This window comes from Marmota marmota, unplaced genomic scaffold, assembly GCF_001458135.2.
Source record: "Marmota marmota marmota unplaced genomic scaffold, marMar, whole genome shotgun sequence".
NCBI lineage: Eukaryota > Metazoa > Chordata > Mammalia > Rodentia > Sciuridae > Marmota > Marmota marmota.
Window position 1 is genome coordinate 8,060,483 of NW_026000169.1, and position 72,089 is coordinate 8,132,571.

Genomic DNA, 72,089 nt, shown 5'->3' on the forward strand with positions numbered 1-72,089 from the left:
TTGAGGCTGGCCTAAGCAACTTAGTGAGACCCTGTATCAAAATAAAGAATAAAGAGAGTTGGGGATGTAGCTCAGTGCTAGAACACCCCTAGATTCAATATCCAGGATGGATGGATAGATGGATGGATGGATAGATAGATAGATAGATAGATAGGACAATGGAGGCTTGACAAACCCAAAATCTTTAGTGTAGATTATAGGTTAGAGGCCCAGGGAAGAGTTATAGTTCAAGTATAAAACTGTTTGCTGGCAGAATTCCTCCTTGTTTGGGAGGTCAATTTTTTTATATTAGCCTTCCAACTGGGTAGATGAAGCTCGCATTCTGGAAGTCAATCTGCTTTATTTAGGCTACAGATTAAAATGTTAATCTCATCAAAAAATATCTTTACAAATATCTGTGTAGCATAACCTAGCTAAGCTGACATAAAATTAACCATCATACATATAATTCATCCATTTGAAGTATACAATTTCATGGTTTTTAGTATATTCACTGGTATGTGCAACTATTATCAAAGTCAAGTTTATAACATCACCCTCAAAAAACCCCTCACACCTTCTGGATATAATCCTGCTATCTTCCCATTTCTCCCCTCCCCAAGTAACTACTAATCTACTTTCTATCTCCAAAGATTTGCCCATTCTGGACATTTCATATGGAAAGAGTTATGTAGCATATGGTCTTTTGTGACTGATTTCTTTCACTTGACATATTTTTCAAGCTTCATCTATGTATTAGCAATATCAGTTCTTCATTCCTTTTTATTGTCTCATAATATTCCTCTGTGTAGCTGTATGCCACATTTTTTTGTGTGTATTCATTGTTGATGAGCATTTGGGTTGTTTTTATTTGAGGGCTCTTATAAATAATACTGCTATAAACAGTCATGTGCAAGGTTTTCGTGTGGACATATGTTTTTATTTATTTTGTGCATACACCTAGGAGTGCAATTGCTGAGTCATATTATAATTCTATGCTTAATTGTTCAAGGGTGTGTCAGGCTGTTTTTTCAAAGTAGCTGCACCATTTGACATTCCCAGCAGCAGTTATATAATGGTTCCAATGTCTCCAGGTCTTTGCTAACATTTGTTATTATCCAAATTTTTATTCTAGCCATTGTAGTGAGTGTGAACTGATGTATCTCATTGTGATTTTGATTTGCATTTCCCCAGTGACTAATGATTTGAGCATCTTTTCAAGTCCTTATTGGTCATTTGCATATTGACCTTGGAGAAATATCTCATTTTTCAGTTGGGTTTTTTTGTCTGTTTATTATTAAGTTATAAGTGTTCTTTTTATATTCTATGCAATTCCCTTATCAAATATATGGTTTAAAATATTGTCCACCATTCTATTGGTTACCTTTTCACTTTCCTCATAGTATTTCTTGGAAACACAAAATTTTAAATTGTTTTTTAATTGACAAGAATTGTACATATTTATGGGGCACCATGTTCTTCCGGTAACTACTGTTCTAATATCTACTTCTATGAGACCAGAAAGTTTTGAATTTTGATGAACTCCAAATCATTTATTTTTCCCTTTATTGCTCATATCATATCAAAGAATCCTTTGCCAAATATGAGGTGATAAAGTTTTACCCTTATGTCTTCTCTAAGAGTTTCATATTTTTAGGTTTTAGATCTTACATCTAAGTCTATGTTACATTTTAAGTTTTAGATGGAATAAGGTAAAGGTACAATTTCAACCTTGGGCATGTGGCTTTCAGTTGTTTCAAGCACAATTTGTTGGGAAAAAAAAATGTTATTTTCACATGGAATGGCCTTGGCATCCTTGTCAAGGATCAACATATGGTTTCTTTTGACCACGTCGATGATGCATGGTTTTATTTCTGGACTCTCAAGATTCCATTGATCTATATGTCTGTCCTATGTGAACATCCCATTATCTTAATTACTGTTGCTTTGTAATAAGTTTTCTAATAGGAAAGTCTTCTTACTTTGTTCTTTTTGTAGGATTGTTTTGGCTATTCTGCACCCCCTGAAATTTCATATGAATTTTCAAAACAACTTATCTATTTCTACAAAGAAGTCATGTGGGATTCTTAGAGGAATTTAATTGGATCTATCTATAGATTAATTTGGGGGACTATTACAATCTTGACAAAATTAAATTTTCTGATTCATGAACATGGCATATTTTTCCCACTTACTTAGATCTTCTTTAGGTTTTCAATCATGCTTTTTAGTTTTCAGAGTATAAGATTTCTATTTCTGCATATTGTTTTGAGGGGGGTACTAGGGACCGAACCCAGGCAAGGATACTTAACCACTGAGCCACATCTCAAGCCCTTTTTTATATTTTATTTAGAAACAGTGTCTCACTGAGTTGCTTAGTGCCTCCATAAGAAGCTGGCTTTGAACTCATGATCCTCCTTCCTCAGCCTTCTGGCCATTTCTGCATTTAATCTAGTGTAACTATTTTATTTTGTATGATATTACTGTAAATTGAACTGTTTTCTGAATTTCATTTTTAGGTTGTTGCAAAAGTGTCTCTTCACCCAAAATAGAGCTGTCCTTTATGGACAGAGGGAGCCTCCACCTCCTGACAGTACTCACCAGGAGCTTGGCTTCAGAAGCAGGGAGTTGGAAACGGATGAGAAAAGCTGATCTCCTGTTCCTCCTGGGAGCAGAGGCTTGCACTTGAGGGTGTAGAGAGCAGAGCCCTGTGCTCTGGGATGTCTCAGACTGAAGTGGAGTCCTTGGCTTGCTGAGCTGGAAGGCAAGAGAAACGGAGAGACGGAGTGGTCTCAGTTCAAACACCACCAACTCTCACTTTTCATATGGAATTTTGAGGATTTTCTAGGATTGGTGATTATTCACTTTCTCTGTATTCTTTCAGGACCATTTCCAGAAGCTGTAAATTGTTATGATTGTATAATTTTCACCAGTTTCACTGGAAAGTTTTTGCCAAGCTCTTCCCACTGTCATATCAGAATTTCCTGGTTTTAAAAATGGAGATAGTATTTTCTATTTAAGGGGATTACTGTGAGAATTAAGTTTGTTAATACATGTACTGTGTTTGGAAACAATCGAGGTGATAAACCAAGGTGTTGATTAATATTTTCTGTTAGTGACTATAACTATCATCATTTCCTCGACTATCATTTCATTGGCTACCATTGACAATAGTGTAAAACAGGCCCTGAAGACAGAATTCTAACCTTAATTTTAAAATTTATTTAAGTTTTTTTGTTAATGGAAATAACACTGACAAACACACCCAACAGGGCATAGTGGTGCATAACTGTACACCAGTGACTTGGGAGAGTGAGGCAGAAAGATTGCAAGTTTGAGGGCAATCTCATCAATTTAATGAGATTCTGTCTCAAAATTTTAAAAAATCATAAAACAACAAGCAACAACAACACATATCCTTCTCGCCTCCTCCCTCCAAAAAAGCCAGCACTATGACCTATATTTCTTTCCTTCTCATCAACCCATTCCCCTTCTCCTTTGACTCAAGTAATCCAACTCATGTTGGTTAACAAATCATTTTGAATTATAAAATTTTAAGAAAGTTTCTTTCAAAGATTTAGTCCAGGTGGCCTGGGGTTGTGGCTCAGTGGTAGAGCACTCGCCTAGCATGTATGAGGTATTGGGTTCAATCCTCAGCACCACATAAAAAAAATAAATGGAATTTATAAAAGCAAATATTTTGGAATATTTACTATGCTATGATTCTTTATCATTTCCTTTATTTCTTATTATACCATGAAGCAGATAATACTAAAGAGCGCATACTGTTAAACCAATGCCATTCCATTTATATAAAGTTACATGCCTATTTCTGTATTTACATATATGCATAGAGAGATTTCCCACAATTTGTGAATAGTGATTACCTCTGAATAGTGATGTTTTCATAATTTTTACTTTCTCCTTCCTATATTTTTAAATGTATGTTTCTCTCTTGTTGGAGATTGAACCCAGGACCTTGTGCATGTTAGGCAAAATCTCCACCACTGATCCACATTTATTCCCAACTCTAATTCTTATTTTTTTATGATGAATATATATCATCAGTAGAAAGGGTAAAATAAAAATTGTAGTATAATTCTGCAGCAAGAACAAAGCTTAGTTAAGCTCTTTATGACAAGCAATGCCTAGTAACAAGGGTAATTAACTTGAACCTTTGTATTCTACTATTTTGAACCTTGCTCTGACGTCTATAATGTATTTTGCTATCTAGAAATTGGAAATCAACTAAATATGTTCTATTAGTGTAATTAATTATATTTTGTGTGAAACGTCCTGGGGAGAATCCTGTGCTATGTATGTGTTTCCCTTATTCTTTTCAAGCCTGACCAAAGCCCAGCTTCTGAATTCATAAGCACCTGGCACAGTTCATCTGCCATTGAAATTTAACTTTCAAATTCAGTATCTGGAGGAGAGAATTCAGCCAGCTGTGGCATTTTCTTGCTCTCCACATGACTTCAAACACCACCCTCTCCATAAATAGCTAAAGAAAGTGATCTCTGTGATACTTGTTTTTAATCTCTTTCAAGTAAATCCAAAAGGCTGAGTTTTATTAAATAAGAAGATATATAGAAATAAATCATTCATATCCTTTGAGTAGACATCACAAAATTTGCTGCTGATTTTATTCACTTATCTAGTTACAAAAGAAAAGACAACTAAAGCACAATTTCATAATAGGAGAATGAGACAACATGCCTTCTGATGCAAGTAATTTCCAAAAGTGAAATAGGATAAAATAAGAACTCTTCAATTTTGTAATGCCTGAACTAAAGCTACTTTAGGAATGTGATGGCAGTTTTTAATACAAGCACATCAATGAGTATTTTAAATACTTGTACTTTTTGCTCATTTATCACTCTCTCTCTTTTATTGGCCCATCTTCTTTTTGCTAATTTGAAAAAGAACTTGAACATGTTTAATTTATATTAGAGTAAATGGTTGTGATTCTAGTTCAGACTAAAAGTTGTATGAGTGCTCATATATTATCAGAATGCTGGATCCAAGAAAAACTCTAATATTAAGCCTATAGTGAAAAAATGAATTAATAACTTATCTATCAAATGCCTGTTTTCACATTGCTTTGTTTTGTGGTACTGGAGCTCAAACTCAGGGTTTCATGTGTACCAGGCAATCACTCTACCTATGAGCTGCATCTTCAACCCTGTTTTAAATTTTTGAGAACAAGCAATCTAAAATGCAAAATAGAGTATAAATCCTGAAATAATGTGCAAGTGTTCAAACTTTGGCAAAGATAATTATCAACATGATCTAGAGGCATGATATGGCTCTAAAGATTTTAATCAGCCAGATAAGAAAATACTTCTAAAAAAAACCTAATCTCTGTTCAAAGATTTTGTTCATATCATTCAGAAACGATAGACTAACTTTTTAATAACTTGGTTTTGCCCCCAACTTATCACTAATTGAATTATCTAAATCCACACAATAATAAATTCATAGAACTGGAATTTCAATTGAAGTGTGTTCAGAATAAAAACGTTGAAAACAACCTAAATGTCCAATACTAAGTACTTAACTAAATAATAAAAAATTAAATCATGCAATGAAATATTATCTAGCTATTAAAGGCATTCTAAAAATGTAGAAATAGTGGGGGACAAGAAATAAATATCTAATAAATTGACATTTATATTTTAAAAACTGATACATAGGCATAAGAAAATAGAAATACATAGGCATAAGAAAAATGTTATCATAGTGGTTGTTTTGTTGTTGAGTTTTATGTATTTTTTGTTTCTATTTTTTTAAGCTTTTGATCCCTCCGCCCCCCACCCCCATATTGCCATACTGCAGACTGGGTGGTTGAAACAACAGAAGTTTTATTTTCTCATAATTCTGGCAGCTGGAAGTCCAAGATGAAAATATCAGCAGGGATGGTTTCATCTGAGGCCTCTCTGCTTGGCTTGTAGATGGCCATTTTCTCCCTGTTGTGTTCATATCATCTCCCTTCTTTGTGTTTGTGCTCAAATTTCTTCTTCTTGTGAAAACACTAGTCTCATTGGATTAGTACTCACCTCAATGACCTAATATTAACAAGATAACATGAAGAAAAAGCTTTCTGTCAACATTCCTACTCTAAGTTAATTAATTGGTCTTTTTATTTATAAATCTATCTTTTTCAGGTCTAGTTATTAGGAGTCTGTCCTTCCAAATCCTGATCAATTCTGTCTAACCTTTGAAACTTTGGCCTAAACTTTATGGATGATAATCCCCCGCAAGACACTGCCCAACCACATGCATTTCTTGAGGCAGCTGAGGAGTCCACACTGTCGGTTAGATTTTGAGCTGCAACAGCTTCCTTAGCTAACAGGCCCCTAGTTTCACTTTTCTTGACAGATAGGAAAAAACTTCCAATTTAGTGTTAGAGGAAGCAATAATTCAAATCTCATACTTAGAAACTATAGTTATGTTTTCCAGGCCGTAGTAAGTAAAACGAAAACTGAATTCAAGAAAAGATTTTCAGAAGCCAATCAATCAAAACTTGGGCCTTCTGTTCCCTGGCTTCTCTTTAACACTGTGCTGTGTGGCACCCTGACAGGGAACTTGAGAAAAAGATGAGGAAGTTCTAGTAATCACAGAACTTCGGAAACTCTTTGACCATCTCTCTTCTGGAAAGTATTACCTAGTTTTTGTTTAGTTAAAAAGAAAAAAAGTGGGGGGAGGGGTTGTTAAGGGGAGGGAGATTTTCAAAGGAAGAGTCTGAAGGAACAGCTGTGAATACAGAAAACAACTGAAATGGGAACCTGAAAAGGAGGCAGGTTCAGATTTACAGACTGTAACTGAAGAGCCTTGGGCCACATTTTCTTGCATATTCTCTAAAATATGCTTGAAATCAAAATCTTGTGTAAATCACCAAAGAATATGTGTTGACATAAATTTATGAAATTTATTTTGATTACTCATCTTTGCTAAAGAGTGGAATCAGTATGAGCAAAGTAAATGGGAAAATATTTTTATAACACTCCACCAAAATCTTTGTTGCTTCTTTGAATGACCCCTACTAAAGTCATAAAGCATTCCCAGGTCAAATTTTCAGTGGAATTCTCTTGTCTCAATTATAAGTAAAGAGATGTTTGCGGTTAGGAAAAGTGAATATGCCAAACTAGACCGTGGTTTCTCATTGACTTCATCAGGGCTTATAACATGGTTTTCTTATTCTCAGGAAGAAAACAGTTTCTAAAAATATATGCACATTAGCAACTGGCTTTATGTCCATTTTGATGTAAGTTTGTAAGTTATGTGATTTCAAATGAACTTGAAATATCTGAAATGTATCAAGAATTTAAAAACACCATTAAAGTGTGAACAAAACATGCCAGTGAAGGTAGAAAGTCAAATGTGTAGGCTTTAAAATCATCTTAAATTCAGACCTGCCTTGACAGGGGGACATCCACATGTGGTGAAGCCATCAAATGTGAACTTGGAAAGAGAGCCGATAAGTTCACAAATAATCCTAGCAGCAAATTCTCATTTAATGGTTTCAAGTACTGCAGATCTCTCTCTCTCTCTCTCTCTCTCTCTCTCTCTCTCTCTCTCTCTCTCTCTCTTCCCGCCCTCCCACCTAGGTAAAAGAAACTTTGAAAGCAAATCTCTTTGATTTGTTTTTTCTTCTATACACACACAGTGTAAGCCTTCTGTTCTGTTCATTGCTATATGTGGCTCTCATTTCTGTTCCTCTATCCTTGTTAATTTATTCATGTGTTTGTCTTGGGGAAAATGAACAGTGACTGTGCTCTGGGTCCTCCACTAAGGGGGCATTTTTCATCCAAATAGGGATGCCATCTTTGGTAGTGTATTTTATTTCAAAAAGTTGGGCCTTCATCTAAGCCACTCTCACAAAGAAGTTTGTGGGTGGCAGCATAGTTTACTTTCTCATTGAAAAAGGACCTGCAATGCTTTGGTGCTTCTGCTGTCCCAGAAACTTTACTTGGCACAGATTATGATAAGAAATAAATCACCAAAGTATAATAGCAGCCTCATGGTGTCCCCACTAGTCCTTGTGGCACTTAGAAACCACCTTTCAGAAAAAGATCTGGGAATCTGCAAATGAATAAGATAGTAGGCCCCCTGGCAGGATCAAAATGCTTTTCTTCATCTGGTGTGAAATTTCTTCTATGGTTGCAGCTAGCTATGAAACCACAATAGAATTCTAATTTATGGCATATTTCTGGACTATTACAATACAACAGTTCCAGAATGTTCTGTGGTGGTTGAAACTGAGAACAGCTGAATTAGACACCAGGGTGGCCTTTAAGAATAGTGAAATTAAAAAAAAAAAAAAATTTTTTTTTTTTTGTGAACTGGGGAAAACATGAATTGTCCAGAAGCTAAGCATTACATATTAAAATAATGTTGGAGGAAGTCCTGAAACATGAGAAAGTGGAGAAATGAATAAGAAGACAGACTATGAATTCTTCTGGAAAGAAAATTATTACATTAAGCTGTATCTCTTATTCTTTGGAAGGGCAGGCAATACAAGGACTTCTAGCCAAGCATGAGAATTAGAACTCTGTTTATTTTTCATGTCTTTTACATCAACGTCTAGAACATTTTTAAGCATTTAGTAGAAGCACAGAACCTTATGATGTGGGGGGAATTTCATCATTTAAATGTAGATGGAACACATTTCTTTTCTGATTCATTCGGCAACCATTATCTGTTCATGTATTGATGTCTTCCCATTGTGTCTTTGTACTGTTTTGGTAAGCTATTCAAAGTCCATTTCATGCATCATACCCATTTCTGTTAAACCCGTATGAATAGAAAAGCAAGTTCCATGAAGGCTGGGAGTTTTGTCGGGTTTATTCTCTGATGTTTAGCTTGACTTAGGACAGCACCTGACACAGCTGCTGAGTACCCATTACCTATGTGAATACATACAGTGGGAGTATAATTCTAGGTTCAGTATAAATGAGTTGTTACAAACAAAAAAATGAGATGTTTCTAAAATTAGTCAATCAATTATAATATACTCTGCCAAATGCACAAATAACTTGATATGTTGTATGTCCATAAGTGATTTAAAGCCTGATAGAGGAATCATATTGCATGCATACCATAATCCACTATCAACGGATACTTGCCACGATTTTTCAATATACAGCAGTGGGAGGAACTGTCCAATTTATAGAATAAAAATCTTGATAATGTAGTATTCTGAAAGCCGAGGGAAATGAGAATCCAAAGAAACTGAGGGCTATCGCTAGAACAAGTACTATATTAATAGTAAAAGAAAGTGAGGTGGAGAAGACACATTGGGGTTAACTTTTAGGAGAATCACTTACAGACTCCATAGGAGGCTTCAGGTTATACATACTAAGAGCCTGTGCTCTGGATTCAAACCTCATAAAGTTCGAATCCTAGCTCCACTACTCAGTAACTAGATGTCTTCTCTATGCATCTGTTTCTTCATTTGAAAGATGAAGATGATAATACCTAATTCATGGGATCCTTGAGAGGAATAAATGTCTTAAAATATTTGTGATGTGTTTAGAATAATGCCTAATGTACTAGATAATCTTACATGTTAGAAATGTCAGTTTTATTGTTATCAAAATTGTGGGGAAAGGACCCAGGTTTTATGAGTTTAAGAATATGTAAGGAAGTTTCATTCTGCCAACATTTTAGTAGGGAAAGAGCCACTGGTATAGGGCTCCTTAGGGTGCAGTCTAAGCAAAGCAATGTGTGTAAGACTTAGTAACTAACACCTGCTCCTGTTGGGTAGCTTCTGGCATGACTTTCAGTGATTATGGCCTCTTGTTAGTCACCCAAGAATCCTCTCTCCAGAGTGTGGGCCGGACTTTCTTCCTTTGCATCTTTCTCTTCTCACTCTTCTTCCCCCACCTCCTTCATTTTATTTCTTTATAGAGCACTTTTAGCTTCACCAGAAAATTGAGAGATATGTATGGAGAGTTCCCACATACCACCCCCCACACACATGCACAGTCTCTTCCATTATCAACATCCCCTTCAGAGTGATAATAGTTACCATTGATGAAGATACATGGACACATCAGTGTTCATTCTTGATGTTATACCTTCTATGGGTTTGGACAAAGGCATAATGACACATATCTACCATTATATTTGTAGGCAGAGCTGTTTCACTACCCTAAAACTCCTCTGTGTTATGCCTATTTATCCCTTTCTCCCCCTAACCCTTTGTAACCACTAATCTTTTTTCTTTTCCAGAATGCCATATAGTTGGAATCATACAGTATATAGCCTTTTCAGATTATCTTCTTTCATGTAGTAATGCATATTTAAAGTTCCTCCATGTCTTTTCATGGCTTGATAGGTCTTCCTTTCTTCCTTTTGAACATTGAATAATCAGTTTTTCCATTAACTTCCTGAGGGATATCTTGGTTGCTCCAAGTTTGAGTAATCATGAATAAAGTTACTCTAACCATGCATGTACAGGTTTTGTATGGACATAACTTTTCAACTCCTTAAGTGTTCCTGCTGCATTGTATGGGAAGATTATGTTTAGTTTTGCACGAACTGCCCAACTGTCTTCCAAAGTGAGCGCATCATTCATTATTCATTCACACCAAAAGCAAATGAGTTTCTGTTTCTGTTATCTTCTAGAAGTTTTGTTGTTTCATTTATTTCTCTCTCCTTTTCTTTTCACTCACTCAACAAAGGTTATTTAGCTCCCACTGCCTTTTAAGTTTCTGATTTAGACATTGGACTACAAAAGTGGACAAAAGGATGCTTATAGTCTAGCCTGTGAGAAAACTGTTAGTCAAATTGTCACATAAATAGGAAGTTACAAACTGTCAGGAGCACCACACAGGAAAGGTAAATTTAAAACAAAACAAGAAAAGGGATCTGACTTAAGGCAAAGAGTCAGGATGACCTGAAAGCTGAAGGATACAGAGTGGTTAACTATGCAGAAAAGGAGGGGAGGGGACAGAATCCCAAGCAGAGAGAAGCAGAGTCAGTAAATCTCTGATGGCGTGCCAGGGAGCTAAGGGCAGTAAATGCTGGCTGAAGTTCCAAAATAGATGAGCGGAAGGAACAGAGGCCAGATGGATCAGGGTTTTGGAGCAACTGAAAACCACAGAAGAGCTTTGAGCAGATAAAATAATATGAACAGATGCTTATTTTGAAAACAAAATTCTAGTGGCAGATAAATCTTCTCCTTCTTCCATAGTCACAAAATTTCCCCAACAGGGGACCATCTAGGAAAAAGACTACATTTCCCAGCCTCCTATGCAAGCAGGTATGTCTCTTGACTAACTTATGGCCAATGACATACACGTAAGCAGAATTGGAATGTGGGTAGGGTTTTTAAGAATCTCTCTGTTGTTGTTGTTGTTTTTGTTTTTGAGTTTTAAAAATATTTTAAGATTTACTTGTAGTTCTTTCTGATTTTAGGGTATATTCCACTAGGAATATACTGTCAAATTGCTGGGGTTTAATTTCCTTTAACTGATTACTGCGAGTATACTTTAGTTAACAACTTGAAACCCAGTTAATTTCATTCATTCCATTGTGCTTTTCATTCTTATTTGTTGTTTCAAAGTTAAGTTTACAAAGTAAGATACTTTCAGAGAGGTTTAGCTTTTATCCACATCCCTACCACCTTGACATCTTTCTCCCCTCCTTCTATAAATAACTTAAAAACAAAACAAAACAAAATTAGCTTCAGGCCATCCTTCTCACTTCTCCACTCTCTTATTTTGTTTTGGTTTTTGGTTTTTTGGTTCTTTTTAGTCATACATGAGGTTTTGTATATTTTATTTAGGTCTGCGATCCATTTTGAGTTAGTATTTCTGAAGGGGGTAAAGGCTGTGTCCAAATGGATTGATGAATTGATTCACATCTTTTGTTGTTCCAGCATCATTTGTTGAAAAGACTGTCTTTCCTCCATTGTACTGCCTTTATTTCTACGTCAAAGGTGTGGGCCTATTCCTGGTTTTCTGTTTCATTGATCTGTATGTCTGTTCTTTAAACAATTCTACACCATCCTGATTACTGTGGCTTTATAGTAAGCCCTGTAGTCAAGTAGTATCACTACTCCTACTATGTTCTCCTCCTTTAGTATTGTTTTGGCTATTAAAGGTTTTCTGTCTCTCTATGTAAACTTTAGAGTCAGTTTCTTTTTCAAAGCTATAAAACAAACTTGCTGGGATTTTTGGTAATGCATTGCATGTACAGATCAAGTTGGGGAAAACTCATGTTTTGAAAGTATTGATTCTTGCTATTCATGAACATAGAATATCTCTCCATTTATTTAGTTCTTTTTATTTCTTTCAACAGAATTTTATAATTTTTCTCATATAAATCTTATATTTTGTTAGATTTATACCTAAGCATTTCATTTTGGGAGGGTAAATTGAATGGTGCTTATAATTTCAGATTCCTCAGCTGTCCTTCCCCCTTGAGATTGTCCCCATTCTCCCTTGAATAAGTATCTACTTTTCTAAATAGGCCTCTGTTTATGCCTTTGAAAAAAAAATCTCAGATTCCTCATGTTTATTGCTGATATATAGGAAAATGAATGACTTTTCTGTATTAACCTGTATTCCACAAACTTGCTAAAATTATTTACTAGTTCCATGAGGTTTTTATTTTCTCAGGTCTTTCAAATTTTCTACATAAATGAGCACCTTCAAAAAATGACTGGTTTCTTCTTTCTCAATCTTTATACCTTTTTTCATTGTCTTGTCTTACTTCATTACCTGGAACTTACTATGTTGAAAAACAGTTTTGTCAGGGGAGGAAGGCAGGAAAAGATAAGACACTTTGGAAGGGGACATTCTTGCCTTATTCCTGACGTTATGGGAAAGATTCTAACTTGAATAACTGAAATAAATCCAACTTTGTCATGGTAGATTATATTTTATACATAGTTAGATTTGATTTGCTTATCTTCCTTTCAGTGCTGAAAAACAAATCCCAATTCTCATGTATACTAAGCAAGCAGTCTACCACTGAGCTATATAGGATTTTTACATCTATGTTCATGAGAGTTATTGAACTGCAATTTTCTTGTATTATCTTTTTATTATTTTGGTATTGGGTGATTCTGGCCACATAGAAGGGGTTAGGAAGAACTAACCAGTCAACCATCTGGGTCTGGTGCTTTCTGTTTCAATAAGTTAATCATTATTGATTCAATTTCTTCTATAAATAGAGGACTATTCAGATTTCTTCTTCTGTGAGTTGGGAAAATTGCATATTTGAAAGAATTGATTCCTTTTACCTAGTTTATGGAATTTTCATGTGTAGCTTTATTCATAATATTCCTTTATTATCTATTTGATGTCCATGGGATTATAGCATGTAGTAATGTTCCCTCTTTCATTTCTTGAAGGGCCATGTTCTCTCAGAGTTCCATAGCTTTGTACATGTTCTTCAAACTTAATTTATTATGGTTTGAATCCAGAATGTCCATGTGCTCACATGTGAAGGCTTGGTCCCCAATGCAGCAATGTTCAGAGGTAGGGTTTGGGGGAAGTAATTGGATCATGTGGGCTCTGACCTCATCAATGGATTAATCCATTAATAGCTAAATGGTCTTTTGGGAGGTGGTAGAAATGGTACAAAATAGGACTCAGTTGAAGGGAGTGTATCCTTGAGGGTATTCTTCCCCGGCCTCTTTTTCTTTCTTTCAGTCTCTGTCTTTGCTGCCATGAGCAGAGCAATTTTCCTCTGCCATGATGTTCAGACTCACCGCAGGATCAAAAGCAATGGAGCCAGCTAACCAAGGACTGAGACCTCTAGAACCATGAGCCAAAATAAATTCTTCCTTCTATAATTTGTTTTTCTCTGATGTTTTGTCACAGTGTTTATTTCCCCTTTATTCATTAGACTAACCCTCACTTATCCTCTAAGATACAATTTAAAATATATTCCAAATGAAAAGCTTTCCTGGCCCTTCTTTATCCCATCTAATTTGGAAAGCTGTCCACTTGTGTTCTGATAAAATTCTAAGCTTTTTTTCTACCAAAAAAATATTTCAAACTATATTATATGTTTAATTTTATATCTGCACCATTGGTCTGTGCATGTCTTTAGGGTTAAACCATGTTTCTTTCTTTGGAGGGGGAGAGGTACCGAGGATTTAACTCAGGGGCACTTAAACAGTGAGGCACATCCCCAACCCTATTTTTGTATTTTATTTAGGGACAGGGTCTCACTGAGTTGCTTAGCAACATGCTTTTGCTAAGGCTGGCTTGAACTTGCGATCTTCCTGCTTCAGCCTCCCAAACCACTGAGATTATAGGCATGCACCACAATGCCGGGCTAAACCACATTTTAGTTGCCATTGAAGCTCTGACATTCAAGGAGGGAGGAAAACAAAGAAAGGAAGCAGGGAGGAAAGAAGGGAATGCCAGTAAGTCCGTTGGATTTAAAATCTGTTTCAAACCTCTAAAAGGGTGGACTAAATTATTAACCATCCTGAGTCTCAGTTTCCTCTTCTCATGAGGCTAGTAACTGTTCTTTTTTTCTTACTTATCATGAGGATCAGAGGAAATGATGCAGGTAAAAGTCCAGGTTAATAGTGAGGTTTCATAGAAACCTACTGACAATGTACTATGTTCCAGGCACTGAGCTCAGCATGGAGAATAAAAAGAAGAATAAAATATGTCCCTGCCATTGAGGAACTTCAATCTGTTGTGAATGTCAAGGAGACGGGAGAAGGAATTGTTGTCTGTTAAGATGGAGGAGAAAATCAAAGAAAGATACAGACTGTGGCATTTGAGCAGGGCCATAAAGGTAAATGAAGCATTTGCTTGGTTTGGAATTATGAAATGATGAGATTAACATGAAATATAAGAAACAAAAAGTGCTATGGGAGTACAGAGAGGAAATGGATTAATTTCGCCCAGAGGAGTCTAATAAAGAAAGCTTCATGGAAGAGGTGACATTTAGGGTCGATACAAAAGAACAGAAAGTGTCTTCCCATCCTTCAATACCCAAGCAGGGGAGGGAAATTCTAGGCAGCCCCTTACACTGGATGACTAGGTTAGTTTGCCCACAATATATGATGTTATGTGAGGACTGCCTGCTAAGCCCTGAAGGTCTGAGCTGGAGTCAGTAGCAGTTGAAACCAAGAAGGGAGGAGAGGATGACTGAATGACAGATGAAGCAAAGTCACATGAAGACTAATGTAGGAAAGGCCAAGGCCAGAGGAATAACCCAACTGCCAGAAGGAAACCTGAGCCCAAAGACCAGTAGCCATAAATGGATGGATGCCATGATGTCAACACAGAGGCAGGGCAAGTTTTCAAAGGCAAAAGTCGAGCAGCCCCACTGGGTTTGAGAACTCTGGGTGAACACCATCAGGAACAAAATTTCAAACAAGGACTGATGAGGCCAAAAAGAAAATCCATGAGGTTTAAATTTTGCCAGTATACATCAGCTGGTATCATTATTTCTAAGACTACAAAAAGTGCTTTCTGTGATGAAAACCTTTAGTTTCAGCTCCTAACATATGAAATTTCTACCTAATTTTGGGCAGCAAACATGCTACTCATCTATGGAGCAATTATGTGTGTTAATGCCAGTATCAAGAATTAGAGCTAACAATATTAGAGAGGGTCTCATGGTGAAGGGTCTAAAATGCCAGTGTGACAAGTTTCTCTTGATTTGGAAGGTAATTGGGAGCCATAGAAATATTTTGGGCAGGGAAGTTTCATGATTGAAAGTTGAAGCTTCAGCAAACCAGCAGAAAAGACCATGGTAGAGTTGGGGATGTTTCCAATAAGCAGAACTGAAGTTATAAAAAAAGTCTAAATTGGACTGTTTGAAACACACATTAAGAAGAATAGGTCATCATTGTGCAAGTGTTCATTTATTAAAGTGGTGTTCTCCGACCTGCCACAAGGCCAGATGCTGCCATGTTCATGGACCACCCTTCACCATCATCTTGCTCAGCATCTGGAGGCAGTGTATGTGTGGAGAGTGGTGGTGAATACTGTCTGAAGAGGAATCAGAATTCAAATTTTTATAAAATTCTGCATTACATTTTGACTGTAATGCCAGTGAATTTATAGGTAAAATTGGTCATGTATGCTGCTTATCCCTGTGATGATGGCTTACTTGTCAGAGAGAAATTTATTTGACCTTATTTCATTCCTTGGATTTGCTAGTTTCTGAAAACCCAGTAGGACCAGGGATGGGAACATCCTTGATCATGTCCAGGTCTGGTTCCAGAAACTGTTCAGTCTATTGTTTTCTGGTGACCTTTATTCCTTCACTCTGTATCTTTTCATCCTACTAGGTCCCATCTGAACTAGGCATTGAAGATACATCTTTGTCAGGGGATAGGGGCATTCTCTGTCTACTTCCTACTTTTCTATATAGAAAAAAAAAAAGATGTTTTCTTAGAACAGATTCATGTTGTGGACAACTATAAACTCTCTTAAAATGATTGGCCTGTTATCTATTAAATTCCATTTAGCAGGCTGTGTCTGTGGCTCAGCAGTAGCACACTTGCCTGGCATGTGTGAGGTACTGGGTTCGATTCTCAGCACCGCATATAAATAAATAACATAAAGGTCTAGCAACAACTAAAAATATATATTTTTAAAAATCCCATTTAGTTCTATATTCTAGTAGCCACAATTTCTTTTCAGGATGTACTATATGTGTATATTTTAAATACATAATCAGTAATAGATATTTAAATATTTATAAAACAAGTATAATATCTATATATGTATATATCTCTCCTATTTTCTCTCTTGGTCCTCATGTTCCTCTCTCTTGGTCTGTTGGAAATACCAGATGTGGTGGGGGAGTTACAACTTAATTTCTATTCACTGAGTCCAATATTAAGAATTTCTTGGGTGCCACCTTAATCTATTGAGAAGTTTTAACAATGGATGAACCACAAACATCTTGTTTTATTTCTTACCACAAAGCCAAGTTTTTACTAGTCTTTAGCCTAGAGCATTTCTTTTCTTTCCTTATTTTAACTGCTTAGGCTTGAAAAATGATTGTCTCTTACATTCATACCAGATTCCAAAACTGTATCCTTTCTCTCTTTCCTTTCATTCCTTGTTGCAGATCAGTCTTCTGTGTTCTAAGATCATGTCTTTCTGACATCTTGTCATATGCAGATAACAGCAGTCAACAAGGGCTCTAAATTCTGCCTCTGACTTTTAGAGCTACAGGTTCATTAGATGTCCCATCTACCTCTAGGCTTCTGTACACTGATGGTTTGTCCCCTTCCCCCAAGATTCATAGGTGGAAACACATCCTGGGTGTGATGGGGATTAGGAGGCAGGGCCTTTGGAAGGAAATTAGTTCAGATGAGGTTGAGAAGAAAGAACCCCCAGGATGAGATGAGAAGGCTTTGCAAAGGGGCAGAGAGCCCAGAGCTCTCTCTTGTCAGTATCTGAGGATATAGTGAGAAGAAGGTCATCTGCAAAGTAGGAAGTAGGCCCTCATCAAGAACCTAAGTATGTTATACCCTGTTCTTGGAATTCCAGCAGCTGACATAGCTATTTCAGTTGTTCATAAAATGATTGCTATCCTTTCACCCTGAAATATAAATTTCCTCTCTGCTGGCCCCCTTATCTAATGCTACATATTATGGGTTATTTGATACCAAGGATCACTTCTCAGTGACAATTCCTGTATTAGTGAGAATAAAGTAGATAATGCTTTAGAATTCTAACCCCATGGGCTTAGTGGCCTTTAGTAACAAAGGTTTATTTAAAAATAAGAGAGAGCGAGAACTCATAACTGTTGAGTACGTATGTCTAAGGCACTGCCATGATCTTTATGTATATTATTGCATCTATTCTTGACAAGGTGTTCATGATCGTCTCTATTTTCCATATGAAGAAAATGAGGTTGAGAGTGTTTCAGTTATTGTTCTAGAATACATAGATAGGATTCAGTGATATTGAGATTCCAATCCAGGTCTTTTTAGATTCCAAACTTGCTCTTTTTGACCACCTAAAGAAGCTAAAATAAGAGTACCTTCTGCATAAATAAAAGTCAGCTAGTCACATTCATTATTGGCCAGAGCTTCGGCAAGGAAGAAATACGCAAATCTGAGATATGCTAAACTGGGTGCAGTGGCACAGGCTATAATCTAGCTACTGAGAAGATTAAAGCAGAAGGCTCATAAGTTCAAAGCCAGCCTGAGTAATTTAGCAAGACCTAACTCAGAATAAAAAGGGATGGGGATATAGCTCAGCGGTAGAGTGCTTGCCTGGCATATATGAAGCTCTGAGTTTACTGCCCATCAATGCAAAAATGTGAAAAGAAAAATATCTGAGATATGCTGGTTAAATTTCTGCCTTTTTATTCTTTTGCCACTTAGTAACTAAGGGTGTGACTCATATCCATTTTGAGTATCTCAAGTTGAACATTCAAATATTTTGTAAATTTCTTCTTTAAAAAAAATTAAGATATTTGTAAAAACTACTTTCTTTTTGTTATTTTTTTTCCTTGAAAGAGTATACCTACAAAAATTGAAACAAAATTATGGTCTGACTATTTATAACATGGAAATAGTCTATCTTAAAAGCAATACTGGAATAACAAAATAACTTTACTATTAGGGAAGGAATAACAGTTGCATAGGAAAATTTGCCTACTGGAAAATAAAAATAGATAAGTAATAAATAAATAAGTGTAAAGAGATTGGCAATTTAATTGCACAGAAAAATGAAATATCCTTTTTATATCTGTCCCTTTAACCTTTTTAGTTCTGACTTAGATGTTTCAATCAAGAAGTTTTACAAAACAGAGAGACCATAAATAGAACTTCACCTGTCAGAAAACCAAGCTGACTGGATGGCACAGGAAACTAAGTGACCTATTCAGATGATTCCATGTAATCACCTGTCCATCAGATAATACCTGGTGGCTATCCTCAGGCTCAGATTCAATCCGTTGCTGATCATGTTGTATTCCTCTCTTTACTGGTCATTACCTGCCTGCATCATTCTTCCTTCTGAATTAGCCAAGATATCTCTGGTGACAAAAAACTATTTTAAATGATGCTGATTTTTCAGACTATATTATTAAGTCTAGAAATAGTTTCAGTTAGTGTCAAAGTAATAAAAAAAATAAAAGCAACACCATTAACTTGGTGAGAAGTGGACTCATAAGCATCATTAAAGCTTTCCATAATTTTTCTAACTTAGTTTTAGGTTTAAATGAACCTTAAATATATTTCAATGAGACATATCTTACATTGGGCACCATGGTAGATACATGCCTATAACCCAGTGATTTTGGATGCTAAGAAAGGACCATTGCAAGTTCTAGGCCCGCCACTGCAAGTTAGTGAGGTCCTGAGCAACTCAGTAAGACTCTGTCTCAAAATAAAAAAATAAAAAGGGTTGGGAGTGTGGTTCAGTGGTAAAGCACCCATGAGTTCAATGCCCAATACCAAAATAGTCCTGCTAGTATGAGTGCTAGTATGAGTTTTCTTCCTTCTCTGAACTGTGATGTCATTCATTGTGTAAACTGTGCCTGTGGTAACAGTATATGTTATCATTAAATAAAACTCAACATTTATGCACATCTTAAAATTTACAAAACACTTTGCATCCAAAAGCATACTTCTTTTCTCTTTTTTTTTTTGTACTAGGGAGTGAATCCAGGGGCACTTAGCCACATCCCCAGCCTTTTTTTTGTATTTAATTTAGAGACTGGGTCTCATTGAGTTACTTAGAGCCTCACTAAGTGTTTGAGGCTGGCTTTGAACTCACGATCCTCCTGCCTCAGCCTCCCAAGCTGCTGAGATTGCAGGCTTGCACCATTATGCCTGGCTCAAAAGCACACTTTTAAATGCTTAAAAATCTCACACAAAAAAAATCAACATCCCTGTTTTATAGTCAAAGAAGTAGGGATCAAAATAGATCAATCTACCCAATTTCTTAAAACTAGCAGAACTGGGACCCTTGTAATGGAAAGTTACTTTCACTGAAATTACTATCTCATTTGTATGGTTGGGTAATTATAACCACATATATATTGACTATCAATAGGATTAAAGGCTTCTTGAGCAAATTATGTCTTGGGTGACATTTTTTATAAGCAACCATTCACAGAAGGTCCTATGCAGGGTTGTCTCCTAAAAAGTCTCTTATGGATAATGATACGGACCAGTTCCAAGAGTCTTTTTTCAAAGTAGGCTTACAAAACATTAGTCAGCTTTGAGATGTATTTCCATTATACTAAAAATACATGGAGCTGTGGTGCATGCCTCTAATCCCAGTGATTTGGGAGGCTGAGGCAGGAAGATCACAATTCAAAGCCAGTCTCAGCAAATGAGCGAGACACTCTCAAAATTAAAAATTAAAATTAAAAAAGAGGCTGGGAATGTAGCTCAGTAGTAGAGTGTCCTTGGGTTCAATCCCCAGTACCATAAATAAATAAATAAACAAACAAACTGAACTCAGTTCCCAACAGAATTTTCTGATAGTAACACACCAAAATGTTTGCTTAGTCGATCTTTAAGCTTCTCATGGTAGGTTAAAATAACTCAACAAAATACCTACTTACTTCAATAAATTTCAAGTAAAATTAAAGTTCAATTTTTGATACTTTTTTAAAAAACTTTCTGAGAAAACTAATTACCGAAAAAATAAAAGCTACCAAAGCATATATTTAAATACTCCATTGGAGAATTTAATATAAAAACGTATTTTTTTGTTTCCTAATACAAAAAAAAATATGATGAGCTCAATAGTTAACGTCTTTGACAATGTACTTTTATCAGAGGTAACTGATTTATAGTTGAAGGGAAACATCTCTGCAATAAAAGAAATATAATTTCAAATCTTAGCATAATACAAAAACTAATTCCTGTGCCTCTAAAGGTCTCAAAACTACTCAGCTCCTGAAAAACCTTCATGGCCTTTGTAAAATAAGACAAAATGCATTTTTCTCTGGGAGATAATTTATGTTCAAAGAATTACCACAGAATGGAGCTCAGAGATTCAGGCTCTGTTGTCATCATCCACAAATCCAGCCTCTCTGGAAATAAAACCCACTGAAAGGCAGTCATGCAACAACAGACTATGGAAAGATTCCTTTAGGAAACTCCTAAAAGCAAATCAAAAAACTATGTTATTCTGCAGAAGATGTCTTTCTAAAGGAACGTACTTACTATCCTCGTTTGTCCTGGAGAATTGTTCCAGTGTTGCTGTTACCATCACAACAGTTCTTACTGAGAGACTCTGAGCAAGGGAGAAATGCACAGAAGGTAGGAAAAGAGCACCTCTCTAGAGGGGCTCCCGTGATAATAGTGGTGATGCCACTGGGAGTCGTGGCCTTGTAGCTAAATAGCTGGATATGATTTCTACATGGCATTAATTTAATCCTCACAAGAATGCAGAGGGAGAAACTCAGGCAAGTATTATCCCCATTATGTAGGTGAGAACACAAGGCACAGAGTTCATTATGGTACCTAGGTCGTCGTCTGCAGCCTGCCTCCTAATACAGGGAGAATTCTACTTATTCCAGGGTTAAACTGAGTAAATAGATTGATGAGGACTCCATGTTTATGGAAACAGGGGAGAGCTCTAATAATCTATGACTTCTATCCCATTACTACATAGATTCCCTCTATTTCACACAAATTTAATGAGTGTTCACCATGCTTGGGACACTGCTTAGTACTGGGTGATAGTGATAAAACAAATACGGTCTTTATGGAGTTTACAAGTCAGTAGGAAAAAGAGAGCAAATACATGCTGCATAAAATACTTCAATTACATGTGTTATTTTGTTGCCATATGGAATAAGAAAATGCTCAGTATTTTCATCACAAAGTGACTCTATTAATATGAAGCACTAGCCATATGTATAATATAATGGCTGTAAATACACAAATTGTCCTAATTTCTATGGGTCCATTTAGTTGCTGAAACTTCTTTCCTAATTTGTGATATCTCTGGCATCTTCTCCCAGACCACCAGCCTGTGGGGTCTTTTCTTTCCAAGACTGATCTATTGAAAGCTTATGTTTAAGTGTTCCAGGTCTGGTAGAGACAGTTTTCCTAGACAACTAACAACTGGGGGCTTAAATGACCTCTATAATTGTCACTAATGCTCATGGCCAGAGCCTTATCCTCTCATGTACACAGTAATTATGATGAAACCATATCAGAAAGATCACAGAACCGGGAGGCTGTGAACCTGGGATGAAGTTCTGGCTCTCATTACTTTAGATGCTATGGGACCAACAGAGTTATTACTCTTCACGCATTTCAATTTCCCTCCTGTGTGAAATGTTATCTTTAAACACTCTAACATCTCCTATACTCTAAGAAACAAACATACTGCTAATGAACTTCAGAATTTATTTAGACATAAGAATCTTGCAATGTATTTTATGGACAGATTATGGATTTAAATTGTTATTTTTACATAAACACTGTAGTCCTTAGAGAGGAGAGATTCATTTTGAATTCATATTCCTCCATATACAAAAGAAAACTAAGCATTTTTAGATTACTTAATAATTGTAATCGTATCTAACAGTTAAAACTCTAGTCTACAAATAGCCATACTTTAGTTGATGTTAAATATACAAAAGCCCATAATGGTAGTTTTGTTTTTTGTTTTTTTGTTTTTACAGCCTATAACAGTCTGAACGTATCCCCCAAATTTGTGTGTTGGAAATTTAATCCCCAATGCAACAGTAGCAGAGGTAGGGCTTTTGGTGAGGTTTTTTACATCCTAAGGGTTCCACTCTCATGAAAGGATTAAAGGTGATATGGAATGTCTTGACAGAAGGAGTTTCAGTCTGCTGTGTAAAAAAACGTGCTTATTCCTGCAGGAGAATGTAGTGTGAAGGTACCATCTTGAAAACAGAGAGCAGCTGTCACCAGAGAGTCAAATCTGCCAATGCCTTGACCTTGAACTTTGCAGTCATTGTAACTAAGAGAAATAAACTTCTGATTGTTATAAATTACACAGTTTTAGATATTATGTTCCAGCACACAAAATGTAGTAAGACACAGCCAAAGAGTTCTGAAAGTAATCTAGTGAGTTAGCCTGAGAGAGAGAGACTATTTCCTGGCCCTTTCTCAAGCTTTTCACAGAAATCCATAAAAATCAGCTTGCACAGACATTCTGTGACATTTCTGTGGAGAAATATGAGCAATTTTAGTTAAAGTATGTGGGAAAGCTAGAGGAGACATATTAGCATGCAGTACTTAATGTGAGCACCCCTTTCCCTTTGGTGACATAAATGAACAATTTGCAAGCAGATTATTACCTAGCCAAGTTAAGAATTTTCCATCCTTCTTTTTTTAAAACTCCCTTTAAAGAAATTGATGTCTAGCTGGGGACAATTAAAAGAGATTAGCACATATGGCATAATGGCATAAGTCAAGAAGTTTTAACATTTTTACTTAATTTAATAACCATATTTAATGCCTTGTAGTTTTTGAAAGTTTATCCAGGGTTTAAATTAAGCCAGATTTTATTCTTTTCTTTTATATGTCCCCAACCCCATTGTAATACTGAAAGAAAGAAAGAAAGAAAGAAAGAAAGAAAGAAAGAAAGAAAGAAAGAAAGAAAGAAAGAAAGAAAGAAAGAAAGAAAGAAAGAAAGAAAGAAAGAAAGAAAGAAAGAAAGAAAGAAAGAAAGAAAGAAAGAAAGAAAGAAAGAAAGAAAGAAAAAGAATGGTCCATTTCCTTTACCTAAAACCTCATAGAAGCTTTTGGAAAAATTCTCCTCACTGAAGACAACAACAAAAACAGGATCCAAAAAATAATATCAGTAAGTAAATTAATAAGATAAGCACTCATAGATGAGAAGCAAAAACTGATAGGAACTCTTGAGTTCCTCTTTGGTTCCTCCTCATTGCCTTCAGTACCGGTTGTGGCACTAAACTGCTAATCAAATGAGACTTGGCAGTGACTTTCCAGGGTAAAACCAACCAAAAACAACTCAGATTATGGGAAACTTCCCATAAGTAAATAAATTTCATTTCACTCCAGCCTTAAAGCAATATGACACTTACTTTCCCAATCAAGTTTTGTATATTTAAGCGAAACTGAATGTTTATAAAACTTGACAGCAATTCATTAACCTAAATAAATTTAAAGAGTTTTGCGTTTATTATAATGTTAACTTTTTAAAGTTCTAATGAGAAAACAAGGCCCATCTCTTTAATGTGGCTAAGTTTTTCATTATTATATATGCATGTATATAGTTACACTATTTTTAGAGCCAAAAGGATTTTCCTCTCATATGCTTGAAACTCCTTCGTGTCTCCATCATATTTTTTTTTAATGAACACAGTATGATCCTGTTTATCTCTTAAGGAGACCTTACCTTTTATCCCACAGGCAGCCTGTCCAAACTGAGCTCATGGTCTTTCCAATCAAGTTGGCTTCAAGAGCTCTTCTTTGCTCTCAGTTATTATAACCAAGTCAGAAGCTTCCAATTATCCTGGATTACACTTTACCCCTCATCCTCAGATCCAAAGATTGCTGAATCCCATCCACTGCAAAAGAGAACTGTCTTTGAAGTTTAAGTCTCTTGCTCTTCGTTTCCACAACTGCAGCTGTAGTCCAGGCAAACTTTGAGAAGCAGTGCCACCCATTGTGAGCCCAGTGTTGAGCTAACCCTGCTAAGCTTTGGTTTCCTCCAATATCAAGTTCTGGAAGGTGAACTTACCCCAGACTGTGGCTGTGCAATTAAAATGAGATAATGTATATAAATTTAGCATATTTGTGGAATGTAGGAAGTTGAAGGTGAAGGATGAAAGAAAAGGGAAGGTTGTACTGCCCAGAGAGGATAGGGAATAAAAAGACTGAAATGTTTGAAGCATCATAGCCTGTTCAAGAGTAAGAATTGCTTCCCAGCAGCTCAGAGGCTGAGACATGAGGATTACAAGTTCAAAGCCAGCCTCAGCAAAAGTGAGGCACTAAGTAACTCAGTGTGACCCTGTCTCTAAATAAAAATATAAAATAGGGCTGGGGATATGGCTCAGTGGTCACATGCCAAGAGCACCTTGAAGAAAAGGACCCCCAGTAAGTAAAAAACTAATCAGGCATCGCCAGCTCCTAATAGAGAATCATGGGACATGATTACCAAGCTACTTTTGCCACACTTTATTTTCAGAGTTGTTTATTTACAGTATTAAAATTAAAATTTGGATATAACCCCAAAAGTAGGGGAGCCGGATCAAATGTTGGTTCCATTCCCAGTTTTCCAAGGAACCTCTATATTGCTTTCCATATCAGCTGCCCCAATTTGCAGTCCCACCAGTAATGTATGAGTGTGCCTTTTCTCCCACATCTTCGCCAACACTTATTGTTGTTTGTATTCTTAACAGCTGCCATTCTGACTGGAGTGAGATGAAATCTTAGTGTAGTTTTGATTTGTATTTCTCTAATTGCAAGAGATGATGGACATTTTTCATATATTTGATTAATGGGACACAGCCACATCAATGTTTATAGCAGCACAATTCATAATAGCTAAATTGTGGGACCAAACTGGATGCCCTTCAGTAGATGAATGGATAAAGAAAATGTGGTATATATACAAAATGGAATATTACTCACATTAAAAGAAAATAAAATCATGGCATTTGCAGGTAAATAGATGGAGCTGGAGAATATAATGATAAGTAAGCCAATCCCCCCAAAAAACAAATGCTGAATGTTTTCTCTGATATAAAGATGCTGCTTCATAATGGGGATGTGGAGTGGGAGTATGGGAGGAATAGATGAACTTTAGATAGGGCAAAGGGGAGGGGGGGTAGAGAGGGAGCATGGGGGTAGGAAAAATGGTGTAATGAGATGGACATCATTACCCTAAGTACATGTATGAAGACACGAATGGTATGACTCTACTTTGTGTACAACCGGAAACATGAAAAAATGTGCTCTATATGTGTACTATGAATTGAATCGCATTCTGCTGTCATATATAATAAATTAAAATAAATAAAATTTAAAAAATTAAAATTTGATGATAACTATACTCTCAACTTAAAATAAAAAGTAATATAGTAACTTTAGACTGGTAATATATTTTTCAGTCTTTCAAGCAGGCTTCCCTCATTTGCAGTGATTATTTTTTTTTCTGATTCATTTCAAAAATTCATTCCTCCTTCTCTTCCTCCTCCCTCCTCCTCCTCCTCCTCCTCCTCCTTATTATTATTATTATTATTATTATTATTATTATTATTATTATTTTGCAGTACTGGAAATTGAACCCAGGAGTACTTTACCACTGAGCTATATCCCCAGCCCTTATATTTTATTTCACTAAATTGCCCAGGCTGACCTTGAGATTGCAATCCTCTTGTCTCAGCCTCCCCAGTAGCTTACAGGCAGATGTCCCAGACCCTGCTCATTCCTTTTACCTTAAATTGATTGGAGTTTATTATGTCTGCATCTGCCCAAAGAGAAGGAACAATCTTGGAACCAGTGCTGTAGGGCATGAAATCAGAGTCCAGTAGATACTAGAATACAGAGGATATTAGAATTAGAAAGATCCCTGAGAGAGTCATCATGTGTCAGAGTTTCTCTCTCTTCATCAGGTCCATTTTCCAGCAATCGATAGAGGATTTTCTATTCATTTTAACTGAAATCTGTATATGATTGTTTTTGTTTTGTTTTGTTTTTGGTACTTAGGATTGAACCCAGGGGAGCTTTACCATGAAGCTGTATCCCTAGGCCTTTTTATTTATTTTTTATTTTTATTTTTTTGTGGAGGAGGGTACTGGGGATTGAACTCAGGGGCAGTTGACTATTGAGCCACATCCCCAGCCCTATTTTGTATTTTATTTAGAGACAGGGTCTCACTGAGTGTTTAGTATCTCGCTTTCACTGAGTCTGGCTTTGAACTCACCATTTTCCTGCCTCAGGCTCCAAACCCACTGGGATTACAAGCATGCACCACCATGCCCAGCCCTTTTTATTTTTTGATACTGGGTCTTGATAATTTTTTGAGGCTGCCCCTGAATTTGTGATCCTCCTGTGTCAGCCTCCTGAGTCCCTGGGATTATGGTATGCCACCATGACCAGCTATATCTGTTTTTAAGTAACAGTGAAATGATCCTTTTCTTGTTTAACTTAAATGAATTGTTGTTACTCTCTCCTTTTACTGTTTTAAATAACTATGTTTCTAGCCATGGTGGATAAGTCTCTTTGTAAAATATAACTGCAATGAGCCATGACTGCTCAGTAAGAATGGATTGGTCTATCCAAAGTGTCACAGAAAGTCCATTAGGTAGAAAACTATAAGGTCAATTAAATTTGTCTGCCATGTTTAATAGTCCCCGAGTTTGGTAGAATTTTCTTTGTAGTTTTTTATTATTTTCTGTTTTCCATTTCTACCAGGATCTTTTTGAATTTAATACCATTTCTAAAATTTCTTCTGAGCCTTTGGTAGATAGTTTGTGTATCATATTTTCTAAATGTTTAATTATTTTCATGTAGTATCTTACAACGACTAGTAAAAATCAACATATGTAATAAAAAATAAAGTCAGCTTAGTTGTAACCCTTAATTATACAGAAGATGAGATTTAAGAGCAGGTTTCAAACAACAAAGCTTCAGGAGAAGTGAGGAATTTAGACTGGTTATGTCTAAGATGGGGTGAAAGCAGTGACAGGCCCCTAAGTGTTTTTGGAATTTCAGACTTTGGCTTTTGGTGGTGAAAGACTAGCACATTATTCCCAGCAACTCCCTCAACTCAGGTGCCAGGAGCAGGAAGATGGGAACACAGAGTGGCCACACCTCCTGGGTAGTGACTAAGCACGAGTCCCGGAGAGAGGCTGGCACTGTTAACATCATACAGAAAAAAAGCAACTTCCAATTCTAAAATTCTTGACTCAAGACAAAATTAGAGTACTTAAGTGTATTTTATTATGAAATATGAGTAAAAGAGATAATATCATAGGGAAATTCAACTGAAGAACAAGAGAAATAGACATATGCTTACCATTTAGCTTAAAAATTAGAAAATTCACTATACTTATAGTACCACACTCCCATTACTGTGCACCTTTTTTGAAGTCAATATTCTAGAATTTGTATTTTCATGGTTAATACAACATATGTAGGTTCTAAAAAATATACTGCTTATCCATAATGGGGGAAGGGGCAGGGGACGAATGGAGGCACTTTGATTGGGCAAAGAGGAAGGAAGGAAGGGAAGGAAGCATGGAGGCAGGAGAGATGGTGGAATGAGATGGACATCATTACCCTAGATACATGTATGACTGCACATATGGTGTGACACTACATCGTGTACAACCAGAGAAATGAAAAGTTGTGCTCCATTTGTGTACAATGAATTGAAATGCATTCTGCTGTCATATATACCTAATTAGAACAAATTATTAATAAATAAGCCAACTCCTTAGTTTTATCTGTTTTTTAATTTTATATGCTAGTGATAAGTTACACTTTTAAGTATACCCTAGTGGCGTTTTCTCCCAGATATTATTTTTTGAGTATCATCCATGTCAATGCCATTGTCTAGTCATTTTTCAAAACTGTAGGATGTACAATTATATATATTTAAGGGTATCTAGTTTTTTATCTATTATTCCCATCTTTGTCTATTTCAAATCATGTCTCTATTGACATTTTTGTATGTTTCTCCAGATGTGCCTGCAGCGAAAGTTCTCTGGTATGTTCCTTGGAACAGAACTGCTGTTTTGGTGCCACCTTACATCAATTTTACCAAGTGATGCCTAACAATTTTCCAGACAGGCTGTAGCAATTTACACCCTTACTGGTACTTAATGAGTTTCTTTTGTACCCTATGCTTTCCAATATTTGTAATTATTAATCTTTCATCTTTTCATAGCTTAATAAAATTAAGCATTTTTCCCTGTGTTTAATGTCTATTCATTTTTCTTCTTTTGTAAAATGCCTTTTGTATTTTCCCATTTTTGTAATCTATTATCTGCTCTTATTGTTTTGTTTGAATTCTTTATATATTCTGAATATGTGGTTTTTTTAGTCATATATTTTGAGAATATCTTTTCCTCTCTTAGTTTATTTTTTTTTCTGATTCTTTTTATGGCCTCTTTCCATGAGCAGAAGTTCTTCATTATTTTAATGTATTAGAATATATTAACACTTTCCTTTATGGCTTGGGCTTTGTCTTACTTATTTAAGGTCTTCCCACTCTGATATGTTCTATGCTGTCAAAGTTTTTTTAAGTCTGTTTCATACAAGTAAGTTTTAATCTATGTAGAAGTGTGTATGGAGTATTGATAAAAATCAGAGTTCAAATTTTATCTACTTTTATGTATAGAAAATTATTCTAGTACTTTTTGTGAATAGTTCATTGCCTCCTGAGTGACCAGAATTTCTTTCAGTTTTATATCAGATACTCATATATTCATAAGTCAGCCTGTTCTCTACCTGGTTCCTTGGTTTATTTTCTACACTGATACTACATTGTCTTAAATTTCCTTCAAAATATCTTATTTTTAATAAGATACTTTCTTTTTCTTATACATCTTGTTCTCCATGAATTGTTGGGCTACTCTAGATTCTTTCTTCTTGCATATGAATTTTAGAAACAGCGTGTCAAATTCCAAGAAAAACCTTGTGATTTTGACTTGAATTTTATTTAATATATTAATCAATTTAAAGAGAATGACATATTTATTGATTCTTTTATCCATGGTATATATGTGTGTGTGTGTGTGTGTGTGTGTGTGTTTTGTGGAGGAAGGTATACTGGGTATTGAACAGGGGTGCTTTATCACTGAGCAACATCTCCAGTCTTTTTTATATTTTATTTTGAGACAGGCTCTTGCTAAGTTGCTGGAGTCTCACTAAATTGCTAGGTCTGGCTTCAAATTTTTGATCCTCCTATCCCAGCTTCCCAAATCATTGGGATTACAGGCATGCTCCACAACACTTGGCCATGGCATATATTTTGAGTATTAAGAGCATTTAAAGTCTTCCATTATAATGTTATTTTTTACTTTCTATGTGTATGTATTCCTATTATAAATGGTACACTTGTTTAAATTAAATTTCCTAACCATTATTTAAAGACATAAAGAAATTTAATTGACTCTAATTGAACTCAGAAATTTACCATCTTCTAAGCCTCTACCAAAGGAAACAACTATTCCTCCACCTCTTCTGCTCTTCTCTCTTTTTTGCCTGACTAGTCAATACCTCCTCTACTGGTCCCTTATCTGAAATAATTGTTTTCTGAAAGGAAGGCAGTTCTCACTTAATCAAAATTTAATTAATTTATATCCCAACCCACCCTTGGGAATCAAATCCAAATTCACACTCTAAAAAACAGCACTCACACAGAAACTTGCAGACATCCTTTACTATGGATTAGAAAATATTTCAGAAATATGTATAGAAATGAACTAAGCAATATCACTTTTAGATAAATTTGAATTTGCCAGTGCCCATCTACAAAACCCAGATTCCAGTCATTTGCTGGGTGGATTAAAACAGATTTCATTCAAAGTTGATGCATAAATTAAAATGAGATTTGAAAAATGAATGGAAAATACAAACTAAGGTGGTAGGAATAATTGGAATATGCAAGTGTATATAAATACATAAATTTGCCTTTTAAGAGACAAATTTTTAGAACATATTTGTAAAATCTCATCTACATGTCTTTAAAGGAACATAGCTGAAACACAAGGACACAGAAAAACTGGGCAAAGGATACTTTATTGGTGAGGCCCTTTAGAGTCTGGAAGCAATTTCTACCACATTTGGTGTCCTGCTCTGACCCTTTTACCAGGTGGCCTGAAAAGATGCCAGCTTTTAGTGGCACTCAGAGCAAGAGAAGGCTCCTAACTATCCAGTCTGTCATACCAATGGCTTCACAACTAGGTCTTTATAACCCAGCAGGTACAATGATGTTGACTAACCAGGATGCTGAATGGACTAGCAGCCCTCATAGAAGAGTCCATATCCAGTGGAGTTATCAAGTAAAGCCAACATCTTGATGGCAAATAGCTGTATCTCTGACAGAGCTTCTAGTTTGCTACTGGGCTCAAGTGCTAACTGAATGCTTAAATGCAGTATATTAGCAAAGAGTGTAACATGGGTTTGGTCCATAGTCCCCCCCAAAACAGCCCAAACGTCATAAACCCAAATGTTGAAATTCTGAAACATCAAAAATCCCTAAAGTTCTAAATTTTATAATTCCTAAATTCCTAAGTTGAAGATGCTGAAAATTAAAATCTCAAAAATATAATTCTGGAAAAAATAATTTTAAAAATTATTTAAAAGGGATTTATTTACATTTTTAAAAAGGGATTTATTTGAGAAACATGAAAAGCACAACAGAATGCTTCATAAGTCACTCCACATGATAAAATAGACAATAGTAATATACATATTTTTGTAAGCAAAAACACTCAAGTATATTAATGACAGTAATATAGGTATAATACCGATGTACTGACAAACCACAAAAAGTGAAATGTATAAGTGCAAATAACTATGGTTAGTAATTGTATGCACTCAGCTTTATAACTGTGGTCATATGAAATACTGTAACAGACAACCTAAGTCTTCTGATGAGACTGATCCAAAACTGTCATGGATTAGCCTGTACATGCAATTCCCAAAGAGCAAAGGTCTCAAGAAATTTTATCTTTTACAAATGCAGAATTACAAAAAGGACATCTCTTCATTTATTGAGAAGTTTCAATGATTTTATATGCATGTGCAATGGTTACATACAAAGTCAATGTGATGATGCCCTTTCCCAGAGGCAGAAACACACACACAAAAATGCATAAAATGAATTAGAACTCTCTAAAAGCCATTATACAATTTAAACCTCCAGTATTAAAATGATGTGGAGATGAAATATGTAGCATAGAAATTATAAAAAAATAATGCTAACAATTTAAGACAGTGGGGGCAAAGACTTTAAAAAGAAAAAAAATTAAATAACAGAAAAAGGAAAACTACAAAGAAAATTTGACACTCAAAAGAATGTGTATTAGACTTGGATTATGGGCAACTGCTTGGAGGTAGTCCATAATAGCTGACTGACTTTCATGATCATCAACTATATTTTGAGGGCTTGCATCATGCTAAATAGCTGCTTTTGCTCTTTTAGAGCATGAGTGCATAGAGAATATATACGCATTTATTTTCCACATGGTGCTGCTCTTTGAAATACATCATTCTCTATATACCAAAGTGAGCGTTCCCTATTAAATTTTCCCATCTTCTGTGTCAAGTTCTATGTTGTTTTGAGTGCAGAGAAATCCATTCTGCATGCACTCACATAGAGATATAGATTTGGCAAAAACACTACTGCCATCAAATAGCAACACTGTGTGGTATGAGTATCATCCTCTCCTACCTGACACATGATGATTTTCTAAACAATCAGTAATTTCGATGTTTTCTTCGAGCAAATGTGGCTTTAATTCATTAAGAGCTTCTGGAACTTTATCAGCTGGTAGGAATGCCAATGCAGACAAAGAATGCATTTTAAACTGATGTTTTTATCATCAATATATTCTAGAGACAATCCCTTCCCTAAAATGTGGCTTCTATGCCACTTATAGAGCTTTTCTCCAACCCCAACCCCAGGAATTGCTGGTATGGCAACTTAGGCTTTCAGATTTTAACCTTTCAGACTGTGATTTTTGATACCTTAACTTCAGTGTTTTTGATCTGAGGGGATTTTAACTTTAGGGTTTTTGATCATGGGGGTTTCAATATTCAGGATTATGGCATTTGGGATTGTATCTTTTGGGACCATGACTGGCACCAACAAGATCTTCATGGATTAGATACTAGCAGATCATGTATTTATCACTAATTGAGATATGCTCACCATCATTCTACCATTAATAAGCATTTTTTCAAGCTGTTTTAACTAACAGCCACTTTAAGAAATATTAATACCACCCCCCAACACACACACACTTGAAAAAAAAATGTTTTGCAAATAAACATAACTTTACTGGGTATAGTGTACTGTGAAACTTTCTATTTTATTTTATTCTATTTAATTTCCAAATTTTGGTTTAAATCCACTGTTTTAAAACCCACCAAAGAGCCGGGTGCAGTGGCACATGCCTCTAATCAAGCAACTTAGCAGGCTAAGGCAAGAGGATCACAAGTTCAAAGCCAGCCTTAGCAATGTTGAGGCATTAAGCAACTCAGTAAGACCCTGTTTCTAAATAAAATACTAAATAGGGTTGGGGATGTAACTCAGTTATCAAGTGCCCCTGAATTCAATCCCTGGTACCAAAATAATAATAATAATAATAATAATAATAATAATAATAATAATAATAATAAAAATAAAAAGATAAAACCCACCAAAGAATGGTAACATCTGAGCTATCCTGCTTATATCTCACTGTCAGAGTCACGTTCAGTATGTGGCTGGGCCCCCAAGGGGGTCCCCTATGACCAGTTGACAAAGAAGAAAATATTGAGATGGGAGTAGTAATTCTGCATGCTATGTCAATAAGCAAGCTTATTAACGAATTTCTCAAGTGGGTAAGAATTCCATAACAGCCCTATTTTCTGTTTTAAAGGTGAAAGATTGCCCCTTGATAAATCCTATTATCATTTGCTATCATCTTAAAGTCACTGCTTTTTTGGAACTACAAACAGGAATATCTCTCTTTCAAGTAAATTACCTAGTTCTAGGAATGTCATCTTAGGTTGTTTTATAATTAGTATTACATATCTGCAATCCTCTTAGTATCAAAATTATTTACTACTGAAGCGGGTCTATAGAAATCAACTCATTTCATTGATAGGAAAATAAAGGTTCGTAGAGGAAGAGTGACTTATTAAAGTCACATAGTATTGAGTAATAGCGTGAAGTATACATTTCAGGTCTGCTGATTTCTCAGCTAGTGTTCTTACATACTACTTGTGGGTTTTGCTTTTTCTTTATTTTATATATATTTTTTAGTTGTAGATGGATACAATACCATTATTTTATTTATTTATCTTTATGTGGGCTGAGGATAGAACCCAGGGTCTCATATGTGATAGGGAAGCACTCTACCACTGAACTACTACCAAAGAAGCTTCTCATTTTCAATCAATGTTTAGCAATTCATGTAAAAAAGCACTTAGCTTCATCAAAATTTCCACAAAGGGTGAGTAAATTAGTTACAAGCAGGTTCTAATGAGATCTATTGTTCAAGTACTTTTCAGGTCCAGAAAGAGGAAAATATTTCTGGTATTGGTATATTCTTCCACATGACCCAGATAATTTAATAGCTAAAATAAAAAACACAGACACTTCTCTGAAAAAAAAGAAACTTGATATATATATATATATATATATATCTCCACACACACACACACACACACACATACACACACACAAAGTAATAAGGGAAAATGAGCAAAATACTAGGTTGACTTTTGGTTGTGGGGGGGGGTAACTAGAAATTTAATCCAGGGGTGCTCACCACTGAACTACATCTCCAGTCCTTTTTAGTTTTTATTTTGAGGCAGGTTTTCACTAAGTTGCCAAGGCCAGCCCAAGCTTGCTATCCTGCCTCAGCCTCCCAAGGAGTTAGGATAAGAGGCATGCACCACCATGCCCAGCCTATGCTGACTTTTACTGTTATTGCTTGTTTTTTTGCAAAGTGTCCTTTGGAAACCAAATGTGGCATCCTTACCCAAACTTACATGCATAATGAAATTTAAAATACTGTAAAAGAATGAGTGCTCAAACAATACCAATATTGGACCATCCCATTAATCTCATGAATGGATAGTCTCAATAAAAGTAATGATAAGGTAAAACTGAAAAATCATGCCAGAGTGAAAGTCATATATTGTGGACTTCAGATACTTCTTCATCTTTTACTGGATAGAGCCCTGCTCATCTATGAGTTTACTAGCAGGTTTACTCTCTCAATTACCTTTCTGTCAGAAATAGTAAAATGGGAAGAAATATGGCTGTTTGTGAAGGTGTGATCCAAAATGGCAGTCACCAGCTTCATTTTTATGGCTTTATCCTTTATTTGCTCTTTCTGCTATTTCTTTTATTTTTCTGATTCTTTACAAATTTGTGGTCTATTGTACAATACTAGAGTTTCACACCATTATTGGATTTACTTTAAATATTAAATTTATCTCTGGCAAACTAAGAAACCCAGACATTGTTCTATATAAAACAAATTCAATAATACTTGGTATTGCTGTTATGGTCATTAAAAAATGCAGTTTTGCTAACATGTCTAAAGCCAAAAGAATCAAGATTTGGACAACATGACCTTTAACAGAATCATCAATTTGATAGTTACCATGTTAGAAGAATTCAATTAATATCACTGTCATGGTTTAGATATTAGATGTCCCCCAAAAGCTCATGTGCGAGACAATGCAAGAAAGTTTAGAGGTAAAATTATTGTTTTATGAGAGCCTTAACCTAATCAGTGTGTTAATCCCCTGGTATCAATTAACTGAGCGGTATAGGTAAATAGGGTGTGATAGAGGAAGTTGGCCATTGGGGGTGTGCCTCTGGGGTATATATTTTATTTTTGTTGAGCAGAAAGTGCTCTCGCTCTCTCTCTTTTTCTCTCTCTCTCCCTACTGGTGGCATATTTCCAGCTGTTTTCCTCTGCCATACACTTCTGCTATGATGTTCTTCTCCTCATCTCAGGCCCTGAGGAATGGAGTCAGCCATCTATAGACTGAGACCTCTGAAAGCTCTTCCTTAAAAATTTTGTTTGATCAGGTCTTTCAGTCACAGCAGTGAAAAAGCTGACTAAAACAATAATTATCAGCTTTGAGGGCATTAGCTCAATTACTCCTCACCATCATCTTGTGAGGAGGTACCATTAGTATTCCATCTTCAGTTCTGTGGAAAAGGAAGCTGAGGCATATACAAATGTAGTTTTTCACTCAACACACAGTTGCTACTAAGAGAGGAAATAAGACTGTGAATGCAGGTGTATCTGCAACTACAGAATGATATATGCAGTTTTACACAAATGAAAATTAGTATGTCTTGGTTTTTTCAAGATGCTATAACAAAAATACCATAAATAGGATGACTTATAAACAACAAATATTTATTTCTCTTAGTGCTGAAAACTAAAAGACTAAGAGGAACTACCAAATATTTGTTCATATTTGACTTTGGTCCTACTTGAATTTTTTTTCTTTTCTTTTTTCAGTACTTGTATTGAAGCTGAGCCCAGCTCATGCTAGACTACTATTCTACTACTGAGTTACATCCACAGCCCTTTTATTATTTTTTTTTCTTTTGGTGATCTTGATAAGTTGCCCAGGCTGCCCTTGAACTTATTGTCCTCCTGCCTCACCTTTCCAAGTAGCTGGGATTACAGGTGTGCACCACTGTGCCTAGCTCTTAAAGTCCATAATCAATGTGAAGTCAAATTCAGCATCTAGTGAGGGCCCATTTCTCATAGATGGTGCCTGCTAAGCTGTGTCTTCACAGATAGAAGCAGTCAACAAGCTTCTTAGGTTTCTTTTGTAAGAGTATTAATTCCATTCATGAGGACTCTACCATCAGGGTCCCACCACTTTACAAAGGTCCCACCTCTTAATATCCTCTCCTTGGGACTCTCAGCTGACTCTTAAGAATAGAGAGGGACAAGGTCAATTTTGACCAACTTAGTCTTAAACACCTGGCAGTAGGGTAAAGCCTTAAATCACAGTCCTACATGGACATTTAAATGGAAAAATGATGGTTTTAAAAAATGTAACTTAAGATGGACACTTGTGTCAGCCCTACCAAAAGTAAACAAAGTTGGAATCTATAAAGGAAGGATTCTTGTTTAAGAGTGCCTGATAATACTGATCACAAGAGTTGCAAATTTGTCCTGAATTAATTTGAGTCTGACTTCATAGACCTACAAATCTTCCTAACCTCTTACATTGATGAATTTGATCTGTTTTTCACTGATAAGATTATGAGTTACTATCCTTATGGTTTTCAGAGACTGGCTGAAATACCAATTGTTTTTGTGCTAATTGTTTACAAAAAATGAATGGTTTTCTGTCTTTATTATTGTCTTAGTATGATCCGTGCCCTACATATGCCTTGTCCAGTCACCTGCCATCTGCCACTGTGGACTCTGGACTGCTCTCACGCTGAATGCACTTAACTGTCCATGCCCCACCTGATAGAAAATCAATGTGAAGTCAGTTCACATTGATTTTGGGTTACATCCCCCCCCAACTCACCCCCTTTCAGCAGTAAGTAGCACAGAGATGTCATCGCCCACTTTCCATAGAAATGGAATATAGAAATTAACGCTAGGGAATTGTAACAGGGGTTCATTTGATATTTTGCCTATATACCTTGTGGATTTGAAACTTATGTATTTTTTTCTTTTTCCCAATCTTCTTTTTCCTAAACTTCTCCTCCCTGATTTTCTTTTCCCTCATCTCCTCCCTAATCTTATTTTCTCTGAATCACCACTTTAAAAGTCCCCTGTTCCTGTGGATGGGCAGAATCTCAGTTTTTGGAACAGGAGTCCCCTGTGTTTCTCCTTTGCTAGCAAAGCAATAAACCTTCTTTACCTTTTTCTCAAAAAAAAAAAAAAAAAAAAAACTCCTGTCCTTGGTGGTTAGCATTTTAATATATAAAATTGGGTGGACACAAACATTCAGGCCATAGCACAGAATATATAAAAGAATTATAAAACAATTTCAGTATAATAAAAATGCTTCCAAAAACAAAAGCTATTTTTATACCTATGTTCATCTGTGGTCAATGTTTGATGGTTCCCCTTAGTTGTGAAGGATAAGTCTTTTCAAAGGAGAAATGCTGCCTATTAATTGGGAAAATGAATGTAAGATTTAAAGTAGGAATCACAAACTGAAGTAGTAGCCAACTAGATAACATTAGTGAGTGATGCAGAAAGGTTAAGGATAGACTGATCCAGTGGTTCACATGAACCCATGACCAGCAACATCAACGTTACATGGGTATTTCTTTGGCTCCACCCAGACCTACTGATCAGAACTCAGAGAGTGGGGCTCAGCAATCCCCCTTTAATTGGCCCTCCATGAGATTCTGATGGATGCCAAAGTTAAATATTATCACTGGTCCCAAACCAACAGATTTGGCTATATGCTTTTTTATGAGTTGGAGAAAAAAAATGCAGACCCTTTGCAAAGCTTTCTGAATTTTCAAGACATGCCAGAAATATAGAATTTTATGTCAATTTTGAAGATATTTATTTCATTGTCTTCTAGCAAAAAGGAGTTGCTAATAAGAAGTCTGATATTAATCTTATTCTCATTCCTTGTTGTTACCACATGCTTTTTCTCCTTTGGAATACTTTCAGAATTTTTTCCATAATCCATCCCTTGTTCATTCCCTCAGATTTATGGATGAGATCTGACTGAGAACTTTGGTTAAATGGATGATGAATGGCAAAAATAAGGATATCCTTATGTATTTGTAGGAAGACTGGCTAATGATCTTTATAATGGTCCATATAAGGAGATCCTTATACCAAGAGTAGAAGGCTTAAATCATTTTATGCCTAGGTTCTTTGAAAGTGTTTTCTTGCCTCCTTTCCTTATGTCTCTTGGGGGAATCTGAGGGGCCTTACGTTTTCCTTAGCATCTCTTATACATCCCAACTCTAGAAGATGTAATCCCTTTGTTGAGAGAGAAAATTTTGAAGTATTGGCCTAAGCCAAAACAATCAGTGGCAGCTACGCTGAATACACAGTCCATTGAAGAGGGTGAGGCATGCAATTCCCTTAGGTAATATGCAAGCAGTTAAATTAATTTCCATGGTCTAGTTCTCTTTGCATTTATTGATTCTGAGACCTGAGCTCCTTCAGGGCTCCCATGTGACTATTAGTGATTGCTCCAAATGTTTGAACCATTTTCTTTTCTCTTTCTCTCTCTCTCTCTCTCACACACACACACTCTCTTTTCTAATTTCTCTGTCCGGAAGATCTCATCTGCTTTACCTTTTATCAATGTGGTGCCATTTCTTTTCTGCCTTTAGAAATTCCTCAACATTTATGGTCTACTGATGGGATCTTTTCATATATATTATACTCACTTGCAAAATATGGATTCAGGTATATTAGTCATGATTCTCCAGAGAAACAGAACCAATGGAACATTTCTAGATAACTAAACAAGTAATTATGAGAAACTGGCTTCACAATTATGGAGACTGAGAAGTCCTACAACCTGCCATTTGCAAGCTGGAGGCCATGAAAGCTGATGTAGTTTCACTCCAGAGTCAAAGGACTGAAAACAAGAGAAGGCATTGGTATAATTCCCAATCTGCATCTGAAGACCCAAGAACATTAGGTCCAATGGTATAAATCCTAATCTAAAGGCTCGAGAAACAGGAGCATCCTTGTTGGAGGGTAGGGGAAGGTGGATGCCCCAGCTTAAACAGAGAGTAAATCTGTAATTCCTCTGCCACTTCATTTTAATCAGGTCCTCAATAGATGGGATAATGCCCACCCACATTAATGAGGATGATCTTCTTTGGCCAGTTCACCTATTCACATGCTAATCTTTTACAGAAACCTGCTCACCCATACATCCAGAAATATGTTTTACAAGTTATCTGTGCATCCCTTAGTCCAATCCAGTTGATACATAAAATTTACCAGCACACCAAGCTAACTCTACCTTGCTGCTATTAGAACAAAATAGATCATTTGAACTCGTATTCAAAATGGGTTCCCATTTTATTATCATCTCAAAAGTTCTTGTAATGCCCTGTAAATCTTGAGTCTGGCTCCTTCATGTTTAAATGACTGTCTCCTTTCACCTTCTGCTCTCACTCCCTCTGTCACACTGGCCGTCTAGCAGTTTCTCAAACATAGTGTGGGCCCTTTCAGTTGCCCTTCCCTATCTCAGGACTACGTTTTCACCAGATTCTCTTACAGATTAGTTCCTTACCCTCCAAGTCTCTGTGGCATGTCATCTCCTCAAAGGGCCTGCTGAGACCACCTTATCAAAGGTAGTTTCTCTCTATCCACTACGTCTTGTTTTATTCTTCCTTACAGCTCCTTACTTCCCAATAGCATGCTATGTATTTATCTGTCTAGCCTGTCTACCACTTTGTGTCTGGCACATGGAACAGTACCTGGCACTAGGTGGAAGGTAATAAATGCTTTGGGGACTGAACAAATTAAACAGTAATGTCCACTACAAAACCTGACATCTGGATATTAAATATCTGTAAGTCCAATTTTATTATCTATTTCAGGCTAAGCAACAGAAAAAGTAAAAGATAATATTACTGAAGATACTGTTTGTTTCTTTATTCAAATAAAAAGTAGAGTAGGAGTCACTACAATAAATTTGATAACTTTAAAATCTAAAAACATTGCTAAATGATGATGAAACAGATTCTGTAACTATTTCTGAAAACCCTTGTTGAGAGTATACAGCTTCATCATTAAACACCAGGAGGTGAAGAGACCATTATGCTCCTGCCTTCTGTATAGTTTATTTTCTGTTCCATTTATTATTTATAGGGTGCTTATCACCATAGTATCCATGCCTCATTACCAAAAGGCAAGCAAGAAAGGCAAGGGTTGAAAAATTATGCCCGCTGAACTACTTACTTCAAGGCATTCTACCCCAGAGAAAGAACCTCAAAATAGAATAACTGATGTTCTCAGTGACCACAAACTTATCACTGTACCTGTCTCAGCCTCAACTTCTTCTTTGTGAAATGACAAGTTTAAAAGCAGATGACATTTAAGATCTCCTTCAGCCCTAACCATTTGGATACACAACCATTCAATAACCCTAAATCTAGATAGTCTTAAATGCATTTCTCAATTTTGCTATATTTGTTTTCTATTATAGTAATTACTAATTATGAAAAGACATTTGTAAATCAGTGGTAAACATAAACACAGTATGAATATAAAGCACACGTAAAGAAACAATGTCATTTCCATCCCAGGATCTCAAACACAGCTCCCTGGTTTGTAAGACAAACATGTGGAAAGGCCTAAAATGTAACAGCTAACGTCATGGAAACTAGAGCCTTTCAAATCTAACTGGCTAGATTAAAATCTATTTTTCAACCTCTAGATAAATAACTTTAGACATGCTATTTAACTTCTCTGTACCTCTGTTTCCTTATCTCTGAGAATACTTCATAATTTTACTATGAGAAATAAATTATTTCAATGAAGTCTTGAGAAATTAGTATCTAGAAAACACTAAATCTTTTTCTACTATTATTTTCTAATTCAAAGGGCTGACATGAGAATTAAGTGAGAAAGCCCAGTTTGAAATAACACAATATCTAGCAGAAAAAAATCCACTAGTCTCACCATATTTACTGAAGGGTTCTTCTATATAGACAGGAAGCTATATACCAGGGACCCAATAGTGAGTTAAGCTCTCTGTGGTCCTGGAGCCTGCACCCTACTGGAGAGAGACAGAAAATGTACAAATAGAAAAAAAATCATGTTTCTAGTAGAGAAAATTGCTAAATAGAGATAATTTTGGAAGCCAGAGTGTCAGATGTCCTATTTTATTTAAGATAGTCAATGAAGTCTTAACAAGAATCATTTTCCCCCAAAGTTAAATAATAAAGTAATGTCAACACCAGTCTCATCATCTCTAATTAAAATGCATTGTTATAAAGAAAGGTTTACAATTAGCATATCGCTACGATTATTCTCATAAAAATCATAGTGATGAAAAGTATCTACTTTGGATATTTCACTGATGCACTAAGAAAACATACTATCATTTTAGTCACTTCTATTCAGAAAAGAGCACACAAATACTAATCCTCACAATTATGCTGCATGCCATGTTTTCCCCAAAAGGAAACTCAATATCTCATTTTAGGTTCACAATTGCATATAAAACATTGAAACCTGGTACAAAACTCACAGTTAATAATACTACTAGTTGTTATTTTCTGCAGCTCCTCAAGCTCAGCATATCTAACTAAAATCTTTATTCCCACTCTCCCATATATTGGATCTCTTTCTTACCTTTCTTGGCATCATCTGAGAACCCGAAACCTTGAAGACATCAGTGAATCCACCTGTTTCCTTATCCTCTTACCTTTCTACTTCACCACCATCATCTCTCTATTCTTGGTGGAAATACATTAGCTCAGGTGCTCATGGTTTTTTTCCAAAGCTATCGCAATGACTTCTTTCTTAATGTAGAGGAATCTCCAACCTGACCCCCTTATAATTCAATACAGCTAGGGAAGTGAGCCGGTCATGCTGATTGCCTAATTAACCATAAATACCCCTCTGATCTTAGGATAAGATCCAAACTCTCTCCACTTCAGCCTCACCAACTCAATCACATTCTCTTACTATTTACTACCTTTATGCCAAATTTACACATAGTTCTCAGAACACACTAGTTTTTCTTAGGCTACTGCGCAACCCAGTACCTCTGAAAAAGAATGTTCCTTCCTCTTAGGCTGGGAGCTTGTATTCTTTCATGACCTGGGCCAGGCATCAATCCTTTTGTGTTCATGACTCCAACATCCTTGACTTGGTAGCTGAACCTCCCAGGTTCTGGAACCATATTGCCCTGGCTTATTTCCATCCTGGCCTTTGTCCATTTGTGCCATGATTAAACATTTATTAAATGCTGAATTTCAAAGATAAATGACACAATCTACACCTTCAGTTTGCTTACCATTCTATGGTTCACTGAGGGAGAAAACTACACAAATTTTTACCATAAGTGTTCCATTAATAGCAAGCTTTTAATGCTGATGCAAAGACCTCATGTTTTCTTGCCCACTCCCAACTTCCTCATTTCAGAAATTTACTTTTCCCTCTTTCAGGACAGCAAAATGCTTTACAAAGTTATCTACTCTGGACAGAGTGGGTCAAGCTCCCTATAAAGAAGGTTAATGGATTTTTTTGTGTGTGGTGTGTGTGGGGGGGTATTACCAGGTATTGAATTCAGGGGCACTGAACCACATCCCCATCCCTATTTTGTATTTTATTTAGAGACAGGGTCTCACTGAGTTGCTTAGGGCTTCATTGTTGCTGAGGCTGGCTTTGAACTTGTGAGCCTCCTGCCTCAGCTTTCCAAACTCCTGGGAATACATACGTGTGCCACTGTGCCAGGGGGTTAGTGGATTTTTGACTTCTCTGTTTTGACTGCTATGTGTCTAGCTTATGGCTTTTGCCTCATTTTTAGTTTTCACAGGCTCTAGTGTATTACTATTTCTTACCCAGGCCCAAACAAATGACTAGGCCTTCTTTTATTCCTTCCTTTATTATCTTCCTTCTTTCTTTCCTTCCAATTGCTAATGAACATTAATTGTACACCATGTACTGTATATTCTTAGTGTGGAGTGATTCTAGTTTTAATAGAGCCTTAAGAATTTGCCACAGGAGCATGGCATGGTGGCGCATACCTGTGATTCCAGCAGCTCAGAGAGGCTGAGGCAGGAGGATCACAGATTCAAAGCCAACCTCGGCAATTTAGGGAGGCCCTAAGCAACTCAGCAAGAACCTGTCTCTAAATAAAATATTTAAAAAGGGCTGGGGATATGGCTCAATGGTTAAGCACCCCTGGGTTTAATCCCCAGTAGCAAAAAAAGAAAAACAAATTTTGCAAAATCTCAGGAAGTAATACCAAGTGATAGCACCAAATTAAATCTTCACATCAAAGGAAATAAGAGTATAAAGAGAGAACGAATGTAGAGAATGGGAGAAAATCTTTGCTAATTACTCTTCTGATAGAGAATCACTATCTAAAATACATGAAGAACTCAAAAACTTATCACCAAAAAAAACCCAATTAATAAATGGACAAATTAATTAAAAAGATACTTCACAAAATAAGAAATCCAAATGGCCAGCAAATATATGAAAAAATGTTCAACATCATTTGTAATTAGGAAAATGCAAGTCAAAACTACAGGGAGATTTCATCTCATACCAGTCAGAATGGCAGTCATCAAGAATACAAAAAAATAGCAGTGGCACATGCCTGTAATCCCAGCGATTTGGAAGGCTAAAACAGGAGGATTGCAAATTCAAGACCAGTCTTAGAAATTTAGACAGACCCTAAAGAAATTAGTGAGATCCTTTCTCAAAAGACTAGGCATGGAACAACCATATGACCCAGCTATACCAGTCCTTGGTATTTATCCTGAAGATTTAAAGTGTGATGACACATGTATGCCCATGTTTATAGCAGCACAATCCCAAATAGCCAAACTATGAAACCAGCCTAAGGTATCCATCAATAAATCAATAAATGAATGAATAAAGAAAAAGTGGTATATATGCACAGTAGAGTTTTACTTAGCCATAAAGAAAAATGAAATTGTCATTTTCAGGAAAATGGATGGAACTTGAGACCATTATGTTAAATGAAATAAGCCAAAGTCAAAAGGTCAAGGGTCATATTTCTCTCATGTGGAAGTTAGAGGGTTAAAAGGAAAAGAAGATGGATGATGATCACATGAAAATCAAAGGGAGATCAGTAGAACAGAGGAAAGGGACCAGGGGATGTGAGGAAGGGAGGGAGAAGGGAAGATCTGGGGAGTGATATTGGACAAATTATATTGTTATATTTTATGCATGTACTGATATATAACAACAAATCTTACCATTATGTACAACTGTATTGCACCAATAAAAAAGAAAAAAAATAATTTACCATGGAATTAATATGAAATAACTATATTAATTATAATACAGGTTATCTTTTTAAAAAGAAAAAAAATAATTTTTGCTGAAGAGGTTTTTAGGAATTTAAAGTTATGGGCAGTTTTTTGATAGAATGTAGCTTATGGTCTTTTTTTCTAATAGAGCTGCTGACCTGAGGTGCATTCTGGTTGCAGAAAAAATTTCTGATCTATTTCTCCAAACACTTTACTTCACTTTGAGTAGTATTGAATAGAAAGCAATCTCACTGCTTGTACACACAAAATGCAAAAGTAGCTCCATTAGAACCTTTAATCTTGTCAGGCACAGTGGCATGCGCCTATAATCCCAGCAGCTCAGGAGGCTGAGACAGGATGATTGTGAGTTCAAAGCCAGTCCCAGCAATTTAGCGAGATCCTGAGCAACTCAGTGAGACCCTGTCTCTAAATAAAATACAAAAAAATGGCTGGGGTTGTTTAAAATCAACAATAATAAAATAAAACAATAATATTTAATTTTCACTTACAATGTTTTTATTTATTTATTGAAGGATAATTGAAAAATACAAATTCTCTTTCTGATGTACATGATGTTTTGATATATGTGTATATACATTGTGAATTGATTGCCATAATCAAGTGGATTATAATACCTACCATGACAAATAGTCATCATTATTATGTATATATGTATGTGTGTTGAGAACACTTAAGATCTACATTTTAAAATCAGTTTTCAAGTCTATAACCCTTTATTATTGTTAATTACAGTCACCGTGCTGTATGCTAGCTCTCTAGAACTCAGTCATCCTTTCAAACTGAAACTGCTTTGACCAAGATTTTTTTTACCTCCCTTCCTGTCAATCTCTGGTAACCACCATTCTGCTTCTAGGAATTTGAATTTTTTTAGATCCCACGTATAAATGAGATCATGCATATTTGTCTTTCTCTCCCTGACTACTCATAGCATAATATCCTCTAAATTGTCACAAATAACAGGCTTTCCTTCTTTGGGGGGCATGAATAGTTTTGAATCATATATACAACACATTTTCTTTGTCTATTTATCTGCTACAGGACATGTAACTTGATTCTATTTCTTGGCTCCTGTGAATAGTGCTGCAGTGAACATATTTAAACTGCAGAGAGTTGATTTAATGACATTAATTACTGCCAGGTATACTGACACATGCCTATATCCAACAATTTGGGAGGCTGAGGCAGGAAGATCACAGGTTTGAGGCCAGCCTTGGCAATTTAGTGAGACCTTAAGCAACTTAGTGAGACCCTGTCTCTAAATAAAAAGTAAAAATAGCTGGGTATGTGACTCAGTGGGTTAAGCACCCTGAGGTCAATCACCAGTACCAAATTAATTAATTAATTAATCAATTACTGATGTACCTTGTCAGTACAGGCAATGGCAACCTTCCAAGAAGAGGCATCACCTTAAGTTTAATGACTAATTTGTGTGACCATATTTTAGTAGTAATTAAATGTATTGTGAAAGTGAGTATACCTTATTATGCATGTGAAAATCATGTAGATTGTTAATTTCTTGAGATATGGAATAGAAAGGGGTTAGCAGAATAAATTCTGACCCTGGAACTTGGTGGCTTTGGAATCTTTTTGTGTGTATGGTACTGGGGATTGAGTCCAGAAGAACTCTACCACTGAGCTATGTCCCTAGCCCTTTTATTTATTATTTATTTTTAGTGGAGGGGTACTAGGATTGAACTCAGGGGCACTTGACCACTGAGCCACATCCCCAGCCCTATTTTTTTTTGCATTTTATTTAGAAACAGAATCTCACTGAATTTCTTAGCGCCTCACTTTTGCTGGGGCTGGCTTTGAACTCGCCATCCTCCTGCCTCAGCCTCCTAAGTAACTGAGATTACAGGCATAAGCCACAGCGCCCAGAGCCCCTATTAAATTGCCAAAACTGACCTTGAATTTGTGATTCTTCTGCCGCAGCCTCCCCAACTTTTGGGATTACAGGTGTGCACAAATGGCATCCAGCTGGCTTTGGAATCTTGAACAAGTAATTAAGCACTCTGTATTTCAATCTATTCTCAAATATAATGCGATAAAATTACTAGATCTGTTATAGGGATTAAATCTGCAGATATACACAGAGCAGCAGAGTACCTAGGATATAGAACGCGCTCAATAAATGCAAAGTAAACATCATTATAGACTATTTTTCTTCCCAAAGACAGGACTTTAACCATTTAGATTTTGCACTGAGAATAAGAATGCAATATATTTGATATTAATAGACTAGATTGTGGTAGAATAATGTGCCCCCCCCCACAAAAATTTTTCAGGTCCTAATTCTGAAAACATACTTACATAGCAAAAGGATCATTGCAAATGTGATTAAATTAAGGATTTTGAAATGGGAGAAATATCCTGGATTATTCGGGTGGGCCAATGTAATCACAAGAGCCCTAGTAAGAGGGAGACAGGAGCAAAGAGGAGATGTGATGATAGAAGCAGAGGTAGGTGCAATGCTATGGCTAGAAGGGGGTCATGCAACCTGCTTCTAGAAGCCAGAGAAGGCAAGGAGACACTTGGATTTTAGCTCAGTGCAGATGATTTGGGCTTCTTACCTCCATGACTCTAAGATAACAAGTTTGTGCTGTTTTATACCTCTAACCTTGTGGTGACTTGTTTGGGTCCCAATAGGAAACTAATACACACAGAAGGACCTGAATTATTTTTTTTTCTGCATGAGGCAAATCATATTTTTAAGTTCAAGTAAAATAACATAATACCATATACAAAATGCATAAAATTAATTTTAGTCTTCTTCACATGAGCAACTTAGAAATTTTTCTGCTCTAGCTAGACAGCTAGATAAACATATTATCTAGACCTAGATAAACATATTATATTTTCTTTCTTGCTTATCTTCTAACTCAGCATCATTGCAACTGGTGAGAACTAGGTATTCTTGCTAAGGATTCCAAATTTTATTTTCTCTTATTTTGGTGGCAGCAGGGGTGAGGGGGGTTGGGGTGCCAGGGACTTAACCTGGGCCTAGCACTTTCTAAGCATGTGCTCTACCACTGAGCTGTGTACCTCTAGCCCCTCAAATTTTAAGTTGAACCTTTTGAGATGGGCTAGTCCAGTGATTCAAGAGGCTGAGGCAGGAGGATCACAAGTTCAAGGTCAGCCTCAGCAACTTAGCTAGACCCTGTCTCAAAAAATAAAAAGGGCAGGGATGTGGGTCAGTTGTAGAGTACTCCCAACTTCAATCCCCAGTACAGATTAATAAATAAATGAATAAATAAAACAAAACAATTTAGAGTACAAGGAAGGTTCAGATACCTATATCTATCTGTGTGTGTATGTATCTTCATCTCGTTGAATAACAAATAAAAATAATTCACTCCACTAAAATTACTCAGTTGAATTTTTCCTAAACACTATTTTAAAAAATAAGATAAAATTTCTTTCAATTTCTAGTTTTTCAATTTTGACTTTGCCCCTCTCTGCTGATTTAATGTTTATTGTATGTATAATACTTTCAAAGGAGATAATATCTGGGAATGACTATCTGTGCTATAAAATAAATCAATGCAGGATTTCTTGAAATAAAAATTTTCTCCAGTGACTTTCTTAATGTTTCAATTTTTAAAATGTGTATAAATGATAGATGTACATAACTTCTCTTGAACACAGTAGTAAAAACTGAAGAGCACCAGCGAATGTATAGTATCTGCACTGGGCATGTTTCCATGTATCAACTATAGTGTATGCATTTAAAAAACCTGGCATTAAAAGGCAGAGCAATTCCTTAGGTTTATTTTGGAAGGATAAAACTATTGTCTGTGTTGAGGTAAAAAATGTTTACTCAGATTCACTTCTATCTCATCCACATTGCTTTGTGCATATGGAAGAGATAGAAAGTAAAGTTTCCAGACCTTAGCAAAAAGAAGGGATAGAGGGTTGGGGCTGTGGCACATGTGAAGCACTGAGTTTGATCCTCAGCACCACATAAAATAAATGAATAATTTTTTTAGAAAGGGTAAGAAAAAGAAAAGAAGGGATAGAAAGGGGTCGGGGTGGGGGGGGCTGTGTGAGAGAAAGAGACAGAGGGGGCATTAGTCAGTGGAATGTTTTACCTTTATTTATTTGCCTAAAAGAAAAAAGGAGAGCCTGGTGGTTCACATCTATAATCCCAGCAGCTCTGGAGGTTGAGATAGGAGGATCGCAAGTTCAAAGCAAGCCTCAGCAATTTAGCGAGGCCCTAAGCAACTTAGTGAGATCCTGCTTCAAAATAAAATATAAAAAGCCTAGAGATGTGGCTCAGTGGTTAAGCACCCCTGGGTTCAATTTCTGGTACCAAAAACAAAACCAAAAAAACCCCAGAAACTCTTATTTAAAAGATGCAGTCTAATGCCCCAATATGTTGCAGATATAATAACAAAAATTTTAAGATTAACTTAAAACATCCCCCTGATTTATATATATATAATTTATATATATATATTATTTATATATATATATATATATATATATATATTTGACACCATAGCTTCAGAAGTCAAATGCAACTGAAATATTCGGTTTTAAGAATATGTATGTATGTATTTATAAAACTCTAATCTTCTCTCTGATTCTTTAACATCCCCAGTGCACACAGCATACTCCCTTGCCCCACCGTAAGTAATATAGACAGCTGCATGACTGCTGCAGGTTTCCAACAGCAGAGACTTGTCAATGCTGGATAAAGATTGCATGGCACACGCCAGCTCAAACATGGACATTTCCTCTTTCTGTTTTCCTGCTCCCAAAGGCCAGCCAATCCCTGGCGAAAACCCTCAGCTCTGGCACATTTGATTTAGAAGCTCAATACAAATGATTATGCTTTCATTCCAGCGCCTCTGCAGGTGACAGAAAGTAAGCTGCCTTCTCTCCAGGAGAGCCCATGTCTCTATGTTCGCAAGTGCTTTTTTTCTAAAAAGAAAAGTATTTACAATGCAGGGCACTGTTTAGAAAAATGGATAGGCAGCTATTCTTAAAAGCAGTGCTTCTGAAGTTTAAAACCATGGGCAGAAAGTACAGAGGAATGTGGACTCTGGCTGTGGCTTCCTTAGTGGATTTCATATATAGTAAATCTAATAAACTTAGATTTTGTTTTCACTTTCAAATTATTCCCCATTATGACTGGTGTCTCTAAATCTTTAAATTTTCTGATAGAAAAATTAAATGCCAACTTCAGGAGAAATTCTACAGGGAATAGATAATTGTTTTCTTTTTATACATTTTAGAGACATTAATTTTTGCAATAAATATTTGTGGAATGTGAAAAAGAGATTAATGTGTATATTAGCTTTTTATTGGTATGTGACAAATTACCACAAATTTAGCAGCTTAAAAGAACATTCATTGCTGGGCTGGTGCACACATGTATTCCCAGCTACCAGAGAAGCTGAAGCAGGAGGATTGTAAATTTGTGATTCACCTGCAATTAGCAAGACCTTTAGCAAGAAAGGGCTGGGTATGTAGTTCAGAGGCAGAATGCTCCAGGATTCAATTCCCCAGTATTATCCCCCACACCACCAAAAAAAATGAAAAAAATGGATAAGCTCACTGGATTCTCTGCTAAGGGTCTAAGGAAGCTAAAATAATTGTCAATTGGTCTGAGTACTCAGCTGAAAACTCTTGTGAAAAATTCTCTTTCAAGTTTATTTGGGTTGTGGGTGGCATCTAGTTCCATGCAGTTGTCTAAGTAAGGTCCTTGTTTTCTTTCTTGCTAGCAACAAGAGGACATTCTCAGATCCTTTTTCCCAAGCCCTCCCTGTTAATCTTCAAGTGATCAATGACCTGTCAAGTTCTTGTTATGCTTCAAACCCCTCTGCTACCAGCTGGAGAAAAACCTCTGCTCTTGAAGGGCTTGTGTGATTAGGTAAGGTCCATTTGCATAATCTTCCAGTTTTAAGCTCAACTGATTAATAACCTTAATTACATCTACAAAATCCCAGTTGCCATGCAACATAATAATCATGGGAACAACAATGGGGGTGGAAATCATGAGGGCCATTTTACCATACCAGGTGTCTAGTTTAACACACCCTTCCTGGTTATCACCACCTTTTATTATCTTTGAACTATTTACAACTCTTTATATTCCAGAAAGCTAATAATAATGCAGATGATTTTTATCCATAGACATTTCAAGTGAAAGCTGGGTGTGGTTGTATATGCCTATAATCCTTGGACTGGAGGCTGAGGCAAGAGGATCCAGATCAGAAATTCAAGGTCAGTCTGGCAAGCCTGTCTCAAAATAAAATATAAAAAGGGGTGGGGATCAACTAGCTCAGTGAGAACACTTGCCTAGTATGTGTAAAGCCATGGGTCCAATTCCCAGACTGGATTGAAAAAAAAAAAATAGCTAAACATGTCTGGGAGAAAATAAGTCATTGCTGCCCTATGGATAGACCACATTTACATATATTTGTAAACTTATTTCAGCATTCCCTACTGTTTATTCACATATGTTTTTTTAAATTTTTCTTTGAATTAATTTTAATATCTTACTGGTTCCCTCATTAAATATTTATATGTATATTCAAACATTTTATATTTAAATGAGTTATGAATTTATTTTTTAGATGAATTGACCCTTTAACAATACTTACTATATGTTGGACATTCTTGTGTCTCATTAGCACACAAAGATGCAATCTTAGATAAGTTTATATAAAGTTTGGTCTTTTGAAAATTGAAGCAAAAAGGTAAAATTGAGTGAAAAAAATGTTATGTTTTAGGTGAAGTTGTATGCTATTGCCTACTAGAAGTATATATTTTGTTAGGGAAAAATATTGAATATGTATATCTAGTGATGTCAGCACAAGAATGACCTTCTTGAGCATTCTCTAAATGGAAGAAAGCCACAGGTGGATATGTAACAGGGGTTCACTCGATGTTTTGACTATATGCCTTGTGACTTTGAGACTTACATGTTTTTTTCTTTTTCTCAATCTTCTTTTCCCTAAACTTTCCTTCCCTGGTCCTCTTTTTCCTAAATTTCTTCTTTCTGATCTCCCCTTCCTAATCTCATTTTCTCTAAATCACTTCTAATAAAAAAACCCTGTTCCTGAGGATGGGCAGAATCACAGCCTTTAGGATAGATAGGAGTCCCCTGTGTTTCTCCTTTGCTAGCAAAACAATGACCCTTCTTTTTCCCTTTTCTCAGGACCTTGTCTTTGTTATAGGATTGGTGTCAAGGATGAGGACCAAGCTTTCCATTACAGGTAGACTTCCTGATTGAGAATCCAGAAAAGTAGAAGCATTAATCTCAACATGCTCATGTTGTGGATAATATGACACTCATATGTGAAACTGTGAAACTGTCCCATTGTTGTTACCAGAGTCCTAGATCTGAGGTCTGATTCTGGGGATCCAACACACCAAGTCTATCCACTCCCAAAAAAAAAAAAACAGAAAAGGTGAAAAGCATAAAAAGGAATTTTAAATCAGTGTAGCTTCACTGGGAAGACAAAGGGACCCATGTCCTATCCCTGTCTTGGAGGGATTGACAATGAGCCTGAGGTTTTCCAGAAAGGTGAATGAGTGCCAGAGTTGGGAGTCTGCATAGCTGGGGGGTTTTCACAGCTGCCAAAGTAGGTGATCTTGATCAGCTGTGTTCTGCCCATTGTTATCTCAGGATTGGTCAGGTGAGGGCCTTGTCCCTGATAAGAAAGTTGCTGTTGTGGGGTTGGGGTGTGGGTGTGAGATTCAACTCATCACAAGATGTTTATTCGATCAGACCTTGTTTCTGGAATCCAAGGTGACTCAGAGCAAAGGAGATGAATGCAAATGGAAGCAAAGATGCCAAACCTTTAATTCCACTTTTATCCACCTATGGGACATTTGCAGACAAAAGTAAAGAATCTGACTCCTTGTTACATTGTTACACTCTATCTTTTTTTTTGGGGGGGGGGGGGNTGTTTTTTTTTTTGGGGGGGGGGGGGGGGTGTTAAACCCATTGGTGCCTGACCATTGAGCCACATCTCCAGCCCTACTTTTATATTTTACTTAGAGATAGGGTCTCCCTAAGTTGCTGAAGCTGGCTTTGAACTCACGATTCTCCTGCCTCAGCATCCTGAGCCACTGGGATTACAGGCTTGTGCCACTGTACCTGGCTCCATTTTATAATCTATAGCCATATAGCTTGGTAGCCAATACTCAAATAATTATCACAAAATTTGTAATTTCATTTCATTTGGTAATTTTCACATAAACATTTGCTATTAACTCTCATTAATTATTGTCTTTAGAGTATGTTGCTATAAATCAGTTAACTAGTATGCACTGAATATTAAACAGACACAGGTATTTTTTTTAATATTTTATTTACATTTTAGTTTTCGGCGGACACAACATCTTTGTTTGTATGTGGTGCTGAGGATCGAACCCTGGCCGCACCCATGCCAGGGGAGCGCGCTATCGCTTGAGCCACATCCCCAGCCCCAAAAACAGGTATTTTTCTGAAATGTTGCAAAGAATGGGCCCATCAATATACTTATTTTCTGGTTGGGAAAAAAAAAAAAAGATATGACAAGTATATTTTTAAGTAACTGATTATGTTGCTGAAAGCTTGGTTCTTGTCCCTGATGCCAATCCAATAATGAGGACACGGTTTTGAGAAAAAAGGAAAAAAAAAAAAAGTTTTATTGCTTTGCTAGCAAAGGAGAAACACACCGGACTCCTATCCCAAAGGCTGTGATTCTGCCCATCAGCAGAAACAGGGTGTTTTTAAAGAGGTGATTCAAAGGCTACATTCCATGTGTTTTCTGTTGGAGTTGTAATTTACTTGTTAATCTGGGAGATAGTCATTTCTGAGATCTTTTAATGCCATCACCCAAAGTCTGGATTACTTTGTTCCTGTGATGCTTGTGCACTCTAGGACAGATAACTCTGCCTAGGATGGGAAAGAAAGGTAATCTGTTTCCCTTGAGATTACGGAGGGAGGGAGAGAGTAGGGAGGAACAGGGAGAGAGGAAGAGAAAGAAACATGTCCACTTTAAAAATAAGCGCAGTGTGGCTATATAACCAATGTGATCCTGCAACCTGTACACATGGAAAAATAAGATTACGTACCCCATTTGAATCAAATGTATGACATGTCAAGATCATTGTATTGTCTTGAGCAACTAATAAAAAAATAAAAAAAAATAAGTTGCAGTGGCAGAACAGCAAGAGCGGTATTCAAAGCATAAAGTGGACCACTATTATAATTATACTAGCCAATTTCAATGGGCTCCACATCAAGAACTTAAGTTTTAGACCAACATTTTTGTTCCATTTGTTTCAGGATATAACAAACTATAATGAACTATAATGGCAAATTATAGAAAAAGTATTTTTGTTTGAAAGCTCATCAGTGCCCAAAGTCAGTATTTTAGTTTGCTAAAAGTAATCTAGGTGAGATTATTACATATTCTCTTTATGTAATGATTTAACTGTGGGAGGAAAAGAAAGAAAAGATAGTTAAATTTTTCTTTACTTTATTCCTACCTTTATATTCAGTTATTAGATGCAGACAGTAATACACCAGATGCTTTCTAGAAAGAATGTGTTTTTTAAATGTCTTCGAGTCAATGAAAAGTAGTTTATTCAGTAAGAGTATCTTAGCTAAAAGCTTTGTGAACTTCAGAAGGAAAACATAAGGATATACTTGGCCTTAATTCTCAGAGGAAGCGTCCTACCATGACTCATTTACAGTTTTGCATCCATGAGAAAGGAAGAAGAAACTGACGTGGAACTCAGTACTAAACGGGTAAAATAAACTCATGAGATAGACTTGTGGGATTCCTCCAGCGTGATGAATTAGTCGTCATTTCTAGATTCGGTGAGTAGCAAGCTCACCCTTAACCCTGCTCTTCTTGGCTGTTTTTGTTAACGGCATTTGGCCAAGTAAGATCAGGCTGTTGTGTCAAAATCACAAAGTACAAAGTACGACTTTTAGACTTTCTTTACAAGTAGAATACTTCAATTTAAGTGAATTATATGAACTGTGTTTGTTTTGTTTCTGTTCCAATAAAACAAATGTTTGAGATATTTTCCCTTTTAAAAGTGACCTAAGTATGATGCAGAAAATATTGATAAATCCAAGGAACAAATAAAGTCAATGAACACATTCCCAAAAATCAATAGCCACCGGCTGGAAATATTTCTTTTTCAAATATTATCTAAAACTGCGGTAAGATAGACTTGACATATAAATATTACACCTTTCCAGGATCATTTTCCAAAGCCTTTGAACAGTGGAGCTCTCTCACCACCACATCAAGCTGGACTTTGAATTTCTTGCTTTGATGCATTCCTGATTTTATTGCTGCTTAAAGGCAAAGTATGGGTTTTATTTATTTTAAAAGCATTAGAGAAATATTTGCAGAATGACTGGATTTATAATAAAGGCATCTAACAAATATATCCGTTAATAAACCAAGAGAACGGCACCCTTATGGGTTCACCTAGAAAATGGTCATAGAATTGCCTACCTGATGAGTTTTAAACAAGAGATATTTTTGAGGCTTTTAAAAAGCTTTAGAGATTTTCCACACAAGGACATTAGTTTTAAAATACATGCCTCTGTTTGGTTAGATTTCCACAAATGCAATACTAAAAACTTGTTTAAATATGTATCATCAAAATAACAGCCAAAAAGATAAAGGCTGGAACTGTATAGGGCCAAAATAAGCAATTAAAACAAGAAGAATTCTCTGTGTACACATGTGGCCTACATTATGACAAAGGATCGTAGGAGTTTTTAAACTAAGTTGATATTAGGACTCAACTCAAAATCACAACCTTTCCTTTGGCTAGCCACAACTTCAGCTATCTCTTCAAGTCTGCTCTGACCTCCAAAGCATTATCCAAGTGAGATTTTCTCCGTGAAGTCATTCCTGACTTGTAAATTACCCCAGTTTTTTCTCCCCAATAAACTATCATCAGTATCATATATTTTTTCACTTTTCTACACACTGCATGTATTAGTTTCAAGGCGTGGGCCTGGGTGTGGGTACATGTACATGCGTGTGTGTTTCCAAGTACACTCCAATCTTGCCTTCTATGCACGAGTTTGTGTTCCTCAATGCAGAGAGCATGGGCTTGTGCCTTTGTATTTCCTATACTGCCTAGTGCAGAACATGTTATGAAGCATGAAATGGCTCCACTGTAAAACTCCAGGCTATTGAGGCCAAAGGGGTTTTTAATGGGGTACAGAGGAAGTATGCAGGAGTCCATGTTTTTGCCTAGTGGGGGATTCGTTTTCAACTTGGACCTAAGCTGGAATTTATTCTCCCAGCCAAAAAGCTGGAGAATATACACCCCCTCCTTGCAACTGCTACGGTGCTGGCACAACACAGAAGCAGTAGACAAAGAACACTCAGAGAAGACAGAAAGTTGCCCGGCAGCTCAGAGACAGAAGCCAGTCCCTGGATAATAAATACTGGCAGAAGTCATTCAGCTGACAGCAAGGAGCAAAACAGCCTTCACATTTAACGATGTACAGTTATTAAGACTCTATTAAAATCTGAAAAGCAACTCTAGATAGAAACCAAGAGTTTTATACTATTAGAAATAAGGAACTTCATGCCAAGAAGTAATTATTCCAATTTAGAAAAGCTAGGGGTGGCCAGGAGTGGTGGCACTGCCTGTAATCTCAGAGACCCCGGAGGCTGAGGCAGGAGCATCACAAGCTGGAGGCCAGCCTCGACAATTTAGTGAGACCCTGTCTTGAAATAAAAAGGACTAGGGATGTAGTTCAATGGTAAAGCACCCCTGGGTTCAATCCCAGTGCCTCCCCACCCCCACCAAAGAAAAGAAAAGAAAAAAGCTAAGGGTGTAAAGAAGAGGATGCATGTGACAAGGTGAATACAGATAAAAATTAATCTATGCTGTACCTGAATAGACATGGATCTCATTAAGCTGGTAATACAGAATTGGAAAAGAACTTCCAAACTCTACCTACTGTTATTTCTATTTGGTTATATATAATTCTTAAGTGTAAGTAAACTATACTTATTTAATACTTTTTGCATAAAGCCTTGATTTAAAGAAACCTTCTAGGTGTCATTAATGGTAGAAAGCTGAAGCTAGTAATGTGCAGGCGTGATTCTGGCCCGTATTTGGAACATATCAAGGTAGTGTTTTTTATAGAGGGCTGACGTAAGAAAGCTTATTCTTACAGGACACAGTACACTAACACTTGGCTGGCAAACACAGCTGTTCAATAAATACCTGTGGATTTGTTTAACAACCTCAAATATCATAGGTATAGGAATTTCGTCTTTTGAGTTCATCTCTAAAACAAAGCAGGATAACGCTACCCAGTCAACTATATATATATTTAAAAGAAAAAGGTAGATGAGGTTGAATACTTGATAACCCCAGAATTAAAAGTGAAAAACAGCTGGCTGTTAATAAGCCTTAGAGGGTGACATTTACCTTGGTCAGTTTACCTAGGGTCAGAGTTTGCCATTACAGCCAAAATAATCTTGTCAGTCACCCAGAGTCTGTGAATGTCAGGGAGGCTAACTCCCATTTTCTGAACTTATAAGAGGCTGAAATATGCCAACTTGTTCTGTTAGAACTGTAAGTCCCAAACTGTCAGTCCAGTGTCAAGCTAGCTTAAGCACAAAGTGAATTTATTGATTCGAATAACCAAAAAAGTTTGGAAGTTTGGCTAGCTTGATATTGAGACTGGAATGTCACCACAATTACCTGGTTCTCCACCTTGGATTGATTTTTCCCCCCACATGTTGAATTCATTTGCAGACTTGATCTTCCCTCTTAATTAAAAACTTACCACTGCAGCTTCAGATTTGATATCCAGCATGGAAAGAAAGGATAACCTTTCTTTCTCAGTCATCCTGAACCTCATCGTCATGGATCCCACAGGTTATATAGATATCTATGACCCAATCACCAGGCTGGGGAAGATGGGATGTGTGCATCAAGTTAACCAGGCCTGATGCTGAAGGGAGCAGCCCACCTTAATTGTGTGGGCTCAGTGGAGGGATTCATAATTACCCAAAGAAAAATCCATTTGTTGTTTAAAAGTAAGAAAGATGCTGGCGGGTGAGGGAAGAAAGGAGAGCCATTCCATTTTACAATTCAAAACACAACTGAATAAGATGTAGACCTCAGCCTGACCAGTGTATTTCCTCTAAAACAATCCAGAAATGGAGATATAAATTATCAAACATTGTCTTGGTGGACAAGGAATTACACTGAGAGAAATGAGTTATACAACTCAAAATCATAGCAGTTACCTACTCTATTAATCTCCATAGTAATTGTACATCTATTAAGTGACCTGGACTTTTGCATGCAGGAAGCCTCACCGTAGCCCTATTTGTCATCTACATCAGTCATATGATGATAATTCTAGATGGTTAAGCAAACTCAATCTTAAATTTGAGACATCCAGTTTCAACCGATTAACTTTAGGACTTCAAGAGCTCTCTTGTCTGTGTGTTAGACTTCAGTGGACTCTATGGACTAGGTGATTTCCTAGCGTAGGACCATTAAGTGTAATTTCTCCCTCATTTTCTTGAAAGTAATATCCATTCACTAAGTGTGAAACTTTAGGCAAACAATTTAACCTTTCTGAATCTCAGACTTATCAATGGCAAATGAGACTTTGTAAAGTCTGTGTACCTTTCCATGTGCTCCATGATACTGTCTCAGTAAAAGAGGTCATTTAAAAAAAAAAAAAAAAACAGGGACTGAACCCAGGAGCACGTAAGCACTGAGCCACATTCCCAGGCCTTTTTTTGTATTTAGAGACAGGGTCTCACTGAGTTGCTTAGGGCCTCCCTAAATTGCTGAGGCTGGCTTTGAACTCTCAATCCTCCTGCCTGAGTCTCCCGAGCTGCTGGGATTACAGGTGTTCACCACCATGCCCAACTAAAAGAGATCACTAAAGTGTTTCTCTTATGTATTGTATAAATTCATGTTGCACTTTTGCTGAGTTATCATACAGTATCAATTTAACCCCAAATCTCAGTGACTTAGAGAAACAGGTTTTCCATTTATGATAAGTCAATTCCACGTCTTCTCCATTCAAGAACAAGGATGAAGAAGCAACTTCTACCCACGAAAACTCTACCCACTTTGATGGCACAGGGAAGAGAAATGTGAACCCTGGGCCTGTACAGATCACTCCTCCTCCTGCTCCATTGACTACAGCAAGTCACATAGCTAAGGCAAGTGTCAATGTGGTAGGAAATGAGAGTTTCACTCAGAAGGCCAGTAGGTGGCTTTGAATATGTAATCCTCTTAAGGGAAGGCTGAAGCTCAGCTAAGTCTTTTAGTTGATTCTGAATGCTCTAAGAGAGAACTTGGGGAAAGCTATACACTCAGCCATGATACTTACTGTCCAAGCACTTTACAAAGTTAAATTACATTTCCCTTTATTATTTTGTATTGCCTTATTTATGCGTGATAATATGAAATTTAAAAGTTCACCATTTTAGAGTCCCACATTTACAGTAAACTCAAGGGGTTAGCTAAGACTATGGATCCACTTTGAGAAAAAAATGTCAGTAAGAACCACATTTTTTCAATACAAGCTAATTATTGGTTGTGGTTTTATGCAACTCAGTAGATTTGGGGATGGTAATAAAACATGTGGAGAGGGAAAAAAATATATATATGAGCCTTGGATTTGGGACTTTCCCTTTACTCCTTTTCAAATTCTGAACTTGGGTGGCACAAATAATAACTCACAACAAACTGAATATCAGATATTCACCAAGTAAATACCTTCTACAAGATATTAGTGGGTTTAGCATAAGTAAACATCATATGAAAATACAATATTGATGGGGCCTTGAGGATCTCCTTCTTCTGAAAGTTCACTGGGACAGCCAAGTCTGTCAAGTGCAGTAGTTCTCAAGGTGTGGTCTGGAGCACAGAATGAGCACTACCAGGATTTTTGTTAGAAATACCAGTGTTCAGGCCCCTTTGACCTAGTGAATCAGAAACTCTGAGGCTGAGGCTCAGCTAATTCTTCCAGTTGATTCTGAAATGAACCAGAGTTTGGAGACCCCTGGGTATAATAATTGTTCACAAGCCTCTGAGACTTCAACCCTACCCCTGTTGCTGAGTGGCTAATGGGGCATCAGCACCTTTTCCTGTTCACCTACCAGAATGTAGTGCCGTTTTCAATCTCCACCAGAGATTATATCCTATACAGCCTGGTGTTCTAAAACCCCAGCTGAATCGTTGACATGGATTAGTGTGAGAAATATTTCTATATCACCACATATTTGCTTTAAAAATATGTTTCAGCTATTTGCTTCAGTATGCCACTTTGACCAATGTTATGTGATCTTGAAATAAAAAACCTTGTCTTATTTTAGGGTTCTGCTTTGCCAAAAATATTTATGGCTTTCCCAGCTTTGCCAGGATAGGAAAGCTGCAGGGGTTTGGTTTATAGCAAGCCGACTTGGGTAGGTCAAGGAGGCCTGTGGAAAAATCTGAACTGTGCCTCTTTCCCAAACCAAATTCAGGCCATGGTCCAAACAGAGGGAAATAAACACTCAGGTGAAAAATTGTTCGTTTCTTCTGGAATATTTTAAAGATCTTTCCTAAGAAGACCTGTTTGGGGATAAGATAAATATGCTTACAAATAAGACTTTAGTGGGAATTGGTGAGTTTGAAATTTGAATTAGCTAATGCTTCATTTCCAACCTGTTTGAAATCTTCAAATCATCTTAAGATACCTCTTTAATAATATATATTTTTTACTTTAATACAGATATATACTAAACCTATTGTTATTTTGATATATGTATATTAATATAATTTGGGCATTTTTTGCAGATTTCTTAGGAAAAACCTTATCTATCTTTAGGCATTATCATCACCATCATCATGATCATCCTAGAGATTGAACCTAGGATTGCTCTACCACGGAGTTACATCTCCAGGCCTTTTTATTTTTTATTTCAAGACAAGGTCTCCCTAAGTTGCTGAGGCTGGCCTTGAACTTCCAATCTTACTACCTCAGCTTCCCAAGTTGCTAGGATTACAGGTGTGTGCCATTGTGCCTGGCTAGGACATGTGACTTTTAAATAAAAGGATAACATCTATAACTGAACATTTGGGGAAGGGGGTAGCAGGGATTAAACTCAGGGGCACTCAACCAGTGAGCCACATCCCCAGCCCTATTTTGTATATTATTTAGAGACAGGGTCTCCCTGAGTTGCTTAGTGCCTAGCTTTTGCTGTGTTGGCATGATTCTCCTGCCTCAGCCTCCTGAGTCCCTAGGATTATAGGGTGCACTACCACACCTAGCTATAACTGAACATTTTATGCTATCTTTGAAGTGTTTACAATTTACAGTTAGTTGTATGCCCAAAGTTTTTCCTGGTTACTGTAAAATTTTACATAATCATTTCCCTTTAGAAGAAAGTTTGAACTTGGGGCAAGATACAAAAAATGTGTTGCTATGTTGATAATTAATGTAGAAGTGGAGAAGGGAGAAAAAAATAACTTGTAAGGTTCGTATATACAATCTCATTTTTCCAGGACACATCAATCGAGGACATAGATAGGGTGCTACAATCAAAGAATGTGGGTCAAAATAATGAGAATGATGTAACAACATTCTAGCAAATGCCATAGCTGCTGCAGTATCTCATTACCTCACTTTTTGTCTTCCTTACTTTTCCATTTCACCTACTGATTTGGTCTCATTTTTCCAAAAAGTCTAGCTCAAGTTTCTAAAAGGCTGTTCCAGAAGACAATCTGTATGATATATTTTGCTTCTTTCCTCTCTTCTCTCAGTGTGTCCCAGTCCCAGTTAAAAAACAATCTATCAATTATGTGTCCCTTTTCTATTTTATAGTGTCTGAGAAGTAAAGAGGTCACCATTTTTTGCCTATATTGTTTTTTGAAAATGGTAATCAGCTTTTTTATACTATAACAAAATTCCTTAGATAATCAACTCTATAAGAGAGAAGGTTTTTTTTTTTTTTTTTTTGGCTCACAGTTTTAGAGGTTTTAGTCCATGATCAGTTGATTCCATGCTTTGGAACTTGAGTGAGGCAGCACATTATGGTAGGAATATGTAGTAGAGCAAAATCATTCAAGTCATGGCTAGGACACACAAGAGAAAGAGGAAGATGATTAGATCCAACCATCCCCCCAACCAGAGGGTGCACCTCCAATGACCTGAAGACCTTCCACTAGGTCCTATCTCTTAAGGTTACACCACCTTCCAATAGCACCAACCTGGGGACAAAGCCCTCAACACATGCACCTTTGGGGGACATTTAAGATCCAAACTGTAACAAATGGGTACCCAGAGCATTCTGCCGTGGCCAGTCTCCTGAGGATGGTTACACCTTTCAAAAATATACTCGGGGGGCAAGTGCCATTAGAGATGACCAAGTTTGTAGTAAGTGTCGGCCCTTTCACTGTGACTCTGATCAAATAGAAATAGCCTTTTGTTTAGGAAATGTGAAATGTCATTTATATAATTCCACTGATCATTATCTAGGTCAGACCTCCTGGGGTTCAGAGAAGGGCAAGGCTCAGGTTGCTTTGGAAGCATATGGTCCCTGGGCTGTGTCATGGTAGCCTTTTAACTTGATTATTGGTAACCAATTACTGTACCATTGAGGAGCAAAGTGACCTAAGTGCAGAAACCTAAGTAAGAAGGCCAAGATCTAAGACACTAGATAGAATATTTTATTGAATGGAGCCTTGCAGTGAGGAAACTACTGGTTAAGAATGGGATTCACAGATATTAAAGAGACTGGTGGGTCAAAGAGAGGTTCAGAAACAATTTCAGTTTCCTTTTCATTACTTGAAGACTTGGAACTTCTTAAACTTTATTTTGGGTGTTATGGTGCTCTGCCCATTCAATGCAACTTTGATCAGCTGCTAATCAATCTTTTTTCCCCTTTATTTTGTCCGTTTTTCTGTTGTCCACTAGATGCATTGCATTTGACAGCAATCTCCACTCCCAGTCTCCCCTTTCTCCATACCTGATGGTTGATTCTTTAGTAAATCTTTCTAAGTAATTATCTACCTTCTGCTAAAACACCATCCTTAACTCCCAAAGTTGTTGATCATGGTAAAGGACCATCCTTAACTCCCAAAGTTGTTGATCTCTCCATTTTCCAATGACTTTTGTGTTAATGCATTCCTTCTTCTGTAGCTGGGTCACAAAAGTATTTACCATGTGGTTTTACACTCGTGCACCTGTGCTAAAGAAAGATTCCAAACAGAGACATATAAGTGTTTACAGAAAGGAGCTATTGGCATTTACAGGGAAAGTGAGTACTGGTGGGTGGGGCACTAACACCATCTGCTACAGTCCACCCCTGGGACCACCCAGTCCCACCCATGCCATGCTTTAAATTAAACTTCTCTGTTACTAATTCTATAGAGGGGTAGCAAGTTGCCACTTCTCTTCCCCTCCATCCCCCCACCACAATTTCTAAAACAAAGTGGGATATGCTACAAATCCAGCTATTGTAGGTGGCCAGAGGTTATAATGAATATTCACAGCTCCCTCTTCTACCACTGATTCTGAAGTCTCCTTTCCCCTCCCCAAGTCAGCACTTCTGCTGGCCCAAGTTGTTTTTCTGGTTAGTAACCTGCACCTAGATCCAAGAAGGCTCTGGGCCCTAACTTACCCTAATTTTGACAGGTTATCCACTAGTACAAAAACACCATCAGGAACCTCATTGAATTCTCTGAGTTCCAATCATATTCTTTCCTGCTTCTCTTATGCAGAAGCAACCCTATCCCCTCATGACAATAATATAGTAATTCCCTTTTTTGCCTCCTAATTTTGGCATGAGATGCCCAGGATGACTAGGCAGCAACCAAAATTGTAGGTGTAGTGAAACAGTCACTGTGTTCCCCCTGTGGAGGATTTGCCCCAGTCATCTTCTCCTTCCTCTTTGATATTATCTAACATTCTTTTGAGTCAGCACCTTGGGACCTGTCACTGTGTATGGACGTGTGTGAACCTAGCTCTCTCTGCAGCCAGAATAAGTCGCCAGGTGGAGACCAGCAGTAGGAAGTCACTGGTGGATACATTCTAAGGAATACAAGAGGAGAACCAATAGCATCTGCTACAGGATACTATAAAATATTTGTTAAAAAGGAGGTGTAAGATATAAATGTGTGTTTATCACTGTACTATACTGTGGGCTGAACATTGATGTCACATAACTTTTTCTGGCCAGCTAGACTCTATTGATTTCATCAATCAAAGCATCCTTCCCTTAATTATGTTATCATTTGGATGACAAATTTTTTACATTTGGGAGAACTGAGGACAGAGAATAGGGAATAAAGCAAAACTAATTCAACCTGGTATTCTCTCAGTTTTCAGGACCTCTTAAATGAGGACAGAGAGAGGAGGTTGTAAATGTGAGCAAGACTTGAAATACTCTCTTACAGAGCACAACATATGAGTTTTCCACAATCAGTGGGAACAGAGAGTAGTCTGTTCTGATCTCACTTAGTTGCTGCTTGGGTGCAAGAGGAAACTTATTTTAGCTGTCAGCCCAAATATATTGGTTAAATTATTACCATTTTCATTTAAAGGCAGCTGAGAAAATATATGCCAATTACTCCCAGTGACCACTGGACTCAAGATGTCTTTTCATTCATTAATTATTAGGAATTGGGCTTTTGTAAGGAGGTGATGTTGAACTCTCTCTTCTTTCATTTAACACCTCCTTCATAGGGGTGTTGTGAGGATTTCTGCCTGTGTGGTAATGAATTTCAGTAGCCTGCTTGGAATTTCCCAGTGGAAAAGGTGTTATAAAATTTCAAAATAAAAAATATACTACTAATAAGAAGGATGTTGATCTTGAAATGCAATATGAAAACCAAAGACTGGAAATTTAAAAATTGTAATGAAATGCTCTCAAGCTGTGATCTCTGTAGACCTTGGGAGTTCATCAGGGGTGGGCCCAAGGAAGACTTGGATGGAAGATGCTTCAGGATGTGGTGGCGGTGATTCAGTAGGTGGCCCTCTTCCATCCCAAGGTGGTCCAGAGCCAATTCCCAACCCTGGGTTATGGAGCACTGTGCTGCAAGAGAACCATCTATTGGATGAGATGTAAGACTAGGGTTCTGACCACTTGTGCTCATTAAAAATTCCAGGGCTTTTTTTATAAGGTTAAGGATGTATCCTTGTGTTCTACAATCTGTTTCCAGCTGAGTAGCAGTATTCTTAGTAAGATCTAGAAAACAGGAGATGCATGGAAATTTCAGGCACATGATTAACATTTCGGTGGAAGAAAACTCAGATCAAATTAAAATTTTATCCTGAACTCTTATTTTCTGAAGTAGCAAAACAAAACACCTGTGTGAGTCCCTGTCTTACAAGCATTTGAATGTATTTATAGATGAAAAATTCATTTTCTCAAACCTATACAATATTCCTCTTCAGTATTTATATGTGTTGGTGAAGTGAATTATACTTCAAGGGTTTCTTCTGAGATTTTCCTCTGTCCTTTAAATAATTGATAACTTGAGATATGAAATGAAATAAGATATATGGTGAATAAGAATAATTCTTTAAGCTGGGCACCATGATGCACGCCTGTAATCCCAGGAGCTTGGGAGGCTGAGACAGGAGAATCTTGAGTTCAAAGCCAGATTCAACAACTGCCAGGCATTAAGCAACTCAGTGAGACCCTGTCTCTAAATAAAATACAAAATAGGGCTGCGGATGTGGCTCAGTGGTCAAATACTCCTGAGTTCAATCTCCAGTACCAAAATAAATAAATAAATAAATAATTCTTTAATTTAAAACAATCTGAGAACTTATGGTAAGCCCTTTTAACTATATGTCATCCATAATTTCCAGGATTCTTAGTTTGGTGTCACCTATAACTTTATATGTAATATATTAATCATAGAGTAAAAATCAGAGCAATAATACCAAATTCATTCTTTTCTCTTTCCTTTTCTTCTTCTTCTTTTTTTTTTTTTTCTTGGTACTGGAAGTTTAACCCAAGGTACTCCAATGAACTACATCCCCAACCCTTTTTATTTTGAGATAGGGTCTGGCCAAGTTTCCCAGTCTGGCCTCAAATTTATGATCTCCTGCTCAGCCTCCCTAGTTGCTAGATTACAGGTGTACACCATCATGCCCAGTGCTCAAATTAGTTCTTTATGGAAAATGGACTAAAAGTTCACATTAGTGGGTCTTTAGAAAAGCAAAAAAAAAAAAAAAAAAAAAAACCAAATAAGGAAAAAACAAGCAACTTAAGACTGGGTCAGGAAAGGGAGGTTGATGGTTATGCTGGCACTTGCCAGTAATCCCAGTGGCTCCAGGAGGCTGAGGCGGGAAGATTGCAGATTCGAAGTCAGACTCAGCAATTTAGGGAAGCTGACCTGGTGAGACCTTGACTTTATATAAAAAAAAAAAAAATTAAAAAGGGCTGGGGATGTGGCTCAGTGGTTAAGCACCTTTGGGTTCAATCCTTTGTATCAAAAAAAAAAAAAAAAAGACTGATTAGTGGAGGAAATTTGTGCAAATCTTACATATGTTTGGGGGTTGATCCTTTTCTGGGATGGGAGGACCACATTGCTTTCTTCTATGTATCACTTGCTAGTCTTACTAAACTTAAAATTCCCCATTTCTAGATTTTTTGGCTAAAGGGAATCCTTGCACCTAAACTCTGGATGTAATTTGCCATCTCTGTGGAAAGTTACCATAGTTCTGTGGTTTCAGCAGAATGAAAAAAATGCCTCAGAGTTTCAGGGCAGAACAACTCGGATTAACTAGGGTGAGGGCTCCTTCTCAGTCCCCTGATGTGAGGTATGGGTTCTATTGAGAAGCCCCTGCAATGCTTTCTTTTCTGGATGCTGTATTAGAGGATGGAATAACAGATGTTAAGCTTTGTGTGTCTTTAAGTATAAATAATGGATATTTATAGACAATGATTACTTCTTTTCTATGATTTCTATGAGTAATTAGTTTTTAGATGCTGTACTTGGACACTTTTGTTCCCCTCTCACAGCATGGCTGTGAGTTAAAATCAACCAGACACACCACAGTATATAAGAGATAGTCCCTCTGGAGCCAGTGTTTTGGAAGAGTTGGGGAGTTGATAAATGCTATAAATGCTATAATACCTTAGATTCTGTAGGATCCAATGCAGCTATAGATAAAAAGTTATTCATGTGGAATAACTAGTCAAGCCACAGTATTCTTAAGTTACATTTACTGAAAGAGAGTGTGTGTGTGTGTGTGTGCATGTGTGTACATTCATTTTTTCTTTTTTCTTTTCTTTTCCTTTTTTTTTTTTTTTTTTTGGATCATGGTTTTAATAGACCTAGATTCTAGCCTGACCTGTGGAGTACCTTAAGGGAAGTACTGAAATATATGCACCACCTTTTTTCTATTTATCCAGTTGGGAAATCATCTACTCATTGTGTATGTTTCATATTGAAAAGTGTAAATAAATTACCTCTGAAAGCAGAGACTGAAAGTAAACTTAAATACTTGTAAGCATTGTCAAATTGTCAAAAGACTAATATATTTTCCATTTTTAATTATAAATTGGTAAATTATTTTAATTTATAGGATAGGTAGCAATTCTTCAAAATAACCAAACAAATATCAAAAGAATACTAGTGTTTGACCAGTAATAGAAAAATCAGTAATTTTTTTAAATGAGAAAACTAGTAGTTCTTTAAATGACAAACTTAAGCAACAAAAGAAATAATAGTGATTTCCCCTTAGAATCAGAAATAATACCAGTGTACTTTTTTCTTTTTATATTGTAGATTCAAATGCAGTTATAAGAATAATTCAGAGAGATCACAAACCTCACTCAGCATCTCTAATGGTAAGATCTTGAAAAGTACAGTAAAATATTATAAAGAGTTTATTGGCATTAATGCAATTAAGACTCATAATAGTTTCAAAATGATATATAAGTAGGATTGTATATGATGATTTTGTGAATTTTTTTTTACTCAGTATAGTTTCTTGGGCATCTATTCAAGTTATTGTGTGTATCAATAGGTTTTTCTTTTTAGTTACAGAGTAGTATTCCACAAAATATACTTTTTAAACTCTAAATACTAGGAATGCTGCTTTATCTTGGGGTCCCTTGTTTTTGACAAATGTGTACATTCAAAGAAACAACATAATTAGAAAGCTGTCACTTGCTGGAATCTATTTTTTAAATTTTTGATCATTTTAATGAATTCTGAGAGACAAAAATAACAATAAGGAGATAGATGGAGAACATAGAAAACGAAGGTTCCTGTTGCATTAACATAAATTTATATTCATGATCAAGGGAAGTAAAACAGTAGTTTTGTTCTCTTCTGTGCTAGAAAAATCAGACCTAGAGTATTTCAGAGTCATGTGGACAAGCAGACATGAAGATTGCAAGGATGAATAACCATGTTGTCCAATAAATCATTGTGCAAACCAGAATAAGACTTCATAGGGATTTCGAACATTTGAAATGCTTTTAGGTACAGAAAGTGACTGTTTTATTTGTCACTTATCCAAAAACAGATCTGGGAAATATATTGGAGGAGGTGCAAAGTTTATTTCAATGCAAAAGACATTTTCCAAGAGTTCTCCAATTCCTATCAACTCTTAAGGTGGGGAGGGAGAGACAAGTCCCTCAAGAAGGAAAAAAAATCAACTTTTCAAAAATTGTGGTGGGACATCTAAATAGTCACATGCAAAGCATGGAATTAAATTCCTACCTTATACCATAAAGAAGTTACCTCAAAATGGATCTAAGACCTTAATGTAAAAACTAAATATATAAAACTCTTAGTAGAAAACATAGGAATAAACTGCATGACCTTGGATTTGGCACTAGTTTTGTTTTATTTATTTATTTATTCTAATTAGTTATGCATGACAGTGGAATGCATTTTGACACATTGTACACAGCTGGAGCACAACTTCTCCTTTCTCTGGCTGAACATGGTGCAGAATCACACCAGTAGTGTAATCCTGCATTATATAGGGTAATAATGTCTGTTTCACTCCACCATCCTTCCCATCCCTACACCCTCCTATCATTTCCCCTCCTATCATTTCCCTTATTTCCCTCTGCACAATCCAAAGTTTCTTCATTCTTTCCCACTCCCCTCCCCATTATGGATTAGCATCTGCTTATCAGAGAAGACATTTGGCCTTTGGATTTTTGGATTTGGTTTATTTTGCTCAGCATGATATTCTCCAGCTCCATTTACCTGCAAATGCCATAATTTCATTCTTCTTTAAGGCTGAGTAATATTTCATTGTGTATATATACCACATTTTCTTTTCTTTTCTTTTTAAAGAGAGAGAGAGAGAGAGAGAGAGAGAGAGAGAGAGAGAGAGAGAATTTTTTAATATTTATTTTTTACTTTTTGGTGGACACATCTTTATTTTATTTGTATGTGGTGCTGAGGATCGAACCCAGCACCCCTCACATGCCAGGCGAGCGCGCTACCACTTGAGCCACGTCCCCAGCCCACCACATTTTCTTTATCCATTTATCTGATGAAGGGCATCTAGATGGGTTCCTTAGTTTAGTTATTGGGAATTGAGCTGCTATAAACATTAATGTAGCTGCGTCACTGTAGTATGCTAATTTGGGGTATAAACCTAGGAGTGGGATAATTAGGCCAAATGATGGTTCCATTCCACATTTTCTGAGGAATCACCATACTGCTTTCCAGAGTGGTTGCACCAATTGCAGTCCCACCAACAATGAATAAGAGTACCTTTTTCCCCCACATCCTCACTAACACTTATTGTTGCTTGTATTCTTGATAATTGCCATTCTGACTGGAATGAAATGAAATCTTAGAGTAGTTTTGATTTGCATTTCTCTAATTGCTAGAGATGATGAACATCTTTTCATGTTTGTTGATAGATTCAATTTCTTCTTCTGAGAAGTGTGTGTTTAGTCCCTTAGCCCATTTATTATTCATTGGGTTTTTTTTTTGGTGTTATGTTTTTTGAGTTCTTTATATATCCTGGAGATTAGTTGGCAATGATTTCTTAGAAGTAATACTAAAAGCACATGCTACAGAAAAAAAATGCATAAATTGGGCTTCATCAAAATTTAAAACTTTTGTGCTTTATAGGATACTGTCAAGAAAGTGAAAATAAAATGGGTGTGATGACACACACCTATAGTTTCAGTGGCTCAGGGGACTAAGGCAAGAGGATCACAAGTTTGAGGCTAGCCTTAGCAACTTTGTGAGTCCCTAAGTGACTGAGTGAGACCCTGTCTCAAAATACAAAATAGAGCTAGGGATGTGGTTCAGTGGCTGAGTGCCCTTGAGTCCAATCCTTGGTACCATCCCCTGGTACCACTCATACAAAAAAAAAAAGTGCTGGGGACTTAATTCAGTGGTAAAGTGTCCCTGAGTTCAATCCCTCATAGAAAAAAAGGAAGGAAGAATGGAAGGAAGAAAGGAAGGGACAAAATATAAGCCAAACAATTGGAGAAAATATTTGAAAATTATGTCTGATACAAGACTCATACCCAGAATATATAAATAATTCTTATAACAGCATAATGAGTCAATGGAAATTTTTTAAGTGACAGAAAGGTGCACTTATAAGGTCCTTGCTTAGCACCTGGATGGCCATCTTAAGTGACAGCTGCCATTTCAAGAAAAAAATTTCATGTTCCCTCCCAAGGGCATTGCTGAGAAAGGCTCCCCACACCCTCATACCAACCCAACCCCTAACTGCCTTGCATTAGGACCCACCCAGCTCTGCTTCCTGAGCCTGCCCCATTCAAGTCCCAGAACCCAAGCCTGTTTTGCCTCTCTCTCCTATAGAGAGATGGCCTTTATTTGTCAGCTCTGACAAACAAACTGTCATTTTTATCTCTGCCTGGTCAATTTCATTTCTTGCTTACTCGACTTTCATTCCTTGCTTTCCCTTCAGCATTAATACATGCTCCAACTTGGATAAACCTTGAAAACATGCTAAGTGAAAGAAGTCAGACAGAAAAGTCACCTATTGTATATTTTTATTAACATGAAATATTCAGAATAGAACATTGTCATAGAGATGGAAAGTAGATTAGCAGTTGGGAGGGGTTGGGGGAATAGCACATAAGGAGGGACTCCTAAAGGGTACAGAGTTTCTTTTAGGAGTAATGAAAATATTCTGGAATTAGATAGTAGTGATGTTTCATAACTTTGCTAATATTGTATAGGCAGTGAAGTATATACTCCAATGGGGTGAACTTGTGATATGTGAAATATATCCTAACATAAAAATTAAAAAGTAGTGATATATTCCATCTTTGGAATTTTTTTAGCTTAGTAAAAATTTTGATTAGGTGAGACAGAATTCTGAATTCTTTTAGGCTCAGGTTGTATTGGGGCTACATTTTATCTATTAATAACCAGCTCTGAAGTCAAGAATCAGAAGATTCAAGTTTTGTTGTTTTTGCTGCTTCATTAGCTTCAGTAAATCTCAATCCCTATGGGTCTTGGTGTCCTTTTGTAACAGTGGTCTACTTTATGCTTTGAATACTGCCCTTGCTGCTCTGCCACTGCCATTTATTTTTAAAATGGACATGTTTCTTTCTCTTCCTTTCTCCCTGCTCCTCCCTGATCTCTCCTCTTCCCTAATCTCAGGGGAAAGGGGATTACCTTTCTTCCCCACATATCTGTCCTTGAGCACACACCCAATGCAGGAATGAAGCAATTCAGACTTTGGGGTTGGCACCAGATGATCTCAGAAATGATTATCTCCCAAATGAACAAGTGAATTACAGAGAACATGTAGAATGTAGCCTTTGAATCACCTCTTTTAAAGCTCCTGCTCTCCTTTATGGGCAGAATCACAGCCTCTGGGACAGGAGTTCCTGTGTGTTTCTCATTTGCTAGCAAAACAGTAAAACTTCTTTTTCCTTTTCATTACTGAATTGGCATTGAGGACAAGCACCCAGCTCTTGGTAACATGTTTGCATAAATTCCAGATGATAATAAAAACCTCACTGACATCACATATTCTGTGAAGATTAATTAGGATAATAAATATTAAATCACTTTAAAAGCTGCAAAGCACAATACAGGTGTTATATTAGGATATTTCCAGAATTGTAAAATAGGCTCTTTTATGAATGATTTTTTAATCTACTTTCCAATTTCATTCTACTGTTAAATATGCCTTCTCCTTAGAGTGTTTTTAAGGAAAAGAACAGCAGGCTATGGACTATTCAGCATGGATCTAGTAATAAAATATCTGGGTTTTTTTTTCTGTCTTCCCTTTCATTAGTTGCCTAATTATATACTTTTGATGGCTTATTAGAATTTCCTCCAAAATGATAAGATAATCCCAAACACTTCAGTCACCTTAGAAACATTGGTGGGTTTCATACAAAAGAGGATTAAATTCATAGTCCAAAGATGTTTCTGTGCTACATAGAAATGTTGTCCTTGTGTTTTATGATTGTATACATAAAAAATAACAGTGGGAATGCTATTATAACTTTTAGATGAACTAAAAATAAACTTTAAAATTCAGTGGTTTTGAAA

General features: G+C 36.6%; 1 long non-coding RNA gene across 1 annotated transcript; it reads left to right on the forward strand.

Moving 5' to 3' along the window:
- Positions 1–23,560: 23,560 nt before the first annotated feature.
- On the forward strand, positions 23,561–50,832 carry LOC125611785. Its single transcript, XR_007342030.1, has 3 exons — positions 23,561–23,735; positions 50,321–50,469; positions 50,733–50,832. It is a non-coding gene; the product is annotated as an uncharacterized LOC125611785 (long non-coding RNA).
- Positions 50,833–72,089: the final 21,257 nt, after the last annotated feature.